Here is a 72,089-nt window from a genome sequence, read left to right as displayed (position 1 = left end):
ACAAATTACAAGAGGGGTCTTGGCTAGCCCAGATGGATCTAAACCTAGTTGAGGCATCCTTGCATGTAGTCTAGGTGAGATGCTGATGTGGATCACGAATACAGAAGGCTCGGGGCATGTGGTGCGCTTGAGGCTTCTGTATGCTTGGGTGATGGGCTTTTGTCCTCTCCTCCACCGGGTCCCCTGGTTTAGAGATAAACTTCCATGCTTAAGAGATATCCTGGTACCTGCAGGCAATTTTCATACGTCTAAAGATTCCTTTCAAAGGAACGTATGTATGCTCTAGTAATATAGGAAATCCTAGGGGATGTAGATGATATGTATAGGATACTCATATACGATAGTTTTATACTAACCATTATTAAGCCCCCCATCAGTACATGAAATTAGACTCTGACCGATCAAAAACTTAGTTTAGCAAAGAGAAATATTTTCATAGACTGCTTCTTCGAGTGATAACTCAGGTCCCAAATATGATTGTATGTCTAGTCGAGTACCTCGGAGCTCTCGGCTACTCACGTGAGCCTCCGAGTAAGTATTCCATCTGAGTAGAAATTTTGAGTCGTCCATGAAAAATCATCCTAACCTTTTGAAGGATGGAGATAAAAGACTCATCATTAACTAGGTTTGTAATTTAAACCGTCGTATCGAAAATTTTGCATAGTGGTGAAAGAAATATTTCCCTGGCACATGATCATGATGATCGTTGAAAATTGTGCATGTTTGGCGGGGTAGTGCGTCAGTTTCCCTAGGGTTCTGTTCCAACTGCTCCGACATGCATCAAAAGTGATTCTAAGCATTAATACAATGAGACATTGGCACAGGAGATCGTGGCCCCGAGTTGTAATTGGAACCATTACTATGCTAGTTAGAGAACCGTCAAGAGCCTCTTTGTCCACATGAACTCTCTGAGTATATGTGATTTGACCTCTGGAAGTATCTTGGTTTACCGTGAACAATTATGTGGCCAAACCCGTTGTACGACAGCTAAAAATGAAGGGTCGTGATTGCCTCATGGCTTGGTGGCCTTTATAAACCAAGGGTGGCAAGCACCTGTCATACCGAGCAATCTTCTTTAGCTCTCAAACTTAGCCATGGCATCCTCATCATCATCCAACTCCCAAGAGATTAGGGTTAGAGTCCCGACATCTCCGTTAGGGCCTCTACCTTCTTGACCAAAATCTTCCCCTCCACCCACCACATCGTTCTCCAACCGAGTCATACTCCTACGTCAAAGTCATAACTGTCTCCTCTAATGATGAGAAGATGGTGGAGGTAGTAGCAGTTGCTCCTGCCGTCGCTGAGGTCGAGCATCCCAATGAAGTTTTGGTTGCTGATCCCTCATTTGAGCACCAAGAAGAGGTAGACTGGGATCTCCTTAAAGAGGAGATATGGTAGGAGGAGGCCAGGGGCTCCTCATTGCCCTCTTCCTCCAAAGATGATGAGAACGACAGCGACGATGGAACAACCAACTACTCCATCAGCTGCTCTAGCAGGAGGAACCTTAGGTGTAGGCTATTCTATTAGAGTCTTCTCTTGTCCTCTCCCTACACTGTGTCAGGCTAGAACTTAGGACCTCTTTTGGATGCACAGTTTCCTTAGCATGTTAGTTATCTATAAAAAGAACTCAAAATTTCATTAATGAATTCTCTACTTTCAACTTAAATGACTTTGTATGAATACGAGAATCCATGAGTATTGGTTGGAGAAAGCATGTGACAATTTATCAAGCTTAGCCTTAATCGCTTCTTCTTCTTATTAGTTTAGGACACATTGAAGAATGAGTGGACGTCATCGGGTTGACTTGCGGGCAATGAGTAGCTGACGAACCATCTAAAAAGGAAGAGATGGGATATAAGAAATAACCTTATGAATAGCAAGTGACAAGTATGATAACTAAGGAAAAGCTCTGATGGATTTAGACGAACTAGGGAAAACCTTAGAATGACTATTCTATTTAGGCTTGCAGTCCTATGGTCAGTACAGCTCTGATTCCACCTCTGTCACACCCGGTTTTAACGGATAAAATCAAGTGCGGCTTATGTGTGCCCAAGAAGTTTAACACACATAAGGGCGTCATAGGTGAAGTAAAAAAAACAATACTTTAACTTGCAATCATTAACTTCTTACAAAAAGACCACACCTAACCAACTATAATAACTAAACGACAGCATATAATCGATGGCAGAGGGACGAAAACCTCGGCGACCAAGCACTCCACAGTCACTGACTGGGGAATACACTCCTAGAACACCAGGTCGTCATCTTGAAAGTCTTCCACTGAGTAGCATATGTATTGGGGAAGATAGCAAGGGTGAGCACATGGAGTACTCAGCAAGTGTGGTAAAGTAATAACATGTAGGCTTATAACAAGAATAGGCTAATACAAGGTATATTTACATAAATGCGAGTAAATAAAACAGTAATGTAATTGAAAAAAAACATTAAGCAGTTGTTTAGTGTATGCAACCCGAACCACCCAACAACTATCCATCTATAGGTAACCATCCCTAAACTATCACCATCCAGTAACTCCTGTACCAACAAGACCATGACCAAAACCAACTAATCATGTGAGGATCCAAGTCTCCCATAACCGCAAGCACAGCTATTATAATAGTTTTTACACTCTGCAAAGGTTGTCCAACTTTACCCACAAGTCGTGATTTCCATGTTGTTGTGTTCATGACACACTTAACACACACCAGTGGTGTGCTGCCAGGAGATACTACGAAGCATTGTCCATTGATTCAGTCCTGGTACTCCAACGAATGACAACCAGGTGTCTAATCCATATGCTAAGCCTTACCCATATCGGCCTCGTGTTGGTATGGTATTTCTTGGGTTATCGCTCCACGAACCTGTCCTTATATGTTGCACTTAGGCAAAGACTATCCAACAGGGAAATAACCAACCGACAAAACCTAACAACACTGCTTGGAACATATCCACAAGCCCACCACATAAACCACCATTATCGAACCAACTCTTTGCCCAAGTCCTAAGGTTCCATATTACTAAAAAAAAGTTCATCATCACCATTCCATATATCCACTAAACATGTATATGACACTTCCCAACATCCCAAAAGCATAGCTAAGCAATTCTACCCAAAGGACTCATATCAACTACCACTTACGCTTCAAGGAATGTAAAGGAAGAACTAGGTAAACTCTAAGATAGGTGACTACCCATCAAGTTGACAGACATTGCATGCAATTTTGTAAAACAAAACATTTAAAATATAGGTTCAATATGATCAAGAACACTTGCCTTCTCCTTACTGCTCCTTAGTGTACTCTTGCTCCTGGTCTTAATGTTCTTCAATTTGATCTGGGGCGTTGTTGACTAATCGTACAATTACTGGCAAGCACACAAACAAAAACACTATGAACAAAGCACAAAACAATAGAACAAAAAGACAAAACTCATCTAGAAAGAAAGAGCACTGAAAAACTAATCTAACGATGCAAGAATCACTGTAAAAGGAGTTATGACGAAAAAGATATGGCTAAAACAGTTTTAAGGTTAAATCAAAAAAAGAAAAGGGTTTATTTTGAATAAAACAGAAAGTTTAGGGACCTTTTTGTAATTTCAAAAAAGTCTAGGGTTTAATCTGTAAAAAGGTAGGGGCCTTTAGGTAATTACAAAAAAGTTCAAGGATCTCATTGCAAATAAGCTATTTTTTGGAATTATTTTTATGCTAGAAAATAAGATTTATGACATCATGCTAACGTCATAAACAGAAAGGAATTATTTTAAAAACTGAAAAGCTGATTGGACATGATGACTGGGCTATTTTGCTGATGTGGCAAGGTGACATGCGGCCACATCAGACTTATTTGCTGACTGGGATCTATGTGGACACATGGCAGTTTCTGATTGGCTGGCGAAGAGGTATTTTGATGATCTAATGTAGACTGATGATGATGGATCCGACGGCTGAGATCAAAGGGGATGGTCGAAGAGGGAGTTCACGGCGGCGCCGAGGGGAAACCGACAGCAGAATCGTTGGAGGACGACCGGAACCTCGTCGCCGATGTTGGATCTCGACGACGAGTGGCTGAACACGACTACACACTCACGGGGAAATGGATGGGGGCCTTACCATGGGCGGCGACACACGCGAAGAGGGCCAGCGACGGGAGAGGCGGCGGAGCAGCTCGGATCTTTGTTGACGGCGATGCTCCAGCGGTCAATTGGTGACAGCGATGGCAAACCGTTCTTCCAGTGGCTTTGGTTGGGGCGATGGGGCTCTGGAATGTCGGGTTGGCGAGCTTGACCGAGGCGGCAATGGCGGCGGCGGCGGAAAGCTATGGATCTTGGCGATTGTGCTAGAACTCGGCAAGTTTGGGATGGGAATAGATCGAGGGGGTCACAGGGATCTTTATAGGCACCTCAAGAGGGCTTGGGGAGTACCAGGACTCTCTTAGGCGATGACAGAGATCAATTCAGACGCGGTGGTTAGCCGAGTTCGACTCGGAGACGACGAACCTAACAAGTGGGCCCCACACATTGGTGTCTCGAGTGTAGATAGGAAACAGTCGGGCATCTTTGGCGTGGGCGCGGCACTGGCTGCTGGCGCGAGCGGGAATGGGCCAGAGAGCTCAGGCGCGGACTAGGCGGAGGGAGAGCGGGAGAAGCAGGCCGGCGCAGGGAAACAGGCTAAAAAGAGGAGAGGGGGGCAAAGACGAAGAGTTTTAACCTTCTTCTTTTGCAAATCATTTTCAAAAGATTTTGAATTCAAATCAAAGCAAGCAAATTCAAATCAAAAGCCACAAATTAAAACCAAATAAAACAAAGGAAACCTAAATGCCTAAAAACAACATGAATGCTCTTAAACAAATATTTCCTATGTAAAATTAGATTCTCCTTTTATGAAAATAGCATTTAGCCTTTTGAAATTATGTAAGCTCAAAAATAAATTCTAGAAAATTTTATAAATTAGCAAAAATTAAAAATTAGGGTGTTACACAAAAGTGAGCTGCTGTTGGATGGAGCCTACCCGGGCCCCATCCTGGGCTAGGGCATCGCAGGTCTCGAATAGCTCTATATGGAAAAGTCATTGGGTTCCAAAATCAAGCATGATGCAACCACCTATAGAGCTATCCGAGGCCCGCAATGCCTCATCTCAAGACATGGCCTCATCTCAAGGCATCTTTAGCTTGGTTAGGTGGAGACCCATTCCATTGGTTGTCTACTAGGGGCATCCACGTCGACCACGACTTTCGGCATGGATGAGGCCAAAGTACCCGAGCTGATGACTGCCTTTCCGCGATCCTGGTTCATCATATACTTGTATTTCAGATTAAACGTTACCATTTCCACAGGGGTTTAGCAAGAAGCCAAGACTCACTTGAGGTGCAAATTGTGGGACGGAAGCACGGGGGCAGAAGTCGAGGCTGGCGGTGCCACAGCGTCACTAACTACACGCAAGGATCCCTCAACTAGTTTTAGATTCATCTAGGCTAGCCAAGACCCACTTGTAATTTTCTCGAAGATCAATACAAGACAGCAAGACATAGGGCTTGGAGCCTTGGGTTGTTGCTGTGGCTGGCTGGTGGTGTGACTTCTCTTTGTTGTCACCCTAAGGCCATTTGGTTATGTTCCTGGCCATTTGTGTTAGTCTCTCTACTGCCTGATGAGAAGATTGTTTTGTGGTGCTCTTGATGGCCTGTTGTCATTTGCTCAATAATGTTGCCAGTCTTTTGTTGGCAGTTGGACTCTACTACCCAGCTTCTACTACCCAGCTATAATTTGATTATGGGGCTAGTAATATTGAGTTGTGTTGACAATTTGTGAACCGCTGATCTTACGAATATGTGAATGAAGTAGGGGATACTCCCTATAGCCAAATAGTATAACAAAACATAGAGATTGATATAGGTTCAAGCCTCTTGAAGCATAATAGCCCTACGTCCTGTTGTCTTGTATTGATCTTTGAGACAAATTACAAGAGGGGTCTTGGCTAGCCCAGATGGATCTAAACCTAGTTGAGGCATCCTTGCATGTAGTCTAGGTGAGATGCTGATGTGGATCACGAATATAGAAGGCTCGGGGCATGTGGTGCGCTTGAGGCTTCTGTATGCTTGGGTGATGGGCTTTTTTCCTCTCCTCCGCTGGGTCCCCTGGCTTAGAGATAAACTTCCATGCTTAAGAGATATCATGGTACCTGCGGCAGTTTCCATACGTCTAAAGATTCCTTTCAAAGGAACGTACATATGCTCCAGTAATATAGGAAACCCTAGGGGATGCAGATGATATGTATATGATACTCATATACGATAGTTTTATACTAACCATCATTAAGCCCCCCATGAGTAGATGAAATGAGACTCTAATAGATCAAAAACTTAGTTCAGCAAAGAGAAATATTTTCATAGACTACTTTTACAAGTGATAACTCGGGTGCCAAATAGGATTGTATGTCTAGTCGGTTACCTGAGAGTTCTTGGGTTCTCACATGAGCCTCCGAGTAAGTATTCCATCTGAGTAAAAATTTTGAGTCATCCAAGAAAAATCTTCCTAATCTTTTGAAGGATGGAGACAAAAGACTCATCATTGACTAGGTTTGTAATTTGAACCGTCATAGCAAAAAATTTGCATAGTGGTGAAAGAAATCTTTCCTTTGCATCATGATGATGTTTGTAAATTGTGCATGTTCGGTGGGGTAGGACGCCAGTTTCCCTCGGGTTCTGTTCCAACTGCTCCCACATGTGTCAAAAGAGATTCTGAGCATTAAATGCGATGATACATTGGCACAGGAGATCGTGGCCCCGAGTTGTAATTGGAACCATTACTACTCTAGTCAGAGAACCGTCAAGAGCCTCTTTGTCCATGCGAACTCTCTAAGTAGATGTGATTTGACCTCTGGCATCTTGGTTTACCGTGAACTATTATGTGGCCAAACCCGCTGTACGACAGCTAAAAATGAAGGGTCGTGATTGCCTCACGGCTTGGTGGCCTTTATAAACCAAGGGTGGCAAGCACTTGTCATACCAAACAATCTTCTTTAGCTCTCAAACTTAGCCATGGCATCCTCATCATCATCCAACTCCCAAGAGATTAGGGTTAGAGTCCCAGCATCTCAATTAGGGCCTCTACCTTCTTCACCAAAATCTATCCCTCCACAACCATATCGTGCTCCAGCCGAGTCAAACTCCTACGTCAAAGTCATAACTGTCTCCTCTAACGATGAGGTGGAGGAGGTAGTACCAGTTGATCCTGCCGTTGCTGAGGTCGAGCATCCCGATGAAGGTTCGGTCATTGATCCCTCGTTTGAGCACCAAGAAGAGGTAGATTGGGATCTCCTTAAATAGGATATATGGCAGGAGGAGGCCCTAGAGGAGGAGAAGAAAGAGGAGGACAAGGACTCCTCATTGCCCTCTTCCTCCAAAGACGATGAGAACGACGGCGACGATGGAACAACCAACTCCTACATCAGCTGCTCTAGCGAGAGGAACCTTAGGTGTAGGCTATTCTATTAGAGTCTTCTCTTTTCGTCTCCCTGCACAGTGTCGAGCAAGAACTTAGGACCTCCTTTGGATGTACAGTTTCCTTAGCATGTTAGTCATCTATAAAAACAATTCAAAATTTCATTAATGAATTCTCTACTTTCAACTTAAATGACTGTGTATGAATACATGACTCCATGAGTATTTGTTGGAGAAAGCATGTGACAACGTATCGAGCTTAGCCTTAATCACTTCTTCTTCCGATTTGTTTAGGAGACACCGGTCAATTATCGGGGTGCATATTATGGAGATGAGGATATATAATGCTATTGTGTCCGTCATGTTCACGAATTTGTGTGCACATGTGCTGCCAAAGATTAGTGCATGACAAAATATCTGTAATTAAATAGGGGTATACCATCGAGATAAGGGATCGAGCAGGAAACAAGACACACAATGTATATAGGTTCAGGCCCCCGATTGGAGTAATACCCTATGTTATGTATGAGTTTTGCTATATATTGATTGTCTCGAGTATGAGCAATGTGTCTATACCAATTACAATAGAGGAGATTAGATCTAGGCTAATCTAGGGTTGAAGTTGCCGAGTATCTCCAATTGCTAGAGTCTTGGTGTTGCTTTGTCGTGCCGGCCGGGGATCTAGGTCCCCGCCCTATATATGTAATACCGAAGGAGTTGAACATTTGCTTTCTAATACAATGTCACCATCATGTCGTAGGGTTTTTGTTTTAGTGGTACACAATGAGGTTTAATAAAAATAAAAAGTTTGGCTTGGACTAGCTTTAGGCTGCAAGGGAGGACCTATCCGACCCCCGAGCCTTCACCAACCCTGACCACACCCTTCCCTTTGTGCCCAAGGCCCATTTTGTCACCCCACACCCTAACTCTAATCCCCAATCCCTCCCCCACCTCCTTGGCTGCCACCCACCCCTGCTGGATGTCCTCCTCCCCTGCTGCTGCTCTTGCACAAGATAGAGAGAAAGGAGAGAGAGACAACAGGCCGATGCCCAAATTCAAGGTAGGTGCCACCCCTCTCATTTTTCACCATGGATGAACCTCTGATCTATGGTGGTTGCACCAATTCAAGGTGCGTTTGGTGACGGCAATAGGTCTGGTGGTGAGGTTGGAGCGAGGAGGAAGATGGGAAAGAGGAGAAAGAACCATGGGGATCATCGCTGTCGACATTGCCCTCGCTATTTCCAAGGTGAAACCTTAGGTAAGGCTTGCCCCCTTGTAGCACGTGTTCTACCATGTTTTTGGTGATGTAGCTCATGGTGGAAGTCGAGTAGAAGTGAGGTACCAGTAGAAATCATCGAAACAATTGTTTTCTGCACATTTTATAAATTGCAGATTGTGTTGTCTATGTTCGTCGTGCTATTAGAGTGCCTTAGTGGCAGAATTAAATTTTTCAATAGATTAGAAAAGTTGTAGAGGACTGTTATATCTTACTTTTGGCGTGTGGATGGCAATTTTTGGCCATACGGTTTGGGAGATATAGCCTTCTCAATTTGTCTGTTATAGTAGTCACGATGTTCTGATAGTAATAGAAATATTCAGTTTTGTACCATATTAGAGGCACAACTGGTTTTCCTGTGAATGTCCAAGTTGTAGTACTTTTCATAATATTTTCAGATTGGTAAATTGTGCAACTTTTTCATAAGTAGAACTCCAGTTATGGTCCTCTGAATTTGTTGCTATCATTTGTTGACAGATTACGCTGATGAATGTTCAGTACTTTGTTAGGGCTTGATAATGATATTTTACAAAGATCAAATCTACAGAAAAGTTGTTGAAGGTGAAAATTTCTATGTACTCATGAATTTTAAGAATTTTTTATGTATATTTTAGTAAATATACAAATGTAAATCTTTCTGCCTGAATTTTCACACAGTTTCCAAAGACTGTTTATAGTTGCCGTTTAGGTCACATTAGTGGCAGAATAAAAATATATTTTCTCTACAAACGTTATAGGTATTATTCTGTAGATTATGATAATGTATTTATTTGCCATTATATCTGTGAGGAACTGTCCAAATAGTATTCTAATTAATCATTAAGTCAATCATTAACATAATCAAGACTACAATGATTAATCAGAATACCATCCCGGTAGTCCCAGCACGTGTTTTGTACCCAAGATTGGAACTCATTCCTTTCCAATATATACATCACATCAAAGCTTAAGAAAGAGCGAGTAACTAACATTATTTTACAAGTTCTTAAGCATCCAACCATTTACATCAATTTACATCAAAAGAGATAAAACTACGCAACAGAAGATTAAAACCTATCAACAATAGAAGGATCGATGGAACCGCATGCCCTTAGACTCCACCCAAAACCTTGCCACATGAGTAGACAACACTACTCTTATCCGCCACTTGCATCGACGGACATGAAGTAGCCAAAAGCTAACCTTTCCTCAACAGCAAACCTGGAAGAGCAGCATGAGTACGAAGGTACTCGCAAGACTTAATCCATATTGGGCATATATAAATAGCCCGACTCCAAGGATTATGCATTTTAATGTTAGCAAGAACGCGACCACATGGTTAAGTAACTTCATAAGTGAAAGAAAATTTTGACATAAACACGTGAGCATCTACTCTAGAATACATAAACCAAAACTATTTTGTAATCGACAACTTGAACATAAATATAACTGGAACCAAAATAAATATAAGTATAAGACAGAACCATATCCACCATGCCCCAACATACCAAAAAACCTCATATCATCCCCTATTCATGACTCTACGACTGATGCAGATGGATAGAAGCTTGCTCGATAACTGAGAGCGCGATAATTCGAATTTATTTTACACCCTGCAGGAGGTACTCCTGAACCCACATGAGACAAGACCACCACCCACACAACCTATCAGTTGTGACTGCTGATTCATGTATCAACCATTCACGTACCCACCCCAAACCTTTGTGCCTATGCTGAGAAATATGTATATGTGGAGGCCACCTAGGTCCCATGCGTACCACGACTTACCAGACACAACCTCAGGCACCCCTAACAGCATTATCGCCCACACCTCGACTCAGAGGTCAAATGAGCATGGTGACTTACAGTACTTAGCTTATCGTTCCCATATGTGACATGTGGCAAGTATGGAAAAGTGCTAAAGCTAACAACACCAACGATGCAAGCGGTCTATGGCATCCGGGCTCCTCTCCCGAACTACCCCAAGGAACTCCTCCGGGACAGATGATACGCCTAGCACCACCCACATCTCACCTTGTCCTCACTACTCATTCAACCAACATCATCAATCCAACATTGTTATCATTGTTATACATACCACCACTCGACTTCTGCCGGTGGCCTATGCTTTGTTAAGCATCTCGTATCACTTTTAAGTTAAACATCATCATGTTTATACCTAGGCTACAAGGATATGGATCATCAAATAACCAAGGTAGGAGTGAATGCATCAACATAGGGGCTATCCACAATATCCCAACATCGACTCGCTATCATGCACAACATACATATAGCATAATTTATCAATTTAGACACATATGATCCGAAGTAGTAGGTAGAGTATGCTTAGATGCTTGCCTTGCTTCTTAGCTTCAAATCAAGATCAACAACAAAACCTCTTCGTGATAACCCGCTACTCTTCGGTTCGACGATTGCTAAAGAAAGTAATGCATCACAATAAGCATGATGAAATTCTACAAAATATGGTTTATAATGAATGAAAACATTTTTCCTAGATATAAAAAGTCATAAGAAAACTAGAAAATTGGTTTCACCAATTTTGGACTCGTAAAGAATTAATGGTAAATTAATGAAGCCTTAAATAAATTAATTTATCTCAGAATTTCAATTAATTATTGCTGGCTAGGGACATTTTTAGCAGGTAGAGTAAGGTTATTATGAAACCAAAAAATTGCTTCCATAATTTTTGGAGCTACAGAGAATTTATTATGAATTTTACAAGTTTTAGTAAGCAGTGAACTATACTAAAATAGTTCTGTCTCAGTTGAACGCGGTCCGCCAATATGGGATGTCAGAGTGCTAGGAGTGGCGATCAGACCATGGGAAAACACGATCAAATTGCCGGTGTTCAGAGAAATTTGGGGTCTGGCGGTTAAACCGAACCCTTGGGTTGTCCGACTCCTAGAACGGCGGTCAGACCGCTGGGAAATATGGTCAGACCATTGTGCTCAGCCGGGGGCACTTGGTGAGCTCACCGGCGATAATTTCGGTAGCTTTTAGGGTGGGGGCTTTGGACCTAGAGCATCATCTTAACCTCCTCTATCACGCACGACAACACGCACATGTCAAAATTGACCGAAATTCGGTCCTTGCTTCTAATGGTGGTGGAGACCATTGTTGAGCTTGGTGAGCTCAAATCCGGTCGATCTAGTCACAAGGAAGGAATGGGAGGGGGTTTAGGTTGCTCACAACACCCTAGCAAGCTTGTGGTATGGTTATGGAGGTCAGGGAAAAGACAGAGCTCAAAATGGCGGTCGGGGAGGTGGTTGGCTAGCTCTTGGGGGAAGAAGATGTTGGGGAACGGGCAGGCTACGTTAGCCTAAAACAAAATATTTCTACCATATTCACACAGAAAATCATGCTAGTAGGAGATCATATATCATTATCGCTCGATGCGCAGTGGAGCAGAAGAAGAGTTGGAGTAGACTGATCCAACGTCATACGCATCAAACTCCTCGAACAACTTCTCGATCAGTTACTCGACCAGCTCCGAGTAGGTGGTTGTGCTCCTCGACCAACTCTGAGCAGGTGGTCATGCTCCTCGACCAACTCCGAGTAATCCTCGACCAGCTCCGAGTAGCCTACGACCAACTCCGAGTGGTCGCTATGTGATCCTTGACCATGTAGAGGAAGCAACGACCACAATGGGGAGGCCTCAATCACATCCCTGAAGACAAAGAGGAAGTAGTCGATCACCTTATTGACCATAGAGCATGTACATCATTACGATCTTCACATCGAGAAGATTAACATCGCAATAGCATCAGCATCTCTACGATATCCATACGTACAGGGATGGAACATCGTACGCCGGTGTGCTAGCACTGCGCGCCTGGCTAGTGATTCGCAGGGAGTTCGGGAAGAGGTGGTGGCTAAGGTTTTGTGGCCGGATCAACTCTTGTGCCCACAGCTCCTCCTCCTCTTATATAGAGTACGCTAATGGACCTTTAATCACATTAAAGACAATTATGACTCTAAACCCTAATGGACCTTTAATCATATTAAATCCCACTCGCAGATCCAATCCGCATATGTGATCGCCTCTAGAGCATATTACCTACAGAAGTTGTTGCCTAGGGACTTGGGCTCGACAGGGAAGACAAACACCTGTGTCTACAGCGGGAGAGCTCATCGGAGTCCTCCTCCTTGGCCATCCCTTGATCCTTCTCCTTGGTTCAACTGCTGCGGGGGGGGGGGAGGGGGTGGGGGGGGAGAGATCAGGTGAGTGAGAGTGAGTTGGGCTGCTGCCTTGCAGTCGAATGGGTGAGGGAGTGAGGTGTGGGGATGGCACGTGGGCCCCACTTACTAGACAGACACCATTTTCAGCTGCAAATTCTATTATTTCTCTCCCATTTTCTTTCTCTCTTCGCCTTGATCCAAAATGAGTTACTCTAGTGCTTCAAAATAAAATTGCTCAATAATTAAATATGGTGTTTATGATGCATGATTATGCTTAATTACATGATTACATAATTTGGGACATGACAATGTCTATAAAAATATATACAAAAAAGAGAAGCACGGCTACTCATATCAAACAAATGCGAGATGTACTTTTTTTTACTGTTCTCGCTTGTATGCTTGTTTTGGATGTATATTTTGAATGTACATGTCACATGGAGTGCTTGTGCTGAGATGTGGTTGTGAACTAGGTGGTGGTGCTCTGGATCGCACTTGAGGCTTGCTGTTTTCACCATCGGTAAAGGAAAGTGAACGTAGTTGTTGCATTGCTACAACATTAACTTGTTCTTTTTACTACCTCTACCCCTAATTATGCAGAACACAATTATATTTAATAAACGGAGATATTATACCTGCTGAGATGGTAATGTGGCTATGTTGTTACTACATTGTTTTAAGTTTATATGGTGATACCCCTTTATGATGTTTTTGGAAATTTAAAATGTGGTTGTTGGTATATTGCTTACGTGTGATGCTTGTTTATGTGGTCCATCTATGTTACGCCTACTTTAATTCTGATAATTGAGATTATTTGATTCCTTAAGGGTTTCATGGGCGATGAAGTTTAGTCTAGTGGCTACATTGTTGATGTTGGTAGTTCTAGAATCTTGTAGCATCCACACCTTAATTTAGAACCATGACACTTTAAATTATGACCTGAACTCTGTGGTATTTCTTATGTTAAAGCATGTTTAATCATTGTTGTATTTCTATCCTTGCATTGCTACAGTCCTTATTGAAGTATGTTATTGTTTTACACTTGTGAACGAAGTTGCAGATTATTGGTGGTATACTTTATATAGATGTAGCATAGTATGTGCATTTGCATTTGCATATGCATATGCATCGGAAGTTATGTCGTGAACCTGTGGTTGTGACCGTACCAGTACTCATCGTATGTTCCCGAGGAGGGATGCGATGTAAAAGTGGACATGTCATTGCATTCATATGCTTGGTTGTATGGAAGTGATTGTTGGATATGTTGCGGTTACTTTGGGAGTTATTATGAGAAGTGATGCTTCTCAGTGGTCATATGTATTGCGGTATGGCTTTTGGAATTATCAATATTTTATATGTGGTTTTGCATTGCATTCATATGCACAACAGAAGTTATTTTATTTTATTGCGATTATGTTAAATTGTTTGCAGCACATATACAATACCTATATTTATAGTTCTTCTGGGGTTATATATGCTGGTGATTTGGTGGGTTGTTATCTATTGTTCCTTATGAATCATAGATTATTTGAGATGAGTAGTTCTTTTACAAACTTATGATGTCATAGTTTTGCTATGATCACATAATTCTTAACATGAAGAAGTGCAGCTTTAAAACTGTCGTAGACTAAGATGCTAGGAATGTTGTTATCATGATACTTTTCTAATACTTGTTACAACATTAAATTATTATTTAAGCTATTGTGGTTTAAATAGCTTGTTAAAGTAGTTCACTTGCTGAGATTTTTCAATCACACCCTTATGATATTTCTCCCCAGATTGTTCTGCTTGAAGCTAGCATGGAGGGAAGGGATTAGAAGTACGTCCTCCATGTTCATGATATTACTTGACCATGCAAAGTAGTGTTGTAATAATAATAAGTATTGATGTTGGAGTCATTGCTTGCCTAATTGAAAAATGCCTTGAAGTTTGAACTTTGTTCTTTAATCACCTGAATATCACTAGGGTGTCAATATATGTAAGTGTGCTATTTTCATAGGTATCAATATCAATACATTATTGCTTTTGTATTGCCTCCTGTTACAAAGCAGGTGCTATTGATTTTTTTATATATAGTTTAGCATGCTTGTAGGGTAGTTTAGTAGCATCCCGGGGCATTTTTGGGTCATGGGGTGTTACAGTTGGTATCAGAGCCTAGGCTTTAGATTCTAGGTAAATAAGACTTATTTGACACACTTGCACATAGAAAGGTACGAGTTTGCATATCTTGCATACCACTTGATGATGAAGTGTAGGTTGTTCTAGTTTTCTTTTCTTTATTTGTTCGATGCGGTATATTGTGATTTCTATTGTTTCGCTATCCTGATATGTTATAACATTTTTGTTGTTATATGTAACTAAAGTGGTTTTACCTTTTGCTTTATATGCTTATGCTTGTGTTAGCTTTTAATCTTGATGTTCTAATTGGTACTCTATCAAGGTCTTGTAGTTATTGATGTTCGAGTGGTGTTGCGGTTGAGAGCTTTATGGTAGTCCATGTGGTGGTCTGTAGGACCTGATAACTTCTGGAAGCCTATAGAGGAAAGGTAGATTTGGACAGTGCGGATGGGTTTAGTGGAAGGCCTCCATAATGCCTTTTTCTGCTTTGCTGAGTGAGGTTGCTCAAGTGTTAGGGTTACGCCCCAACTATCTATATTCGAAGCAAATAGTTGAGTGGCAGATGGATTGGCCACCATGCCGTGCACATTAACTATTTTCTCTTGATATATCAAATGGATGGGTTGTTGTGTACCTTGTCCTATAGACTAGAGTGGTAATGTCTCAGCCTGACCTTCGTATGGTGTACGATCTTTCGCAATAATGCAGGGGCAATTGTATGCTGACCGCGGAGACGTGTGTGGATCCCAAAAGGTTTTGAATGGTGTTTGCAATCGTGTTGGTGAGGAGTGAGCTCTAGTTGTTTTAAGACCTAGTGTCTAAGCTTGAGAGCTTGCGCTTTGAGTTGGTTTGGGAGAAGTGTTTTGCTTGAAGCAATAGAGGCTTTGTAGTGTTATTTGGTATGCTCGTTTGTTTGCAGTAGTCTTAAAGGCTAAGTCTTGGTTTTGAGTGGTTTTGAGGTTGTAGCGAACATAGCCCTCTTAGGGCATGTATGTGATTTTAGTGATTAATGACAACATAGTCATTGAGACTAATATGTCTGTCAAGTATATACTTTAGTAGGTCTCATGCATACAATAAATGAAGAAGCCACCAAAGCCAAACTTAAAAAAGTTTAAAATGGATGAGCTTAGAAAAGATTGCACTCACTGGATGGTCCGGTGCTAAGAAAGAAGAAAACACTGGATGGTTCGATGCTCAGTGAAGTGTACACACTGGAGTATTTGACTCAGAAGGGAAGATTCGGTTCTATACACTGAAAGGTCTGGTGATTAGAGGGAATGTTTGAACGTCGGATGGTCCGATGCTCAAAATGAGTGCACACCAGAGACTTCACTGGAGCATTTTCCAGAAGATTTTCAGTGGGAAATGAGTTGTATTCACCGGATGGTCCGGTGATCAGATGGTCAATAGGCCCGAGAATTGCACAGTGAGAAGTTGCTCAGGTGGTAGAAGTATACACACCAGATAGTTCGATGATGGAGCTCAATGTTACACCAGAACATCTGGTGTTCACAATGAGCATGAGTGGGGTTCCAACAGCTAGTTGATACTACTATACACACCTAATGGTCCGGTGTTTGTACTACTATTAACACCGGATCAACCGGTGTTCATAGTCTTTTGTGACCATTGGAGCAACGGCTAGTCTGCGGGTTTGAGGCTATAAATACTCCCCGCCCCCACTCGGCCATTTGAGTGTGCTATAGTCCAAAGAAGCTCACATACACTTGATAAGACATCTAAGCCACCAAAGATTAGGGAGTGATTAGTGCTATTGGGCCTAGAGAGAGAGGTGTTGATATGTGTTGTTGCCTAGAGAGTAGATCAAGGAGTGATACTACATTATACCAAGTGGTATGCTAGCACCTTGGAGTCTTGGTGACTCTCCTGCACCGTGAGCCTTGGTGGCCCATTCTTGTTGACCCTTTGACTTGGTGTGGAGCAATGGCAAGACTCTTGTATGGAGACGCAGAGACTCTTGCCTTAGTTGCTTAAGTTCCGAAGTGAAGACGGCGGTAAGTGATCAGAAGTGAGGCTTATGGTGAGGCCTTGCCTTAGTGGCTTGGTGGGTCAACCTACTTGAGGCCAAGGTGGCTCAAGGGCCGTGACCGGGTGTCGTCTGAGAGCTATAGCCTCAGTGACTACTCCAACGTGAACTAGGGGCGACGTTTATGCCATCAATACCATATGATAAAAATTCTTGGTGCTGAGTTTGCTCTCTCTACCATCTTTACATTTCCACATTTACATACTTGCAATCTATCATTGCATCTTTACCTTCATAGAGTAATTTCCTAGGATTAGTTATAGGTTGTAAACCTTTTGAACAGGTAGAGTAGACACTAGATAAATCTAGAGAACATTTAGATAGAAATTAATATAGGTTTATTTTTGTGAAGTTTTTTGAGCCAATTAGTTTTAGGTATCCAAATTCACCCACCCCCTTCTTAGGACATCACTCATCCCTTCAGGGGTTAGTCGGGTGGAGTGGTCCACAAGCTCTAGAAGTTGCAGTTGTGTTGTAGTAGCTACCTATGTCAGCGCATTGCTAGTAAAGTGCCATCTTCCCTAAGCTTGCGCCAGTGATCCGCTTTGTGATTGTCGGGCCTTGAAGTGTTGTAGGCTGGTGCCTGTAAGACAAAGCCGAAGGTGCTGGTTAGACCTTGGCGGGTTCTGTCATGTTCACTTGGCAAGCCATCATTGCTACCATGTCGTTTAGTTGTTCCAAAGGGACAACTTAAGGTTATAACTGACCCTTCGGGGTCGTGGGTGCTGTCTGGATGTTGCTTCAAGTGGGAGACTGGTAGCATCAATTGAGATGCAATGTTGTCAGTGTAAGTTTGTGTGAGTGGTCATAGTGAACCAGCGGGTTTCATTCACTAAGTGAGTCTAGAGTTGGAAGGAAGTCTAAGTCATTCTAGCTTAGTAGCTGGAGGCATGGCTATTAGCTTGTTATGGTATCTCCTTTGGTGGCTCCTTATGTAGTCCAATCCAGTACCTTTCTTTTCTTTCCTGTTGGCTCTCGAGGATCGAGTGGGGTGGAAAGAGTAAAGCTAGTTTTTGGCTTGCGGTTTGCCACTTTGGAACGGGTCCACAGAGTTGCTCCAAGCTTGTCGCTAAGGTGAAGGTTGACTCAAGGGGTCTGGATAGGTCGCTTGCTTGGACTGGGGTTTCACCCGAGTTTAGTAGCACCGGCTGAGCGAAGTGTGAGATGCAGTTCCAGTGCCGCATTGGGTGTTCCCTAGGTGATACATGCTCGAGTTTGTTGGAGAGCACAAAGGAAGAGTGGTCGATGCCTGGATGGTGTTATTCCAGCAGAGGCCATGGGTGTTGTTGCTGTTCCTCTTCGAGAAGTGTGAAGGATGTCGAATGGTTTGGCCATCTTCTTGAAGGAATTAGAAGGCAAGTCCTGGAGAAGGGCTCCTCTGAGCTCAATTCTTGTAATAGGCCATGTGTTTTGAGGCACTTTCAATTTGTGGTTGTGCTTGGTGATCTTGCAAGTTGGTGTCATAGGCAAGCTTCACCCTTGTGGTCGAGGTGTCTGTTCCTCTACATTGAGCTGCTGAAGTCCAAGTTTTTTGTGCTTCGGGTTTCTTACCTCTTTGCTGAGGGAGTGTCTTCAAGACCCAGAGCTTGGGTTCGAGCTTCTTGTCCGATCTGCGAAGCAAGACCTTAAAGTATGCCTAGTGCATAGGTTGGGACCTTCGAGGCATATCCTCTGGTGGACTGCTTTCAAGTTGTGTAGTTTCTTTCAAATTAGTCCAAGCAGGAAGGGTCGTGTGCATTTATAGCAATTCCTTGTGTGGTCCCTCGAGCTGTCTGAATCGAGTACATTCTGAGTGTTGTGGTTTAAGTTTTGCATTGTAGTTGTATCGGGTATAGAACGGTTGAATTTAGGGACGAATTCCTTTAAGTGGGTAGAATGTAATGCCCAAGGAGTTGAACAGCCACTTTCTGATAGAATGTCACCATCATGTCATAGGATTTTTGTTTTAGTGGTATGCAGCGAGGTTTGATAAAAAGAAAAAGGTTGGCTTGGACTGGCTCTGGGCTGCCAGGGAAGGCCTAGCCGACCGCCCAGGCCTTCACAAGTCCTGGCTGCCCCCTTCCCTTTTGGCCCAAGGCCCATTTGGTGATCCCACACCCTAACCCTAATCCCCAACTCCTTCCCCACCTCCCTAGCTACCACCCACCCGTGCTGGATATCCTCCTTCCTCTGTTGCTGCTCTTGCGTAAGATAGAGAGAAAGGAGAGTGGGACAGCAGGCCGATGCCCCAATTCAAGGTAGGAGCTTCCCCTCTCTTGTTTCCCCACTAATGAACCTCTGATCTATGGTTGTTGTGCCAATTCAAGGTGTGGCTGGTGACGGCAATAGATCCAGTGGCGAGGTTGCAGCGAGGACGAAGATGGGAAAGAGGAGAAAGAACTGCAGGGATCGTCGCCGTCGACATCGCCTTCGCTATTTCCATGGAGAAACCCTAGGTAAGGCTTGACCCCCTGTAGCACGTGTTCTACCATGTTTTTGGTGCTGTAGCTCATGGTGGAAGTCAAGTAGAGGCGAGGTACTTGTAGAGATCGTCGAATCGATCATTTTCGGCACATTCTAGAAATGGCAGATTGTGCTGTCTCTGCTCATCATGCTATTAGAGTTTTTGGTGTGTTCTTGGGCTTCAACATGCTTCGCAAAATTGTCAGCCAGCTCGAAGAGTTCTTTGACCATCTAGATTTTCTAGGTAGCCATCTTCCCGACTAGACCTCTATCCTTGATGCCTCTCTTGAAGGCGATGATTACCGACCTATCAGAGATATCCGGGATCATATTATGCCTGTCACTAAACCTCAAGATGAAGTCCCAAAGAGATTTTTCCTTGCCTTGGTTCAGCTAATGGAGGTCATCTTCCATTCCTGGGCAGTCAAACGTACCTTGAATGTTGGTGATGAACTGAGCCTTCAACTTGGCCCTTGATCGGATCGAGTTGGGTGGCAGGTTCAACAACTAGGATCTTGTAGGCCCATTGAGGGCGGTTAGCAACTAATTGGTGATTACCTTCTTATTATTGCCACCTGCTCGAATAATAGTGGTGTAAACCTGTAACCACTTGTTAGGATTGAGCTTCCCATCGTACTTCTGGATTGGCCTCACTTTAAATGTCTCAGGCTATCATATCGACCAGAGCTCGGGTGTGAAGGCTTCGCAACCTTCATCGAAGTCTCTAGGTGGTGATGGAGGAGGATTGTCATGCCTGTTCCTTCGAACAGGGGAGTCACGTTGATAATCTCATCTTGGAGATCTGCGATCGTTATGATGATGATCGTCTTCAGGGAATTTCTTACGAAGGTTATAGATCATTTCCCTTAAGTCATGCCTATCGCAAGAGATGTGGTTCCGTAGGTCTTCCTAGTTCCTACACCTATAGATGGAGCAGTTGTAGTTTGACCGGTAAGGCTATGCTCGAGCTCGACCACCTGAGCTTCCCGCTTGTGATCCCTCGACTCGGGGGTGTCCACATTCGTGACTCCTTGAACTAGCGCCTTGCCAGCTAGGGTGACTAAAGTCGCTAGGGTTATTCACTCAAGCAACCTAGATCTGAGTCGCATCAAGTAGAGTGTTCAGCTGGTTGACAATCAGGGTTAAGGGATTCGCTAGATCCAACTCAGGGAAGGATCTTAGAATCAGATGTACACCCTACATGTTGGCCTCTGGAGTGATGAAGACACCACTGCTAATGCTTGGCTATGGTCGAGCCGACATCAGCCTGTGATTGTTGTATCGAGGGAGTTCGTTCCTTGATCTTGGAGTCGTTGTTGGTGGAAGCATCACTTGACCAAGAGGTCTCTCCATAACAAGTCAATGTCGAATACCGGGTTTCGGTGTTTGGGACCTACAAGGCTCCTGGTGTAGACGTCCCTAATCATAATTCTCAAATGATACTAGTACCATGGGCAGTGGCCGCTGCTACTGGATCCTCAGGGATTCGTGCACCATCAGTTACCATGGTGTTTGGATCTCCCGTGTTCTGGTCAGTGGGTAAGCCATCGACTCCTCCGGCAATAAAAACAAATCGATCTGTTTAGCTACTTTGGCCATTAATAGAGTTGTCGTCACTACTCTCATGACCTTCACCATCGTTGTCGATGTCTATGAACCGAATAACGTTAGGCTCCTCAGGATCCCAGTCAAGGTGACCCACTTCATGGTATGCACCCAATGGGCAGGACTTGACCATAAGGATATGGATCAATTTACTTTGATCGTCCCAGTAGTACGCCATAGTTCCGAAGGTGATCACAGATCTGGCAGGAAGTGATGTGAAGATGACTGGTGCCATCTCAAAGTAGTCGTCACTTCGGAGAATCCAATGCGGATGCGTAATTGAGACATGATCGATGCTGAAAAACAGATGAAGGCTCCTATCTGGCGTGCCAACTGTTGAAGATTAGTGCCCAACAATATATTCATAATTAAATAGGGGTACCTTCGAGCTCAGAGATCAAGCAAGAAACAAGGCACACGATGTATACTGGTTCGAACCCTCTATTGGAGTAATACCCTATGTCCTATGTGGACGTTGCTGTATATTCACTGTCTCGAGTATGAGCAATGTGACTGAACCTATTACAATGGAGGATATTAGATCTAGGCTAATCTGGGCTTGAAGTCACTGAGAATCTCCAATTGCTGGGGTCTTGGTGTTACTCTGTCGTCCCTCTCTCTCCCCTAGGGTCTACGTCCCCGCATTATATAAGGGTCGATGAACCATCCCGATCCTGTCGTAGTCGATAGAAAGTCATTTGTCTTGTTGGCCAAGGAAAATTAGATGAATCTGACCTAGATACTAACTATACTTGATTGGGTAACCTGATCAAGACCTTCCTGGTATGTGTCTTCGAGATTTCCAAGTATATCAGGTACCACAAGTTTGAATCCGCAATATCCGAAGCTGTTAAACATTTGTATAGTGTACCCTGTCTATATATGGTGTACTCCTCATGTATATATACACTATAGTTAGATATTCTACATGTACGAAGGATTTTAGGCCAAGAATATATATATTTGGCAAGGACATCGAGCTTTCTTTCCAACAGATCAAACAATACGAGATTTGGAGTTTCCTACTAAGAGATGCATCTATTTCATTGGAAGGTGTGCAAGCTATCAATGTGACACGTGAGTATAGCCGAACATGGAGAATTCATGGTTTACAAGGCAAGTTTAGATGATATCCAACTATACCACATCTTTCCATACGTTTAAAAGGCTTCCTTTCCATGTTCTTCGAGGATTCAAGCCCTTTGAAATATGGAGATTGAAGATAAGGAAGTTTGAAGTCACTTCAGATTCAATTTGTTGTAGCCATGCAACCATGTTTATTCTATAGAAAAGATTGTAGCAATTGCTCTTGTTCTCATCTAGGGTTTAGCCTCTTGCAAACCAAAATCTAGATAGGGAGTTAGGAGCTATCGTCAATTGTTCTTGTTGTTCCGCTGGGAATTGAGGGTGCACTTCATTCACTTCTGCATGGTCGAGTGGATTAATCCATCATAGCATGTGGTTTTGCAAATTCAAAGTGAAAGGTGTGTTGCATGGCTAGCGTGTTGTTCATCCACTTCGTTGGGTTTCACAGTATATTCAGATTTTGCATCGAGGAGGTTGGGCCTCCCATATCGTATGGTATAAGAGCTCAAAAAGAGGTTAAATGAAGCACTCTTGCTCCTTTTTCTTGATTTTAGTAAAACTTTTGAGATCGAGTGTGATGCTAGTGGAATTGTTATTGGTGGTGTTTTGATGTAAGACAAGACAATTACATATTTTTGTCAGAAACTTGGTAGTGCTCAACTGAATTATCTTGTTTATAACAAAGAACTTTTTGCTCTTATGCGTGTTTTGGAAAATTGGGAACATTATATTTGGACTAAAGAATTTGTTATCAATTTTGATCATGAAGCTTTAAAATATTTGAGAGGCCAAGCTAATCTGAACCGTAGACATGCTAAGTGGATTGAATTCATTGAATCTTTTCTCTATGTTGTGCGTTATAAAAAGGGTAAAGAGAATGTGGTTGTTGATGCTTTGTCTAGAAAGAGTGTTCTTTTATCTCAATTGGAAGTTATAGTTCCAGGTTTGGAGAGTTTGAGAGAATTGTATGCTGATGATCATGAATTTTCAGAACCATATTCTAATTGCAAAGATGGTAAAGGCTGTGAAAAGTATCTTGTTCATGATGGATTTTTGTTTATGGCTAATAAGCTATGTGTTCCTAAATCATCGATGTGTTTGCTAATGTTGCAGGAATCACATGTCGGAGGTTTGACGGGACACTTTGGGAGAGAAAAGAATTACATGCTGCTGTACGAGAATTTTTATTTGCCTAAGATGAGGCGAGATGTCAACAGGTATGTACAAAGGTGTGTAAGTTGTCATAAAGCAAAATTGAAACTGAACCCTCATGGTTTGTATACCCCTTTGCATGTTCCTAGCTCACCATGGGAAGATACTAGAATGGACTTTGTTTTAGGATTGCCTACGACTAAGAGGGGGATGGATTCTGTATTTGTCATTGTTGATAGGTTCTAAAAAATAGAGCATTTTATTCCCTATCACAAAGCGATAATGTGTCGCATGTAGCTGACTTATTTTTTAGGGAGATTGTACGTTTGCATGTAGTCCCTCTCACTACTGTGTTCGACCGTGATGTCAAATCCGTGAGCTACTTTCAAAGACTTTGTAGGCCAAGATGGGTACTAAGTTGTTGTTTTCGATGACTTGTCACCCACAAGTTGATGGACAAACAAAGGTAGTGGATCGAACACTATCTGTGCTACTGCGAATGATGATCAAGAAGAATTTGAAAGAATTGGGAGACTGCTTGACGAAAATGGAATTTGCATATAATAGAGTGGTGCATTCAACTCCGCAACTCATGCTCGTTCTTCCTATGATTAGACGCAGCCAACATAGAGGGGAATAGGGCCTTCCAATCAAGATCGTGCTTGCTTTTTCGCTGGGAATTGAGGGTTTGATAGTTATCTTTGACCGTAAGATTTGATGAATCTATAGAGGCGCAAGTCCCTACAATGGTAGTGGGTGAATGTCTACGGATTTGGCGAGTTCCACGTTCTATCTTTGGCGGGTTAAAGAGGTGCAAGTCCATTTAATGGTAGTAGGTGAACACCTATGATTCCTCGTTGTTTATCTTTGGTGATCTTACGTCGAGAAGATTGGGCCATTCCTCCATATTAGTGTTCTAGGTCATGTTTGAGCTTGTTCCCGTTGATTTTGCTTTGGTGTTAATTTGGTCTAAACCGAGACAAAAAATAGGTCCAGAACGGATTGATTTCATGAAATATATGATTGGAGCGAACCGTACCTAGAATGCATATGATGATCCTCCCAGGTGTCCTAGGTCATTTTGGAGCTTGTTCCGGTTGATTTCCCTCCGGTGCTAATTTTCATGAAAATTGACCCAAAAATGGGTACAGAACGGGTGGACTTCACAAAACTTACGAATAGAGTGAAATATGCCCAGAATGCACTAGGTTGTCTTCCCTGGTGTCATAGTTCATGTTGGAGCTTGTTCCAGTTGATTTTTCTATGATGCTAATTTGATCCAAAATGAGACCGAGAAATGGTCCAAAATAGGTGGATTTCACAAAAGTTATGACTGGAGCGAAACGTTCTCAGAACGCACCAGATGGTCCACCTTGGTGTCATCGGTAACGTTGGAGCTTCTTACGATTGATTTCGGTCTGGTGTTAATTTGGTCTGAAATGGGCCCAAAAATGGGTCCAGAACAAGTGGATTTTATGACCATAGTGAAATGCGTCCATAACGCACTGGATGGTCCTTCCACGTGTCATAGGTCATGTTGGAGTTTTTTCTGGTTGATTTCGCTCTGGTGCTAATATTCATGAAAATGGGTCCACAATGGATGTATTTCACAAAAGATATGACGAGAGCGAAACGTTCCAAGAACGCACCAGAGGATCCTCCTAGGTATCGTAGGTCATGCTGGAGCTTATTCCAATTTATTTCATTCTGGTGTTAATTTGGTCCAAAATGGGCCCAAAAATAGGTCCAAAATGGGTGGATTTCGCAAAAGATATGACCAGAACGTGATGCGTCCAGAACGCATCGGATGGTCCTCTGAGGTTTCATAAGTCAAGTTGGAGCTTGTTTCGGTTGATTTAACTCCGGTGTTAGTTTAGTCTGAAATAGGTGTGAAAATGGGATAAGAACTGATGGATTTGAGAAAAGTTATAACTGGAGCGAAACACACCTAGAATGAACTAGATGGTCCTCTCAGGTGTCGTAGGCCATGTCGGAGTTTGTTCTAGTTTATTTTGCCCCGGTGCTAATTTTCATCAAAACATACCCAAAAGCGAGACCTGAATGGGTGGATTTCACAGAAGTTATGACCAACGAAAAACACAATCAGAACACAATGGATGGTCCTCTCATATGTCATAGGTCATGTTGCAGCATATTCTGGTTGATTTCACTCCTGTATTAACTTAGTCCAAAATAGGCCCATAAACGGGTCCAAAATAGGTGGATTTCACAAAGGTTGTGACCATAGTGAAATGCACCTAGAACGCACTGGATGGTCCTTTCAAGTGTCGTAGGTCATGTTGGAGATTGTTCCCATTGATTTTGCTCTGGTGTTAATTTGGCCTGAAGCAAGCCCAAAAATAGGTTTGAAATGGATTGCCTTCACGAAAGTAATGATTAGAACTCACCCAGAACACATTAGATGGTTCTCCCAGGCGTCCTAGGTCATATCGAAGCTTATTCCAATTGATTTTCCTCTAGAGCTAATTTTCATGAAAATGGTCCCGAAAACGGGTACGAATTGGGTGGATTTCACAAAACTTACTACCAGAGTAAAATGCACCTAGAACACACCAAATGGTCCTCCCAGTGGTGTAGGTCGTGTTTCAGCTTGTTTTGGTTTATTTTGCTCCAGTGCTAATTTTAATGAAAATGAACCCAAAAACGGGTCCACAACTGGTGGATTTCACAAAAATTATGACCGAAGTGAAATGTGCCTAGAACGCACCAGATGATCTCCATAGATGGCGTAGGTTGTATTTGAGTTTGTTCTTGTTGATTACACTTTGGTGCTAATTTTAATGAAAATGGACCCGAAAACGAGTCTATAACTGGTGGATTTCACAAAAGTTGTGACCGAAGCAAAATGCGCCCATAATGCATTGAATGGTCCTCAAATGTGTCATAGGTCTTGTTGGAGCTTGTCCTAGTTCATTTTGTTCTGATGCTAATTTTCATGAAAACGGACCCAAAAACAATTCCAAAACAGGTTGATTTCACCAAAGTGATGCGAGAGCAAAACACGCTCATAATGCATCAGATGGTCCTCGTAGGTGTTGTAGGTCATGTCCGAGCTTCTTCTGGTTGATTTTGATCTAGTGTTAATTTGGACCAAAATGAGTCAAAATAGCTATATAATGCCTAGATTTCACAAAAGTTATGACCGGAGTGAAACACGCCCAGAATGCACTGGATGGTCCTCCTTGGTGTCGTAGGTCAAGTTGGAACTTGTACTAGATGATTTTTCTCTGGTGCTAATTTTCATGAAAATGGACCTAAAAACGAATCCAGAATGGGTGGATTTCAGAAAAGTTATGAGCAGAGCTAAACGCTCCCAGCATCCACTGGATAGTCCTCCCTAGTGTCGTAGGTAATGTTGAAGCTTGTTGCGAATGATTTCGCTCTAGTGTTAATTTGGTCCGGAATGGGTCTAAAAATAGACCCATAACAGGTGGATTTAATAAAGGATATGATCAGAGCGAAACACACTCAAAATGCACTGCATGGTCCTCCAAGGTATCGTAGGTAATGTTGCAGCTTGGTTCGGTTGATTTCGCTCCATTGTTAATTTGGTCTGAAACGGTTTGATTTCACAAAAGTTATCATTGGAGCGAAACATGCCCAGAATGCATCAGATGGTCCTCCCAGGTGTCGTAGGTCATGCTTTAGCTTGTGCCAGTTGATTTTGCTGCAGTTTTAATTTTGTCCAAAACGGGCCTGAATACGAATCCAAAATGGGTTCATTTCATGAAAATTATGACCGGAGCAAAACATGCCCAGAATGCACTGGATGGACCTCCAAGGTGTCACTGGTCATGTCGGAGCATGTTCTGGTTGATTTTGCTGCTGTGTTAATTTGGTCTGAAATGGTTTTATTTCATGAGTTATGGCCGAAGCGAAACGTGCCTAGAACACACTGCATGGTCCACCCTAGTGTCCTAGGTCATGATTTAGAATGTACCGTTGATTTCGCTCTAGTGTTAATTAGGTCTAAAATAAACCTGAAAATGGTTATGACAAAAGCGAAACGCGCCCAGAGCGCACCAGATGGTCATCCTTGGTGTCGTAGGTAATGTTGGAGCTTGTTCCTATTGATTTCGCACCTTTGTTAATTTGGATCGAAATGGGCCCATTTTACAAATGGATTTCATAAAAGTTATGACCGGAGCCATGCCCAGAACATACCGGATGATCCTCCTAGGTGTCGTAGCTCATGTTGGAACATGTTCCGGTTGATTGTGCTTTCTTGCTAATTTTCATGAAAATAGATTCACAACGTGACCAGAACGCACTAGATGGTCCTCCCTGATGTCGTATGTCTTGCTTTAGCTTATGCTTGTTGATTTTGCACCAGTGTTAATTTGGTCCGAAATGGGTTAGGATGGGTTAATTTCATGAAACCTATGATCAGAGCAAAACACACCCAAATCGCACTGGATAGTCCTCATAAGTGTTGTAAGTTATGACGGAGCTTGTTCTGGATGATTTTGCTCTGATGCTTATTTTCATGAAAATGGACCTGAAAACGGGTCCAAAACAAGTGGATTATGGAAAAGTTTTTACCAGAGTGATATGTACCCAAAACTCACTAGATGGTCTTCCCTAGTGTCATAGGTAATGATGGAGCTTATTCTGGTTGATTTCGCTCCATTGTTAATTTTATCTGATACGGGTCGATTTCAAGAAAGTTATGACCAGAGCAAAAAAAAAAGCCCAAAATGCACTAGATGCTTCTCCCTGGTGTCATAGGTCATGTTTTAGCTCGTACCGGCTGGTTTCGCTCCAGAGTTAATCTAGTCGGAAACTGGCCTGAAAACGGGTCCAAAACGGGTGGATTTCACTAATGTTATGCCCGAAACGCACCGATGGTCCTCCCTGGGGTCATAGGTAATGTTGGATCTTGTTCTAGTTGATTTTGCTCTGGTGTTAGTTTGGTCGGAAATGGTAAAACGGGCCCAAAACAGGTGGATTTCATATATGTTATGACTGGAGCCACGCCCAAAACAGACCAGATGATCCACCAAGATGTCATAGGTCATGTTGGAGCAGGTTTCGATCGATCATGCTCTGTAGATAATTTTCATGAAAATAGACCCAAAACACACCGGATGATCCTCCCTGATGTCGTAGGTCTTGCTTTAGCTTATGCTGGTTGTTTTTGCTCCAACGTTAATTTGGTCCGACATGGGTCCACAACGGGTTGATTTCAATAAAGTAATGATCAGAGCGAAACACGCCTAAATCGCATCATATGGTCCTCCCAAGTGTCGTAAGTTATGACGGAGCTTGTTCCGGATGATTTCTCTCTGATGCTAATTTTCATGAAAACAGACCTAAAAATAGGTCTAAAATGAGTGGACTTTAGAAAAGTTTTTACCAGATCGATATGTGCCTAGAAGGCACTGGATGGTCTTCCCTAGTGTCGTAGGTAATGTTGGAGCTTATTCCGGTTGATTTTGCTCTGTTGTTAATTTTATCTAAAACAGGTTGATTTCACGAAAGTTATGCCTGGAGCAAAACACACCCTAAATGCACCGAATGGTTCTCCCTGGTATCAAAGGTCATGTTTTAGCTTGTGTCGGTTGATTTCGCTTTGGTGTTAATTTGGTCTAAAACTAACCTGAAACGGGTCCAAAACTGGTGAATTTCATAGAAGTTATGCTTGAAATGCCCCAATGGTCCTCCCTGGTGTCATAGATAATGTTGGGCTTTTTCTGGTTGATTTTGCTCCTGTGTTAGTTTGGTATAAAACGGTAAAATAGGCCCAAAACAGGTTGATTTCATATAAGTTATGACCGGAGCCGTGCCCAGAACGGACCGGATGGTTGTCCTAGGTGTCTTAGGTCTTTCTGGAGCTTGTTCCAATTGATTTCACTCCGGTGTTAATTTAGTCTGAAATTGGCTTGAAAATGGGTCCAGAACAGGTTGATTTCCTAAAAGTTACGACCGAAGCAAAACATGCCCAGAATGCACTGGAAGGAGCTCCCAAGTGTAATAGGTTATGTTGGAGATTGTTCTGGATGATTTCTCTTTGATGCTAATTTTTATGGAAATGGACCTGAAAATGGGTCCAGAACGGGTGGATTTCAGAAAAGTTATGACTGGAGCGAAATGCTCCCAAAATGCACTGGATGGTCCTCCATGGTGTCATAGGAAATGTTGGAGTTGTCCGGTTGATTGCTCTGGTATTAATTTGGTCCGAAAGGTCCCATTTTACGGGTGGATTTCATAATAGTTATGACTAGAACCACGCCCAAAACACACCGGATAGTCCTCCCAGATGTCATAGGTCATGTTGGAGCTTGTTCCACTTGATTTCCCTCATGTGTTAATTTGGTCTGAAATGGGCCTGATAACGGGTTAGAACGAGTTGATTTCACGAAAGCTATAACCATAGCAAAACGCACACAGATTGCACTGGATGGTCCTCCCAAATGTCGTAGGTCATGTTGAAGCTTGTTCTGGTTGATTTTGTTACGGTGTTAATTTGGTCCGAAATGGGTTGATTTCATGAAAATTTTGACCAGAGCGAAACATGCCTAGAATGCACCAGATGGTACTCTCTGGTGTTGTAGATCATGTTTTAGCATGTGCCGGTTGATTTTGCTCTAGTGTTAATTTGGTCTAAAACTGGCTTGAAAACAGATCCAAGATAGATGGATTTCAGTGAAGTTATGAATTGAGCGAAACTTTCCTAGAATGCACCGGATGGTCATCCCTGTTGTCGTAGGTAATGTTGGAGCTTGTTCCTATTGATTTTGCTCTATTATTAATTTGGTCCAAGTCGGCCCTGTTTTACGAGTAGATTTCATAAAAGTTATGACCGGAGCCACGCCCAGGATGTACCATATGGTCATCCTAGGTGTCATATGTCATGTTAGAGATTGTTCCAGTTGATTTCACCCCGGTGTTAATTTGGTCTAAAATGGGCCTGAAGACTAGTCCGGAATGGGTTGATTTCACGAAAGTTATGACCAGAGCGAAGCACATCCAAAATGCATCGGATGATCCTCCCTGGTTCCGTATGTCATGTTGGAGCTTGTTCTGGATGATTTTTCTCCAGTGCTAATTTTCATGAAAACGTACCTGAAAACATCCAGAACGGTTAGATTTTAGAAAAGTTATGACTGGATCGAAACACTCCAAGAACACAACGGATAGTCCCCTTGGTGTCGTAGGTAATATTGGAGCATGTTCCGTTGATTTCGCTCATGTGTTAATTTGGTCCGTAACTGGTTCATTTCACAAAAGTTATGAATAGAGCGAAACATGCCTAGAACACACTGGATGGTCCTCTCTAGTGTTTTAGGTCATGTTTTAGCTTGTGCCAGTTTGATTTTGCTCTGGTGTTAATTTAGTCCGAAATAGGCCCAAAAAAGGGTCCAAAACAGGTTTATTTCTCGAAAGTTATGACCGGAGCGAAGCATGCCCAGAACACAACGGATGGTCCTATTAGGTGTCGTAGGTCATGTTGGAGCATGTTTGGTTCATTTCGCTCTGGTGTTAATTTGCTCTGAAACAGGACCAAAAATAGGTCTAGAACGAGTGGATTTCACAAAAGTTATGACTCGACCAAAACATCCCATATTGTATTAGATGGTCCTTCGAGGTGTCGTAGGTCTTGTTGGAGCTTGTTCTGATTGATTTCACTCTGGTGCTAATTTTCATGAAAGTTGACCTAGAAACAGGCCTAGAAAGGGTGGACTTCACAAAAGTATGACCAGAGCAAAACATGTACAGAACACATCGGATGGTCCTCCTAGGTTTCATAGCTCTTGTTGCAGTTTGTTTTGGTTGATTTCACTCATGTGCTAAGTTTCATGAAAATTGACTCAAAAATGGGTCCAGAAAGGGTAGATTTCACAAAAGTTATGACTAGAGTGAAACGTGCACAGAACAAACCAGATGATCCTCCCTGGTGTGGTAGGTCATGTTTTAGCTTGTGCCAATTTATTTTGCTCCCGTGTTAATTTGGTCCGAAACTAGCCCAAAAATGAGTCAAGAATGGGTGGATTTCACAAAAGTTATGACCGGGGCGGATCGTGCCAAGAAAGCTCCGGATGGTCCACCCAATTGTCGTAGGTCATAGCAAACATACCTATGAAAAGTGAGAGATGTAAAACCCCCATGATGTCGATGCACAAGGCACCGTTGAAAAGAAAGCAAATAACGCATAGTCGATGGAGAAGGGGAAGCTGATCGTGAGTCGCATAGAGCCCTTCCCTAAAACCTTATTCTCCCTCTCCCAATGTAGGATCACAAGGACGATAGGTTTCATAGACCTACTCTCCTGATCATCGGTGCATGCAAGCGCAGTGGGACATAGTAGACTATCTGTGGTAGCGCATCAAAGAGGAAGAGGCAAAACCCTAATTGCGTATATCCTTTGTGTTGGAGGCCGGTATATATATATATATATATATATATATATGAAGCATTTTTTGTACTCCCGGGTGTATGTACTCCTATAATAGGTGTTCAGAAAGGAGTATGTACATCTTAAAAAGTAGTATGTACATCTCAGAAAAAAAATATTTCACTTATAAAGAAGTATATATCTCATAAAATAGTATATCAATATTAGAAAGTAGTATATACATCTCAAAAAGTAGTATATACTTGAGTTATAATGGGACTGACTATGGATCGAACCGGGAGTATGTACTCCCCCGGCGTACATACTACTTTTCCTATATAGAGAGAGAGAAGTTGTGTGGTCGAGATGTGTCAAGATCAGACTCTTTACCGACATCTACATCGCTACTCCTTGGCCGTAGCCCTGACCACAGCCCGAACTAGCCTAGCGAGGCAAGGTGAGCGAGTGTGCGCTTGTGGCCTTCTAGTCATCTCATCCATATGTGCTAAGGGAGTGAGGGACATAACTCCTTATAAGTTGGTCTCCCTCCACTAGAAATGTAGGACTAAACCAACCACCTCAAATTCTTAATGGCCCTTTGAGATTTATTGGAAATTATTCTTAAAAATAAATAGGCTAGGACCATATATCCCAACAAAGAGGTCCTAGTTAGCTTGTTGTTTTTGTTTCGTTTCCTCTCTCTTTTTATGATTGATCGCATCGACGCTTCGCCTGTGCCCCTTATCCAAGCCCCATCGTATCCTGCGGCTACTTAGCGGCCACGGGGTGTGAGATTTCGAGGGGCATTGTGTTGCAGTAGGTTGGAGTGGGGAGCTCGGAGTTATTAGGTTTTTAGGATATCAGAAGAGTCAGGTGATTTTGGCATGGAGACTTTTAGTCGTGCCGGTGCCGGGGTGTTTATCCCTTCGCCATGTTAGGCCGACCAGGCCTTAGAAATGATGCAGGGTGTTGTCCCTGTCCGGTATGAAGGTACTACCTTCAAGATGCCAGAGCTGTCTTTGCCTATCCGCCATTTTAGGTTTGCTAGGCCCAAAGGATGATGGACGGAATGCCTGTCCAGCACGGAGACTTACGTCTTCAAGATGCTGGAGCAGTCTTTGCCTATCCGCCACATAGGTTAGCTAGACCTTAAATATGGCGGACGGAATACCTGTCCAGCACGGAGGCTTATGCCTTCAAGATGCTGGAGCGATCTTTGCCTATCCACCACGTAGGTTAGCGAGAACTTAAAGATGTCGGACGGAATGCGTCCAGCACGGAGGCTTATGCATTCAAGATGCTAGAGCGGTCTTTGCCTATCTTCCATGTAGGTTGGTGAGACCTTAACAATGGCAGACAGAATGCCCGTCTGGCACGGAGGCTTATGCCTTCAAGATGCTGGAGGGTCTCTTTTTTTGTATCTTCGGAGAGGACTGAGCCTAGTCCTTCGTCGGGGAGGGGCATCGCAAGTGTTTCGAGGTGGGAAAGGTGTGCCTTTATGGCCTCGAATCTGTTTAGAGTTCCCCGTCCCAGGATGGCATTATAGGCATATGGTACATCCACGACGTCAAAGGTGATGACCTCGGATCATGATGCAGAGCCTTCGCCGAAGATGTTCGGGAGTTCTATCTGTCCTAGGGCATTGATGGGGGGCCCCATTGAATCCTTGGAGGGGTCTGCTGCTTGGTCAGAGCCGGCTTCATAGAATTGGGAGCTGGTCGAAGGCATGCACGAATAGGAGGTCTGCTGAGCTGCCTCCATCGACCAGTATTCTTTGGTCCTCGACTTCGATGATGTTGGCTGAGATGACCAAGGCATCGGAGTGGGGAAATTTTACCCCTTCGAAGTTGTCGACGGTGAACTTCACGGGGGCGTCGGCCCAGTTGGGGGCCTATCAATGGATGCTAGACGCTCTGATGTGGTGTACCCCGCGTGCGTAGTCTCACTGCTTTGGTTTCGAAGTGCAACCAGAGCTCTCTTCGTCGGTAATGTCAAGGATGATCTGTTTGCCCCGCGCCCCTTCATCACTATACTGCTGTAGGGATGACAGAGGTGGTGAAGGTAGGGCCAACTACGGAGGATTCTACAGTGCCACATGGTCGACCCGTCGGTTAGCCAATGGCCTGCGATCTTCGGACCACCCCATGGGGGCCCCATCAATTGAGGTGAAGGCCGCCTTCCACTCGAAGTACTCCTCTCGGAAGGTGGTGAGGGTTCGGCAGTTGTCGGTATTATGTCCTCGTCATGCGCCATGTAGAGTGCACCAGGATTCTTCCTCAAAATGTTGGTTTGGGGCATGGCTTCACTCCGGGAGGCCTCCAGAGCGTCCCCGACCGCGTTCCCTGGGGTGGCTTTGGTTTGGAGCCCCGCGGTTTGGGCTGATATTGCTGATGTTTCAGCATTGTCATTCCCGCCCCCGTAGGGACCCAGCGGTAAGGGCCTCCTTTAGGCTCCTCTTTGCTGGGGGAGTGCGGGTGTGTGACGATCCGGCCTATGAGTGTGGTCTCTCGGAATTGGCACGGGAAGCCTCGCTAGCATGTGAGCGCCTCCGGCAGAGTTTTTCCTCCTCCACCCACGCATATTCCTCAAACTTGCTCATGAGGGCTTCTACCATGCGCATTGGGCGTCAGTTCAGCCGATCGTATAGGGGGCCTTCGGCCAGGCCCTGGGTTGTAGCACTGATGACCGAAGAGTCTGATATGCCCCTAATCTGGGCTTTGGTCTGGGAGAACCTTTGAAAGTAGTCCCGGAGGGTTTCGTCTGGCCCCAACCTGATAGTGAAGAGGCTGCCGGAGGTTACTGGTTAGATGAAGGTGCCCTGGAAGTTGCTACGGAAGAGGTCTCGGAGTTGGGACCAGGTGTGAATGGTTCCGGGGTCCAGCGCCCAGAACCAGCGTATGGCCACCCCTCCTAGGGAGAGGGGGAAGCATTTGGCCATGGTGGCTGGTCCGCCTACACTGGCCTCTATGGCTAGGGTGTAGGATCAGATGAACTCGTCAGGGTCCGAATCACCTTTAAACTTGGGCAACTTTGGGGTCCGAAAATCCTCTAGGAATGGCATTTCCTGCAGGTCGGCCCGCAGTGGAGAGTCGTGGTCTTGTAGGGGTCCTCACGACACCGGCCCCGAGGCTCCGAGGACCAAACGGGTCGGGTCCTTGCACCGAGGGGTTTGTCTATTCATGGAGCTTGGATCGGAACCGTGACGGCCGTCCCGGGAGTGGCAGTGAAGGTGTGGGCATCTTGCTGTTCGGCCCGTAGGGCCGTTCGTAGTTCCTCCATTTGGGCCAGGAGTGCCGCCAAGCGCGATTGCCGCTCGGGCAGAATAGTGTTTTCGGCAGTAGCACCGACCGCAGCCCCGAGGGGCACAGCGGGGGCCTCGCCTTACTGTTGCTGGGTCTCCGGGGTAGAGAACCCTTCGGTGTCACCCGCAACTGTAGTTATGGTTGGGTCGGTGGTGGCCGTAAGGTTCCCGTTCCCCCAGCTGGGGGGCTGTTGTCGGCGCTGGCTGCGTATAGCCAGGTAGACTGCCACGCAGACGTGACTAGAGGGTCGGCAGCCGCTGATGCGGCCTTGGTGGTCTTCTTCTTGGCTAGCATGCTACCTCTCTTAGCACTTCTGTGTTCGAGTCCCCATGGATGGCGCATTGTTGGAGCAAGAGTTCGTCTTGCCCCAGCAAGTACAGCGAGAGTTTCTTCTAAGGAGGAGACTCAAGCTTGGAGACAAAGTTTAATAGGAGGGAACACCACGAATGTATTGATGGTAGAAAAAATGGATCGCTCTAGGAGTATCACAGCGTGACTTGGTGTGTTTTCACCTTTGTATCTTTTTTTGCTGTCTTGCCCATCCCCTGCCCAGAGTACCATGGCCTGCTATTTATAGGGTCGTGCGTAGCTTGGCGTACAAGTTATCATAATGCACAAATATCTGGGATCTGAGCGAATTACTGGGCCTTATCCCGGATAACTACCTTCTACCCTATCAGGGAGATAAATATCCATCGTGGTAATTATCGTGGTGCCTGCCCACCAAGTGCGGCCCGGCGCCGCACTATCAGGGGCGTCAGGACAACCTCCATCATGCGGGGTGTCAGAGCGGCATCCGCTAGCCTAGGTATTAAATGCCGGTCACCTCCTCGTAGGCAAAGTACGACCGGTGCTTCCCTTTTGGTAGATCTTTTCTGAGGCCTGATGACTCACCCAGTAGCCTCCGGGAAGTTGGCCCGGGCAGCGGGAGGCTAAGGTCTCGTGAGACAGAGCCTTTGGGAGGCTGAGCCTCCGGGAGGCGGGACTCTGGAAGGCTGGGGCTTCGGGAGTCCGAGGCCTCGGGAGACCGAGCCTTTGGGAGGCTGAGCCTTCAGGAGGCGGGACTTCGGAAGGCTGGGGCTTTGCACCCAACCATTGAAAATGACAAGGAAGGTCAAGGTTTGGCGATATTGAAATGAAATGAGGCATTTTAGCAAGGTTCAACTAGACAGAGTGTCCCTTTTTTAAAGACTTAAAGTGGGCTTCGGAAGGCTGAGGCTTCGGGAGGCCGAGCCTTCGGGAGGCAGGGCTCCGGAATGCTAGGGCTTCAGAAGGCGGAGGCTTCAAGAGGCCGAGCCTTTGGGAAACCGAGCCTTTGGGAGGCCAGGTTGGTTAAGCTAAGGGGCCGTCTGGGGTCCTTAATAACGACCCCAAACAGATTCCTAATGGCAATGTTTATAGCATATGTTGGCAATGATAGGTGCAAGATCATCTAGCAGACATTTCATGGAACGATCTAAATGATGATATTGAATGATTCAACAATAAGTGAATTTCCCATAGAATTGAGACTCCAAAGTAAGCATAGTTTCAATGTTGCTTTTATTCGATGTAAATTGATCTGAGTAACAATAAACAATGAACATTTGCTATGTAGCACTTTTGAACTAATAGAAAGCACAAGGAATATATTTAAAACAAGCAAGCAAAATAGACTAATGTGTTAGCCTTTAGGACAGTGCACCGTCTTGCTCTTTACCAACATGTACAGGAAAAAACATATAAACTTAATTGTAGATTTGCAAATATGCAAAACAAGATGACTGTTGCATGTATGTACCTGAATGTTCGGTTGGTACCAATATTCAACTAGCCTGTCCACTCTTCTTTTTTCATTTTAGATGGGGGTTCGTGGGCCAGCAGCTGTTCTTTTTGTGAGTGATGCATTGAAGTACTTCCTTTTAAGCAAATATTGTTGCTGCCTTACTCCCCTCTTAATTATATCTGTACATGCATCCTTGCTTCATCCATCTTGTCTAATCTCAACATCCAGTTTTGTCTAATATAACAGATAATACTTGTAGTCAGATTTATCACATATAAAGCTTCAAAAGCAGAAAGTATTATGAACAATGAAATAAGTGACTCACCGCAACTTTTCTTAGTACTCTAGATACAAGTTCCTTGCCATTGCTATCTTTGTAGTCTTTCCATGTTGGATAGATAGGTAGGTCATCTGTAAGGGCAACACCACATTCTGAAGCCAATTTTGCAGCTTGTACTGGAACCTCTGGTCTTATCTTCGTTTCAGGCACAAGAATTTTCAATTTGCTTCCTCTTTTGTTCATCCTCTCAAGCCCATGAGCCATGATCTTCTTACGAACCTCTTTAGGCATGGTGGGAGCTGCATATACCGAGAAAAAAAAGTGTTATGTCTACGGTACATGTTCTAGACACAAAAGGGAAGATGTGATTGCTTGGATATTGGCACTGTGTACCTGCAGTATCCACTGTAGCACTTCCATGTGAGCAATTTTGTGCTGTCTCAAGAGGATCAACATCAAGGAATGCATTTTCTTCACCAATGTTAGCAACATCAAGCAATGCATTATCTTCACCAGTGTTTTCCTCAGTGATCTCATTGCTCTATCGGGAACTCTGTCCTCCCGATGAGTTGTCCGTAAGGATTGACGAGTTCCTTCCGACATCATCCAGAGTGCGCAACTTAGGTGCCATGGACCTTGTGCACCTTGCAGGGTTGAGCTGCAATTGGGAGGAATTTGACCTTCTGAACCTTCCAAGGCTGAGCTGCAATTGGGAGGCAACTGACCTTGTGCATCTGGCAGCTGGGGTCTGCTGCAATTGGCTAGCAGCTGCTGCAATTGTCCAGCAGTCTGCTGCAATTGGCCAGCAGTTGACCTTGTCAATCTTCGGGGGTTAGCAGTCTGCTGCAATTGGCCAACAGTTGACCTTGTCAATCTTGGGGGGCTAGCCGACATAGGGTTTGAGGTGGCCTTTTGCTTCTTTGGTTGAGGTCTATTTCCTGGAGCCATAGTAGTCTGCAAAACATAAGAATATAGAAATTAAACAATGAACTATATGAGTACAAAAACAAGAGTAAACAAATGTGCATGTAGAAGTTATATGTACAAAATAAATGAGGTTGAATGTCCTTATAATGCATGGCTTAATGACCCTAGCCTATTGTACGGAATGGTTAGCACCTTAAGTTGTACTAATGCTTCTTCCTCAAGGCCAGTATCATCTTCCTCGCTTTCATTAGCGGAATCACGGACTGGATCATATTCAGCTTCAAATTCTTCTTCATTAGGAACAACACTCTTGTTGATGCCAGTAGAGAACAAGCTATTAACATTCTTTGCTAACATATGCAAACCAAAAGATTGTAGTACAACTTCATTCTTCCGTACGTTCTCATTCATTTTCTTCTCGGACGTCAAAAGAGACATTGCTTTAAATATCTTGTATGATAGAATGCAGATACATAACAAAAAAAATGTAATCAAGAACCCATCACAAGCTTGCTGATGCAATACAGGAACACAAATGTACCATGGAAAATTTGTAATCAAACAGAATAATGTGAACTAAGATCTATCATCTGTGTATACCAATAGACCACATATACTGACATATTAGATATGATTTGCTCAAAAACTTTTGATGAAACAGAGCTTATCACTCGTAATCAGAGGATATGGCCGGGTGAAAGCAGGTCGAAGGAGGAAAAACCCAAAAAATATATGTTAGGGTTGAATCACCTATGGATTTGGGAGGAGGACGTGTTGTTCTTGGGGGATGGTGCAGAGGCGTGTGCGACCGTCATGAATGTCAAGGTGACGCCATCAATGCGAAGAGCAGCAGCTTCTGGGTCGACGAAGGTGCAACAGCCGACAGCAGAGTGGCGAGGCGGATGGGTGAGTGGAAGGTGCATGGGAAAGGATGTGGTCGGGTGAGAGCAGTGCGGAGAGTGAGATGGTGGAGGCGTATAAGATAGAATGGGGATCGATTTGGGGGGAGAGGAGACGAGGGGATTTGGGGGGGAGGGGGTCCACGTTGTCATTGGTAGTGTGTGGCACGAAAGATGAAAACGACGCTCGGGAGATGAAAACGAGTGCGGGAGTGTGTGGCGTGGAAGAAAAATTGGTCCTAATAGATAAATTTGGTTATATTTAATAAAATAAATATCAATAATTGATTTTTTAACATAATTGCACTTTCCATGTTTATAGGGTAAACATTATGACCAAGAAGGTAGAAAAGAACCATCATTTCTGAAATTTTTTTAGATTTGTTCATCTCAACGATCAGGGTTCACCAGTAACTGGTAGGGTTATAAGAATGGGTCGTGCTATCCTTCACTCGACTTAAAACGCGCTCATCCATTTTTGAGCTCCTCCGCAGTCAGCACCTCGCAAGGCCGACCGCCTCCCCAAAGCCCACTTTTGTAGCCCAGCAACGCAAAAACCAACCCCAAGCCCCCTTTCAAAGTAGAAAAGAGGGATAAGTTGTCATGGATAAGAGACATTTTAGGCTACATATTATCCATTTCTCGGATGAGATAGATGCATTTATGAGCAAAAGCATTTCTTATTTTCAATTGGTAAAGCACATCCATGATTCATTTCCTCTTTAGAAAGAGACATATCAAGACAAGAATGAGTGGAATTTGATTCCCTAGAAACCCTTTGACGAACCAGCTGGTAGAGCGTTAGTAACGAAGGAGACATGAAGTACGAACTTAGGTCTTGATCCTCCACATAATACAGTTAGTAGGGATGAAAATGGAACGGTAAAATTGCAAATCATAATCGACATGTTTCTGATCTAAACTATCGTTCCCGATCGTAATTGACATGTTTTTGTTCCGATGGTTTCATTTTCGAAGTTTCTGATAACTTCGATATTGGAATTGTTTCTGACATTATCGTTACCGATTTCGATTCCAAGAACAAATGTGAAAGTGAAAGTGATTTAGGACATTTTTTGATTATTTCTCACCGTTTTCATCCCTAACATTAGTTGTATCACAGAATACAGTTAGTTATATCTGGATGCCACAGCAAGACGTTTGTTGGGATCGAAGTCCCAGACAAGATGGGCCTTCGGGGGTGGAACTGGCGAAGGCTCTTTATGTGACGTGTACTGGAAACTGAACGGTCTTAGAGTCCTGTTCAAGTTTACACTGTGGCTCTATTTATAGCCCGTACCCTGCGATCACGGACCCGGTTTACACTTATTACCCCCTAACCTGCTACATTCCCGGAATATCTGGGGGCAATATGGTACAATTAAGCGTGGTCCCATAATCACAACAGTACCCATGACAGTTGGGCCCACTATCCAGCTGTTTCTCAACCGAAGGGTGTCGAAGCCCTCTCCGTCCAGCCTTTTGACGAGCTGCCTTCGTCGTCTCTAAGCGAAGGCATGTTCCTGTCTTTGCCACCACCAGGCGAAGGCATGATCCTGTCTTCGCCACCTCCAGGCGAAGGCCTGGGACGCGAACTGGAGCTTCGCCCGGTAGTCGGAGCAGACCAATCTTCGCACTGCCGGATCGGTTACGGAAGATTCCGCCGACACAGCGGTTGTCTCATAGCAACTCCAACTCCAACTAACTTCGTAGTTGCCCTTGGGTACGGGGACGGCAGGGGATGATCCCCAACAGTAGCCCCCTACTGGCAAGGTTTATCTTCGATAGGCCGAGCCTGTAGAATTTGAGACATCTAAGCGCCGTCCCCCTTCGGCCTATCGAAATTAGTTGGATCCAATGCTTGCTATTATATGTATATTATTATTAGTGATATTATTGTTATGATTATTTTTTTTTTGGGTGTTGGAACGTTAGGGGTAACTATTTGCATTTAATGTTCATGGTAGTTATCTGAGCGCGTTTTCCGGCGTCGGTTTAGCTTTCGATGCTGGTGGTGTTAACCGCGCTCGATTTCTCCTATAAATACAGAAGCAGTCAAAAAAAAATTTCACCGTGTCTTTGTTTAGAGTTGTTGCTCTCGTACGAAGTAAGTTTGAGTCCTTCGGACAGCCTAGACTTAGCCCCCTGTTGCCTTCGCACCGCCTGGAGGTCCCTTGAACTCGATGGCGCCGAAATACAAATCATCGCGTCCGAAGACATATTGGATTGGACAGTCCAAGGTGGATAGTGAAGTTTTAGCTAGCCTTGTCGGGGAGGGGCTGATTAATGACGTATCTAAAGTCCGGCTTCCCGGGAAACAGGAGATCCCAGAACCCGCTGACGACGAAGCTATCGTTTTTGTGCATTACTTTAGGGCTGGCCTTTGGCTTCCCTGCGACGAAATGGTAATTAAGGTGTTGAAGCTCTTCGAAGTGTACTTGCATCAGTTAACGCCCAACGCCATAGTCAGGATGAGTCTGTTCGCCTGGGCTGCCCGATCCGAGGGAGTTAAGGCTTCCGCAAGGGCATTCTCCGCTGCGCACCGCTTGCACCATCAACCAAAACCCGTTTTTGTTCGCGGAGTACAAAGCGAAGCGCACTATGGTTGTCTAAACTTCGCCTATCGCGCCGGCCTGTCCACTCCCGTAGTTGTATATAAGAACAAGTGGCCTAGCGACTGGACCCAATGGTGGTTTTACCACAAGGTTGAAAGCGAAGATTACCTTGTGTCGAAGTGCGAAGGGGTCAAAGGAAATCGCGCACCGGATGTGCGGTTGAAAGCATCGCAAGAAACGGCGCTTGAAGCCTTCGCACGGTGCGCGAAACATTTGTCAACTCGTGACTTGGTCGAAGAGTTTCTGGCAGTCAGGATTTGGCCCCTCAGCCGTGGCTGGAGTATCCCGGCCTTCGGAGAGAAAGGGTCTGAGGGGCTCTGTCGTCCGCATCCTGCTGTAGAGGGCTTCGCAGGTACCCTCTTGGTCGTGCACTGTGACTCGATTTAAATCTTCTCACCTAACAGTTGTTTTAATAATATATATATTTTTTTAGATTTGTCAGTGGCCGAAGTTGAGAAGAAGGCCATGATGCTGGTTGGCAAGGTTACCCCTGGCGAAGCGCAGCTCTGCGCGGACCAGGGTCTCAACCATAGGTTAAACAGGATCTTTGAGTACCGTGGATTGTCTTATGACGAGCGGCCGAAGATTTCAGCTGTTCTGCAGAGCAACGTGGGAGGCTCCCACCAGTGGAAGTGAGCGAAGAGCCTATCGCTTGCCCTCCGGCGAAAAGGAAGGCTTCGGAACGATCAACAAAAACTGGTCTTACAAAGAAGGTTGTCGCACTCTGGAAAAAACCACGTGAAGCTGCGTCAGAGCATCACGCAGAAACGTCACCGGAGGGCTCCGCTGCCTCGCGTGGCCTGACCCGTCGGGAGAGTTCGGAAGGAGCGCAAGAGGCCCAGGCGCCGAAATCCTTGTTTTGCACGCGCGTCGATCTTTCGACATTAATCCTGAGTGACGACGAGGAATTGACGGGGACGGGCGCGGCATCAGAGCCCGGTGCCCCAGAGGAGCCTATTGATAAGGGTGGCGACGACGTAGAGGTGGTGGCGTATTCATCGCCCTCCTCGTCGTCGACCTCATCTTCCGAAAGCGAAGATTCGACGCCAAGTGCGCCCCGTCGAAGAGGGAAGGGCCTTATGGGTCTTGGTGGGCTGCTTGACACGAAGGCCCTTGCCCCCGAGGCTTTGTGGCCCGCCTCTTCTGAGCTGAGTGCCGGGGAGGTAAGCGATGCGAAGAGGATTTTTGGTACCTTCGTTCTTCCTGAGGTCGAGATCCCGCTTGGTCAGAAGTCTTTAAGCGAATTGATTGATGCTTCCGATGTGGCCATCGCGAAGTTATATCGTATATTTTCTCAGAATGAAAAGAAAGGAAACTTTGTATTTACTAAGTTGTCAGTTGAAATTTCAGGTTTTATTTCTCTCCCGAGCTCAGCGCGAACAAGCAGAAAAGTCCGAAGCCCGTGCCCGAAGCACTGAGGCCCAGATTGAACTGCTACAAAAATGAGCGGAGAAAGCCGAGAGCTAGAAGCGCGAGTTGTCACGGTGGGCGAAGGATGCAGAGTTGCGATCGGAGAAGCTTGAAGCGGAGCTTGAAGCCCTGCGTTCGGCGAAGGATATTGCTGACAGCGAAGTGAATTGTCTTCGCCAGAATTTGCAATCCTCCGAAGCGCAAGTTTGCGAGTTGCAATCAGAGTGTGCATCGGAGAGAGAGAGAGCGGAGTGGCTGCAGAATGAACTGAGCGAAGCAAAGGCTTACAATGAAGATGCCCTTAATGTCATTGGGGAGCTTGAGCCGAAGGCGGTCGCCGCCTGCGAAGCAATCAGCCATACATTTGAAGGTATAGGCGCCTCGGCGACTCCTCCATCAGTTGAACTCGTCGGACTGGGTGGACTTATTGGTTGGATCAACGAGACCAGCAACAGCCTGCTTCCAGCTGCTCAGCTATACGGCGATTTCTGCGCCATGGTCGCCGCCCGGAGTCTCGTGCAGTCTGTGGAGATGACGGGTTGCGACCATCACACTGCTCTTCAACGACCTTCCTTCCAGTATCCTTCAGATCTGTCAACTTCGGTTGTTACCAAGTTGTCGAAGAGCACCGCCCGTTCATTCACCACTAACTATTGGTGTAAGCATGGACGCGAGCTAGCTCTTCGAGAGGCCGAAGTGAATCGTCAAATGGTACAGATACCAAACTTGCATTTTCTCTTGTCGAAGGTTATGAAAGTGGTTATATGTGGCAATAATGTATTTATTGTTGTTGGAATTTTTAGGCCAAGGCGAGGGAGGACACTTCGTCGAAACCGACTAATGTGGCGGCCGAAGATACTGGGAAGATGGGATGAATTGGCGCGAAGGGTCGTTTTTATGATTTGGTTTTTGTAATTATTGATGCGATACAGTGGCTATGTAATACATTATGTATTAATGTCGAAGTGATATTGACCTTTTTGCGCTCCCTGCGCAGGTCCTTGCTTCGGACACTGCGCAGGTAGCCGAAGAAGCTATGCCTTTGACTATGATGAGGGATAATTTTTATGTTTCCTGGTCTTGCTGGGAATCATTTCACCGTCGCCATGCTAATATCGACTTGGAACGTTATTGGCACGCGAAGTGTAGATCGTATGACGATATGAATGCTAGGACGAAGACTTTTTGGAAATCTATTTGTCCTTCGACAATAGTTAATCGGCGAGCTGAACGAAATCTTCGCCGCGCGGCGAGAGGGGACATTGACGGTGCATCGGTGCTCGTTGAACCGAAAATTGAACCGCAAGACGAGGAGCCGTTTTCCCAGAGACCCCAATTGTGTTATCGGCGTGGTCCCTCTTCGCAATTAGCTAGGCGAAGTGGTAGTGATGACAGATCTTCCATGCCGACGTGTTGTAATCAAGTTGGGGCCACTTCGGCCCCATCATCGCATTTCCATGCCAGCGAAGGCATCGAGTATCAATTTTATTTTAGTCGTTTGTATAAGGATTTTGTTGATCCAGAGGTTGATTTAGATGCGGAATAAACCTGGTTTGTGTTGTGACTTGCTCTTTTTGTACGCTCTCTTTGCATGTCTCGCGGAGTATGTTTTTGTTTTTTTTTTTCAATTCTACCGGGTCATAAGTTGAATTCTCCGGGTTAACTTTCTGGACAAAGACCATCCCCCAATTTTCACCGTAGTTTCCTGCGATTGTATTGGGATGATAATCTTATCTTAATTAGTGTTACTCGTGCGAAGCGCCGTCCCCCCCCCCCCCCCCCTGACTTTTACTCGCAGGTAACTTCGGCCTATTTTGGGTGGGTTGGTCTCTGATGCTTAGCTTTTGAAGTTATTCGGCTTCTACCTGTTTTCACCGTTGATATTTGGGTAGGCAATGCTAGCCCCCTGTACTTGACAAAGTGTTCTGTCTTTTGGTTGGCTTAAGGAAAATTTTCCTCGAAGGTTTGTTTATTCCTTCGGTGCGGGGGCAGGCACTCTTAGCCCCCGACTTTCGTCGAAGTTCACTTCGTTTCGTTCGGCTTGATGATACTTCGTTTGAGCGAAGGTTTGTTTTTTCCTTCGTTGCGGGGGCAGGCACTCTTAGCCCCCGACTTTTGGCGAAGCCCGCTGCCTTTCATTTGGCTTGGCAATACTTCGTTTGAGCGAAGGTTTGTTTGTTCCTTCGTTGCGGGGGCAGGCACTCTTAGCCCCTGACTTTTGGCGAAGCTCGCTGCCTTTCATTTGGCCTGGCGATACTTCGTTTTAGCGAAGGTTTGTTTTTCCTTTGTTGCGGGGGCAGGCACTCTTAGCCCCCGACTTTTATCAAAGTTTGGTAGCGGTTTTTATAATCCCGCGAAGGTCGTAAGTGTACGCTTTCATGCCTACACTTTGCACCTTGTTCTGGTCGTCGATTGGTGCGCCAATCTTCTAAGGTGGCGCACTTCGACGAAAAGTAGTGCTACTCGAGACAAGCAATATTTTTGGGGGCCAATATCTTTGTTCATATGGGTTTCCGCCTCGTTAGAAACCTCACCCCCTAGCGAAGGGGTCCCCCTATGAGGAAAAGAGTGCAGTACCCTTACACGGTAATTACAAGGGCTATTACGAAAATTAGAAAAAACAAAAATTAAAAATTACATTGGAGTCTCGGACTGTTGCCGCCGATTTTCAGGCGTAGAACTTGCGAAGGTTGTCTGCATTCCAGGTGTGTGGAAGCTCTTCACCTTCCATATTTGCCAGATGGTAAGAACTGGGTCTCAGGGATCTTTTAACCATGAAGGGGCCATCCCATTTGCTATGAAGTTTGCCAAACGAGGTTGCTGTACCAAATCTTCGTAATACCAAATATCCTGGTGCGAAGGCATTTTCAGATACATTCTTGTCTCTCCATTTTCTTGTCTCTTCTTGGTAAGTAGTCAGGTTTTTGGCGGCTTGCAATCTTACTTCTTCGAGGGCATCTTTTGACAAAAGTTCATCGCATTGTTATGTATCATTCCTGACCCTGAACGATTTAGCTTTGCACTCTTCAGGGGTCATGGCCTCTTTGCCAAATAGTAGGCGAAACGGCGTGTATCCTGTTGGTCTTGCAACCGTTGTTCTTACTGACCATAACACCTTGGGCAGTTCTTCGACCCACTTTCCTTTTGGCAATCCTTGAAGACGCTTCGCGACCCCTGCGAAGATGATGCCATTTGCTCTCTCAACTGCACCATTGGATTGCGGGTGGTAAACTGATGCAAACATTAACTTTATGCCCAGGCCATTACAGAATTCTCTAAATCCGGCGCTATCAAACTGAGTACCGTTGTCCACGGTTACTTCGCTCGGAACCCCAAAGCGGCACACGATATTCTGCCATAGGAATTTTTGTATATTTTTTGACGTTATGCTTACAAGTGGCATTGCTTGTACCCACTTTGAAAAGTACTCTACCGCCACCACGGCGTAGCGCAAATTTCCTGGGGATGGCGGCAGTTGTCTGACAATATCGATTCCCAATCGCCGTAATGGCCAGATCGGCGGAATGAGTTGTGTCTTTGTTGTCGGTCTGTTTGATCCCTTCGCCCAAAATTGGCACTGTTGGCAACTTTGTACCAGTTGGTCCTCATCACTTACAGCCGTTGGCCAATAGAAGCCCTGCCTGTATGCTTTCCCTACCAAAGCCCTTGTTCCGATATGTGAGCCGCACAGCCCGCTGTGAATTTCTCTTAACAGTTGTTGGCCTTCTTTCTGAGATATGCATCGTAACAATGGTGCGCAGACTCCTGCTTTGTACAGATCTTCGTCTATAATTGTATAATTTCTTACTCTTTGAGCCATGCGCTTTTCTTCGACGTGATCTTCGATATCCCTTTGACCCCGCAGATATGCCATTATCGAGAAACGCCAGTCTTCGCTCTCAACCGATGCGACTAGTTGTGTCTGGCTGGACTTGTCATCGCAGGCCGGTTCACTTAGTTTCTAATAGAAGACATCTGAAGGCATGGGCATGTTCTGCGAAGCTGCTTTGGCTAGCTCATCTGCTTCGTTGTTATCATTTCTTGATACACTCTTCACCGTGAATCCGACGAAGTGTTTTTCCATCCTTCGCACTGCTGCCCTGTACTTGATAAGTTCTGGTTCCTTTGCCTGGAATGTTTTTTCAATCTGGCTTGCTACAACCTTCGAGTCAGAAGTATTCTTCGAGCTCCCAAAGCCTTCGCCTTGCGAAGTGCCAGGAGTACAGCTTCGTATTCCGCCGTATTGTTTGTGGATCGGAACTCCAACCTTGCGGCGTATCGCAGCTTTGCCCCCGACGGTGAAAATATTACCGCCGAGACTCCTACTCCTGCCGCTCCCCAAGCTCCATCGCAGTACGCGGTCCAGATTGGTTCTGCTGTTTCGTCATCCGAAGCCTCAGATGAAGGTGTCCATTCTGCCACGAAATCCGCCAACGCTTGCGATTTTAACGATGTTCGTGCCACGAAGACAATCATGAAAGGAGCTATCTCTGTCGCCCACTTCGCTATTCTTCTGATGGCCTCTTTGTTTTCGAACATGTCTCGAAGGGGTAGGGAAGTTGGCACTGTGATCTTGTGAGAAGTGAAATAGTGGCGAAGCTTGCGGGATGCCATTACAAGTGCGTACGCCACTTTTTCCAGCTCGGTGTATGACTTCTTCGGTCCTGCTAGTACTTCGGATACGTAATACACTGGTGCTTGCAGCAGTCTGGTATCTTCAATTTTTTCCTGCACGAGAATAGCGCTGACTGCTGATGGCGAAGCTGCTATGTATAACAGCAAATCTGCGCCCGGATCCGGGCTGGTTAATGCTGTAAGCTTCGTCAAGTATACTTTCAATTCATCGAAAGAAGCCTGCTGCTCGGCACCCCATTGGAAAGGTTCAGAACTCCTTAACACCTTGAAGAGTGGTAGACTTCGCTCGGCGGACCTCGCGATGAACCTGTTCAATGCTGCTAGTCTTCCTGTCAAGCGTTGGGCTTGCTTTCTGTTATGTGGCGGTTTCATATCCAAGAGCGCCTGTATCTTCTGAGGATCCGCTTTGATTCCTCTCTTCGACACTAGAAATCCTAGAAGTCTTCCTGATTGCACCCCGAAGACGCATTTCTCCGGGTTTAATTTTAAACCTGCACTTCGTAGATTATCGAATGTTTCCAGGAGGTCTTCGATGTGTTGGCTTTTCCTGGTACTTTTTACTACTATGTCATCAACATAGGCCAATACATTTTGTCCCAGCTGCGGCTTTAACGTAGCTTGCACCAATCTTGTAAAGGTTGCTCCAGCATTGCGGAGTCCAAAAGGCATTCTCACGAAGCAATATGTTCCGAAGGAGGTTCTGAAACTTGTTTTTTCTTCGTCTTCCTTTGCCATCCATATTTGATGGTAACCAGCATAGGCATCGAGGAAGCTTAACATCTCGCACCCAGCTGCGGAGTCTATAAGCTGGTTAATTCTACGTAACGGAAAGTCATCTTTTGGGTAAGCTTTGTTTAAGTCTGTGAAATCGATGCACATTCTCCATTTTCCATTGCTTTTTCTTACTAATACTGGGTTGGCTAGCCATTCCGAGTGTATAACTTCGCGTATTACTCCGGCATCAAGCAATTTTTCTACTTTGACTTTTGCTGCTTCCTCTCTTTCCCCCGAAGCCTTTCTAAGCTTCTGTTTCCTTGGCTTTGCTCTGGGGTCCACATTTAACTTGTGTTGAATGATGCTTCGACTTACTCCTTGCAGGTCCCTAGGGGACCATGCAAATACGTCGCCGAAGGAACATGACAAGTTGCTGATCTTCTTCCGGGGCCTCTGCCCCTATCGTAATATTCTTATCTTCTTCATGATTTAGCAGTACTACTCTGGTAGGTCCTTCTGGTGCAGCCTTCGTGCATTTCTCTATGATGTTCGTGCTTTGCCTTGCTTCGGCCCCCGTCGAAGGGTCTTCGACGTTGTGGACATTTCTTCTCTCTGGGGCTATGCCTACTTCGATTCGCCTAGCAACTTGCTGATCTCCTAGGACCTTTATGACTCCTTCTGGGCCAGGCATCTTCATGCACAAATAAGCGTGGTGCGGGACTACTCCAAATTTATTGAGGAACCCCCTCCCAAATATCGCATTGTATGGGTAATTAATATCTACCACGTTGAAGGTGATTTCCTCTGTGCGGAAATTTGTCTGTTCGCCGAATGACACTAGGATTGTTAATTTCCCCAAGGCGTTGATTGCGCTTCCGCCGAAGCCCAACAACGGCGACCCATCTTGTTTCAAGTCATCCCTTCGCAGCCCCATCTTATTGAAGGCATCGGCGAAGATAATGTCTGCAGAACTTCCTCCATCGATCAATATCCTGTGCACTTCGCAACCCGAAATGTTCGCAGTAATGACTAGGGCATCTGTGTGAGGATAATCTAATACCCTCATGTCCTCTTGCGAGAATGTAATGGGAATGTTAGACCATCTTGAATTGATGTACGTTGGTCCTACTCCGACATGGTTGACCCTTCGTACGTATTCTTTTCGCTGTCTTTTGGATTCTGTTTGCTGGTTGGGCCCCCCCTAAGATAGCCAGCACCACATTGTACCCATTGCTTATGGTACTGACTGATTTGCTACTTTCTGGTGGTGCCTCTATTGCTGGCCTTGGCGGAGGCGGGGGTAGATCACCCCGAATGTTCAGTTGTCTGTTTTGATCGAATTGGATTGGTGGTGTGGGTGCAAATTGTGGCGCTGGAACTTTATGCCATTGGTTTGGAAACATCATGCTTTGATTGTGGTTCTGCCAACCTTCGCCTCTTGCGAAGCCTGTTGTGTGGTCAACCGCTCGTTCGTTATCTACTGTCTGCTTCGCTATACTTTGCTTCATGGCCACGACTTGTGGACAATGTTTAGTCCGGTGGCCTGCTCCTTCACCGTGCAATTCACAGTAAAAGGTTGCCGGGTCATGCGAAGGTCTACCTCCGCGGCCTCTTCCCCTGCCCGTCCGGCCCCCTCTATTGGATGAACTGTAAGCTTCGCACGAGCTTTGGACTGCTTCGGGCGGGCCAGGGTTGATCTGGTTGATTTCTTTTTGCCATGGATAATCCGGACCTTTGGGTTTTCTTGGTCGCTGGGGTCTATCTCTCGGATTGCCAGGAACTGTCTCCTTATTTGGTGCATGTTTTGCTCTTGAGGCCGTAAACTCGTTTTTCCTTCGTAGATGATCTAATTCAGATCTTGAGTATTCTTCCATCTTGTTCAGCAGCTCTTGAACGCTTGCGGGTCTTTTTCTTGTGAGCTTCCCTACCAAAAGGCCCCCTCTGATTCCCTGTATTGCAGCATCGATGATGGTATCTTCGCTTAATCCCTTCGCCTGACATCGTATGTGTACATATTGGCGCATGTAGCTTTGCAAAGTTTCTGTCGGTTGTTGCTTCAGGGCGAAGAGGTCGGTTGCGGTAATGTTGTCTGCTCGGTTTCCTTGGAAGTTGTTGTATAGGGCAGCGTGCAGCTGCTCCCAGGAATGTATGGACCCTGGGGGCAGGGCAGAGTACCACGACCTTGCTATTCCCTTGATTGCCAAAACAAAGGCCTTCACCAAAGTTACACCGTCACCTCCAGCTGATTCCACAGCTGCCTCGAAGCTCATGACAAATTCCTTCGGATCCGATTCTCCATCGAACATAACCACCCTGGGCATCTTGAATCCTATCGGCCATGGCTGATTTTGTAGGTCCATTGCCAGGGGTGATTCAGGATCTCCTGTGGAAGATCTTCGCCGAACTTCTTGCGAAGCCCGTATGTAATCCCTTGGTGGCGTTGGTCGGCGAGACATGCCTTCTGTTTGGAGTATATCGATTTCCTCCTGGAGCCTTTCCAACATCTTTCTTGCTTCCTCCGCTCGCCGGCGGTACTCCGCAGCTTTCCGGGTTGCTGCTAGGCCGTCCAACATGCGCTTTTTGTGCGCAATCTGTCTTTCCAACTCCTCAGCTTCTAACCTAGCATTTTGTTCTTCGTTTGTTTCTTCATCATGTTCCAACTCGGCGAAGTCGCCTAGGTCCCCCCGTTCTTCGCTTCGTCCTCTGTCGCCTTGTTTTTCCAGAACATCGAAGCGAATGCGGTCTATTGGCTCCATGATCGGCAATTGCTCCGCGTCCACTTGCAGTGTGTCGTCATGTCGGCCATCGGCAGTTTGTTGTTGCGCTGTGTCAACTTCGCAATTCTGGTGTTGTGCGGCCGAAGCCCCCCCGTTTGAGGCATTTCCTGATTCTGGTACCACCGGGGCGGTTCGATCGGCCGAAGGTCCGACTGTGGCTGTTAGTTCTAGTAGCACCTCCGCTCCTCCAAGTGGCTTCGCTTTCTTTTTCGGTGGCATGCCTTCGTGGGTTCGATCCCACGGACGGTGCCAACTGTTGGGATCGAAGTCCCAGACAAGATGGGCCTTCGGGGGTGGAACTGGCGAAGGCTCTTTATGTGACGTGTACTGGAAGCTGAACGGTCTTGGAGTCCTGTTCAAGTTTACACTGTGGCTCTATTTATAGCCCGTACCCTGCGATCATGGACCCGGTTTACACTTATTACCCCCTAACCTGCTACATTCCTGGAATATCCGGGGGCAATATGGTACAATTAAGCGTGGTCCCATAATCACAACAGTACCCATGACAGTTGGGCCCACTATCCAGCTGTTTCTCAACCGAAGGGTGTCGAAGCCCTCTCCGTCCAGCCTTTTGACGAGCTGCCTTCGCCATCTCTAAGCGAAGGCCTGTTCCTGTCTTTGCCACCACCAGGCAAAGGCATGATCCTGTCTTCGCCACCTCCAGGCGAAGGCCTGGGACGCGAACTGGAGCTTCGCCCGACAGTCGGGGCAGACCAATCTTCGCACTGCCGGATTGGTTATGGAAGATTCCGCTGACACAGCGGTTGTCTCATAGCGACTCCAACTCCAACTAACTTCGCAGTTGCCCTTGGGTACGGGGACGGCAGGGGATGATCCCCAACAACGTTCATGATATCCTGGTGAATCTCCTAGGATGGGTGAATCTCAAGATGATATATTGATGTCATTTATCCAACTTCGGTGCCAGAGAGCCAAAACAAGACATATTTACTATGACTACAGCCAAAACAATACATGAAGTTGTTGAGGGAAGTATTGGATGGTGATCACTAATAGCTAATAAATGGAGCTTCTTGTTTCAAAGTCATCGACATTGAAAGCTTTATTTTTCCTTCATGGATGGTTATGCAGTAGAAATCTACGGTGGCCAACATACCCAATTTTGTTTCTCAACCCTTCCAAGCACGGATCCTCGTCACAGTGCACACATGCGAAGTAACCCTTTGTGCTTCTCCCTGCCATAGTGCCTAGTGCAGGATAATCATGAATTCCCCAAGTAATCGCTGCATGCAGTGAAAATTGTTCTCTACCATATGCATCATAAGTAGGAACTCCACTCCGAAGATGAATCAAGTCTTGTATCAAAGGTTGCATGTATACATGAAACTCTTTTCCTGGTGCTTTTGGTCCTGGAATAAGTAAAGCCAACATATAATTGGATTGCTCCATGCACATCCATGGTGAAAAATATATGGTACTACTATCACTGGCCACATGCTATATGCATTGCTCATGTTACCAAATGGGTTGAAACCATATGTAGCAACGCCTAGCCTTAAATTGTGAGGATTTTGTGCAAATGACTCAAAGGTCCTATCAAAATCTTTCCAACCTTCTCCATCTATAGGATGTCTCATTTCCATTCCAATGGGCACCCTCTTCTCCTTGTGCCATTGTACAAGCTCAGCTCGGTCCTTTAACACAAAAAGCCTTTCCAGTCTTGGAATTATTGGGAAATACCAGGGCACCTTGTGGGGAGCTATCTTTTTTCCCCTAAATATTGTCTTTCCACCTTGACTCACCACATACTGGACATTAGATATCATTTGTATGCTCCTTCTGGAATAATGCACAATCATATCTGCAAACATGAATTGACTCATACCCAAACCCAACTTGCTGGAGTATAGTCTTGGTTTCATTGAAGGACTTTGGTAGAGCGGTACCATTTGGCAATGCCAATGAAAGCAACTGAAGCAATGCATTGAAACCTAAGTTTGTAATCCGATTATATACCTTTATATGAAGCAGTTTAATTAGGAAAGACAACCTTGAGAGTTCTGTACAGCCTGGATAAAGTTCATGCTTTGCTTCTTCCATTAATTTTGCATATATGTTTCCACTAGTGCCATTGTTTGCAGCTGTGTATAGATCCTCAATTAAACCTTGAACTCCACCACCATTCTCTTCTATGTCGTCTTCACCATATCCAATCCCAAGACCCCCACCATACAACCCTTGCTGATCTTCACCATAACCATGGCCATCATCATTTCCATCACATTCCTCATCACTAGCTGATTCTCCATAGTGTATCCACCGAGTGTAGGTCCTTGACATACCAGAAATATTAATGTGATCCTCCACTTCATCTTGAGATAGCAATTCCTGATTAAGGCATTGGCGGCAAGGGCATTTTATTTTTTCATTTTCATTGGAATGCGCTCTGAAATGTTGTATAAATTGATCCACACTAGCCAAAAATGGAGCAGTAAATGGAAAACTATTATAAATCCAGCTCCTATCCATTTCATCCTAGGGAAAAATGAGTTCAGAGTTAGATATTTGACCAACAGCAACATGAATGTCTTGTTTAGGAATTTCATTGACCACCCTGTTGGTGGCTTGTAGCTATAGCTAGTTCAAATCAATTTATTAACCGAGCAAGCAACGAAGCCATGGTTTTAGAAATGAGAATCCACAAGGCATAGCTTCAAACACACGAATTTTTATAGTTCATGCAAATCTTAATGGACTATCAAATCATCTGCACATCGAACTCACAAACGAACTCAACTCCAATGTCCAATCCCTCAACCGTGTGTCTTCCCTTGCTTACAACCAACGAATTGGGAGGCTAAGAGGAGCAAAGAGCATCAAAGATTGGACCTGCTGCAAGCCCACACGAGTAAGGGACAATAGGGGCGTACCACGCTAGGGCATCAAGCAACCAAGGATGAATTTCCACTAGAGGAACAACCGACAATCAGTGACAACAAACAAACAGTCATCATAAAAAACACAGATACTGGGTCAGTGCATCCGCCATCTGTGACGACCAAGGTCGTCATAATAAACTAAACAATATATGACACCTATACAATCTTCACAAAAACTATAACTAGAGTCATAAAATTGCCTCCCACGGATCGACACCAGGATAGTGTATTTTATGACGAACGCTCATCACCTTTTCTGACACTTTTTAAGTTTTCGTCATATATAGTTATGACGAGTCCAATATTGTGACAGCAGTGTTTCCACCGTCATAAAATGGTACAATACATGACAAAAATTATTGTCGTCACAAAATAATGATTTTCTTGTAGTGCGGTACGATCGCAGCCATAAGACGGTGACATAACTTCCAATGCATGAGATGCATATATATGACATGTTTCATCATAGTCAACAACATAACTTCGAAGATATGCATAATACTTCAAGAACCGCATACCATTATAAAGAACAACTGCAAAGCGACATATCTCACTTCCTTCACTTTTTAATTCAAGATTCAAGTAAACTTCAAAAAAGTAAATATTAAGCAACAAGGTCATACATAATCGAGAGACATAACTTCCAACATAGGTATATATATCATACTACACACAAGAGCAATATTAAAACTGCAAGTAAGAAGACATATCTCACTTCCTTTACCTGATCTAGGGAAAACATTCAATCTTCCGAAGACGGAAAGTAAGTAGCACACTCATATTTCATTTAATAAATTATTAGTAAGTGCGGCAATTAAAAGATAGAGGCAACCAAATAACAAGTTAAAGTATAGCCATCCGTTATATTCTCTTGCCTTTACCAATGACGAAGGCAAAAAGTAACTACGTCTCAAGGCGGCACCACCTGAACAAGTGCATGAATTAGCACCAAAACACCCCAACAACAAAAGCAAAAGGAGACACGCTCCTATGCCTGAAAACTCCGCAGACATGACAATCGAGGGTTACAGAAAAATATATACCACTTTGCTTGCAAGACACCGAGCGAGAACATCATCTAGCTAGGTCAGAGATTGCAGCACGAGAAAACAACAAATAGACTAACCTTCACCAGACAACAACATTGATTCAACAAAAACTTCTAAACCGCTTAATCAAAAGAACAAGACCAATGCCATCAGAAAGTTAATGATGAGGCCTACATATTTTATTATAACCATATGATACAAACCGACACCGGTTAAGCCTCAACTTGAATTAATCTGCTACACACTAATTACTAGACCAATGAAACACTTATCCGACGATGTGGACAATCAATCTAAACTATATACAAGCATCTAAGGACTATGAAGAGATCTGCTTTCTAGCAGGATTGTGAATCAAAAGCAGAATTGGTTGAACTCATGGAAACTCCCCTTCTTCTTCTTCTTCTTCTTCTTCTTCTTCTTCTTCTTCTTCTTCTTCTTCTTCTTCTTCTTCTTCTTCTTCTTCTTCTTCTTCCTCCTCCTCCTCCTCCTCCTATTTCTTCTCCTTCCTCTTCTTCTTTCTTTATTCTTCTTCTTCTTTCTTCTTTTCCTTACTTCTTTCTCCTCGTCGTTGGTGCGCCTTTCTCCACGTGCCCCCCTGCACCCACCGGCCCCCAAGGCTTTCGCCTCCACTGGTCGTAGCTAGCTGATTTCGCACAACGGTCGACCGACCGGTGGAACGCAAAGGTGGCCCGGCATAGCACGGTGCGACAGTGGTGGCGGCCTAGGACACACGTTGCTCAGCAACTATGGCGGAGGCTAGGGACCATAGGGGCCCAACGGCTGGGGTGCGCAGTAGGCTGGCTATTGCCGTGGAGTGGTCAAGAGGCTCGGTCAAATGTTTGGGATCGGGTGAGGACTTATCCCTTGACCTTATCTCTTGCCTTTTTATTTTTTATATTTTTTATCCAGTGGTCTAGATTGATTGGGCTCGCTACGGATTCACCGAGTACCCAAATGGGACGTTAGATAGCAAAATGGATTCATCTCGATGAGATTTACGTATATGCGGTTTCTGATCATCCATCCGAATAATGGAATAAAAGGTAAAAAAATAGCCACTTTTGTGGGTCCCGTGGTCAACTTTTTTTTAATTTTTAGGGTATTACATTCTCCCCTCCTTAAAACTATTCATCCCCGAATCTAACTGCTATGATCTTACGCAAAAAGGGGACAACAAAGCAAGGGTACGTTAATAACCATCAATTAACACTCACGAACCACGAAGGGCTCGGAGTACTTCTTTCACATTTGATCCACAAGTTCCTAGGTTGCCTCACACTTAGATTGATTCCACCAAAGGACCTTCGCATACTTGATTTTCCTTCTCTCCAACATACGCTCCAGAAATTCCAATATGCGAATGGGGTGACATTCCACTGTAGGACATCGCTCAACTACTACATGCTTCAAATCAAACTTAAGCTCACATTCCCAAAGACGCTTGCGCAACATAGGCACATGGAAGACATTGCCAACCCCCTTCATAGATTTTTGGTAGCTCCTACTGGTAGGACAAACTCCTAACACGAGCAATAAATGAGAAAGGACCAAGATGACCTAGGCTAAGCTTCCTCTGTGTGTGAAACCTTACCATTCCATTTGTTTGCAGTAGCCTCATCAGAACATGGTCATCAACCACAAAACTCCAAAACATGATGTCTAACATCTGAAAACATGTTCTATCAGAACCGAATAGCTAACATATTCTGGCGAATCTCCTGCACCATCTCTGTAGTCTGTTGAACAAAGTCTAGGCCAAGCGAAGGCCTCTCACCCACTACCTCCCAACAAAGAGAAGGAACACACTTTCAGCCATACAAAGCCTCAAAATGAGCCACCTTGATACTCGCCTAGTAACTGTTGTTATAGGCAAACTCAACCAAAGCTAAATGGACCTCCCAACTGTCCTTTCAAATACATACACGAAACATGTCCTCAAGGTCTGAATAATTCACTATAATTTACCATCTGTCTGAGAATAGAAAACTGTGCATGAGAGAGTTTCATTCCCAAGGCATTAGGCAAATGACTTCAGCACACCATGCAATCTCACCACTTCCTGGCAGCAAGGGAACCACGACTCACACTGACTGGTCGTCTTCAACGACAGAAAACAACAACTTAGCAAGCCCGTCTACCGAAATCCAAAAGAAATCTTCCCCTCAAGACAAGCCAACCACGTAGACTTATATGAAAAAACTATTAATTCTACTCAGGAACCTCCAACGGTTGCAAGGCCGTTTAAGCTCAGCCAAAAATTGTTGACAAAAAACACATAATGCCATAAAGCTAGGAACAACCTCCTATCTTCTCTTTATCCTACAGCGAACCTACAACAGGATACCATTCTTCACATCTATTTACCATGACACAAAGATGCCTTCTTAAAAAAGCATAGCTTACTACCATCAGGATGAAGCTCGAAAGAGCCACCCTCCAATACTCGCACTCTAACATCTTGAAGGTGATCATGACAACCCACTTCCTTCACACTCTTAAAAGATAATGAATACAAGAACCCATGACAACTTCCCTAATATTATACCAGCAAGACAAGAGACGCTATCTTCAACAAGCTTAAAAACCAAAGCTATAGCTGACAAGAAATACCCTCTTCGAGGAATGCAATTGCACCCAAAACATTGCTTGGATAACACCACAAACTTGGGTCAAAGCCCGATAAGAACAAATGACTTTTTGAGCATCGACCTCACTCCACGCTTAAAACCCTTTCAGTTAAAGACTATGGGATCACTGACACTTCATTTTCCACCAACACTGCTAACCACAAAACACGAGTAGGGGTAGACTTACTTAAGAGATGGTCATAACCTTAAAGCATAAACCTTCAGCTAGTCACTCTTACATTAGTCCATTGCCGAGTCTAGAAAGGACAAGTAGGAGTTTGCAACCACTTGCTCAACTCAAATGTTCCAAACACCCAAAGGCTCATCCTTCAGGGTGCAAGCTTAGACATGAACTCTTCAATCACAAATTCCTAAAAACATTCATCTAGAGAGAGGCAGACAAATTACTAGATTGTGCTGGTCTCCACATCCAGAAACATGCCAGACTGGTATGCTAGAGAATTGCACATCTTGCTCACGCTAGTAGGCTTGCCATACTATTAGGAACGACACCACAACTTCTTGAAACTAACATTGCATCCACAACACAACATCCACAAAAATAGTTGAGACGTCAGTTAATCCACCGCAAAAAGCCAATTCAGGAGGGATGAAGACATACCTTTTGCAAGCTCAATTATGTCATTCTCACTCAAGGACAATTGTTTTACGAAGCCAATTTAGGAAACAACCATTTCAACCTCAGCTCACAACCATCAGACTAAACACTGGAACACAACACTCCTCTCTGGGTCCCAAAACCACATAGGTCTGTCTCAACAATGTCATCCTCTTTCATAACACTCCCCTAAATAGAGGGGCATCCACTAGCTCTCGAACATAGCCCTGATCTCAGTGCTCAAACTTTGAGGTGAACTCCACCTTACAAACCATCCTTAGAACACGCATTGGTAGTCCAAGCAACCAAGTACCCAAAAAATCACTTTATGAAAAGAAGTTGATTCTTGCTTCTAATAGAGACAACCTTCCAACCCACAAACCTACCTAGATATCTCATGTTTAACCTCATCCTAACAAAAGAACCAGAGCAGCCAATGAAGACATGCTCCATTGCTAGAAAAACCTCAAGCCAAAAACCAGCCAATTACTTCTTCAGGTTCACTAGCTCCATGAGAAACAACAAGGAAGAAAGCCCTAAATCATGCTATACACTATGAATCACTCAAGAGAACAAAACAACATGCTCTTAGAGACACCTCCAGCTACATGGCAAGGAAAGGTTCAAGCAACCCTAAACTTCGAGATCCACTTGACGAGAAAAAACTCTCTTGGCTCAACCACCAACACTCAATGGTGGCAAGTTAACTTAGAATCCTATCAAGATGCTATAGTTCATAGCCTTTGCGGCAAAACATAAAAAACACCAACACGCCTATGGTCCAGGTATAAACTTTGCTTCCTCCTTCCAAACAGACGAATCTCCATGTCGAACACGATAGGGTTCGCAAGGTGAATACAAGAAAATGCTTCACAAACCGACTAACAACTTTGTATTGGCCGTGCAAGCACCAAACTTTAGCACTTCATACAAGTAACACTACAGAAGACGTGTAGGACCACTGACGCAAGCGGTAGACTCCTATTTCCAGAGCTAGTGAACCACTCCACTCAGGCTATCCTGAGAACAACGGCTCAAACTGCAACATAGCCTTTTATGACTACAAATAGCAGCTACACAAGAAACTGCATCGCTTTAAAATAAAAAAAAGACACGGAAGCACAAGCCCTCAGGCTTAAACATTAGGTCTTGACAACATCAATGACTAGTTTACAACCCTCAACAAAATGGTCAAAGAACCTTTCAGAATCCCACTTAGTTCTCGCCCGCATCGTGTCACAATGGTCAGCAAAAAAACTAACTTGAGCACATAGGGAAAAACCCTACACCATTATAAGGTTTAGGCTATAAACACCGTCACTCTGACTATTTGGATAAGACACACATCAATCAAATTTTTTCGCATCCCAGTAATGAATAGTGCAGAACCTATCATGTATCCAAAATATTCGCTTGGTATGTGGATCATTGGATCGCAAACCTAACACTCAGTCAACTTCACCTAACAGTGCAGAAAAGGCATCATCGGGGCCATCCATTCAACCCATCTGCAGTGCCACACAACAGACGTGCTATTGGTCCTCTGAAGCTTATAATGTCCTACAGGCCATGCCAACAACTTCAACCTCTTTGACATCCTCACCAATCCAACAAAGACTACTACAACACCTTAACAGCTTACCAATAACCAAAAACCAAGCTATACATATAAAGAACCAATTAAGTAACTTCAACACTTACTGAAAGCAATAAACAAAGACAGGCATAGATAAACAACTCGCACGCAATAAAATGACCCCTATACCCATCCTACATGTGCAAGTGTGTCAGATTTAACATTTAATTACCTAGGACCTAAAGCCTAGGCTCTCATCCCAACTGTAACACTCTGAGGATCACCAGAAGCCTAGAGTGCAACCAAACTAGCCTACAAGTGTAACACCCTAAATTTTCAACTGTTTGGAAATAGTAATAAAATATTCTTTCCTTAAATTAGGGTGTTAATCTTTGTGTCAAAGCTTTAGGAGAAAAAATTGTTTTCTAAATTAAGGAAATAATTTTGGTTATATTAAAGTGTGATGCATTCATGCTGGAATAGACGCATTAGGGTATTTATTGTGTGAAAAATTAGGTTTTGAAAAATTCCAGCACGCCATTTAATTTTTTTGGAAAAGTTTGCAAAATGTTTCTAAAAAGAAAAACCTATTTTCCTTTCTTGGTCTCTCTCTTTCTCCTTTTCTTCTTTTTCTCCCTCGCAGCCCACCCTTTTCCTCTTCCTTCCTCCTCACACCCGAGTCCGAGCCGACTGAGTCCGAGGTGGATACGCCAGCTACCGCTGCCTCTCTCGGGCTCGAATTGCATCCAACTTGGGTTTATCCGCAAGCTCCGCATAAGCCCACCTATATAAAGGTCTGACCCACCCCCCCCCCCCTCTTTTCCCATCTATTTTCATAAATTGAGCTCCCACCTTGCTCACTCAAACTCGTAGCCGGCCAAAATCCGCCGTCATTTGCAGTAGCTAAGCCACCCACAAGCTTCGTCGTCGCCTATCATGTGCACTAGTGTCGACCACCAGAGCGTCTCCCCGTCGCACACCCAAGCCCTGCTGTCATCTACACCGCCACTCACTACCGGTCGGTGCCCCGCTGTCTGAGGTACGAGCTCAAACGGGTTCCCCTTAACCCCAACTCTCTCCTCCGTCGCTCCCCGTGCCTGGAGACGAGGCCACCGCATTTCTCCTGCGAGTCAGCCAACCTTTGTCCAGTCAGCTTTAGATTTATTTCAATTTAGGAAAAAGTGGCACTTTTGCACTTTAGCCCCTGGCCTTTTTGTAATCACCTAAAAGCCCTTGTCTTTTTACAATATACTCCCTAAACTTTTCCATAATTACAATTTGGTCCCTCTATTTTTGAAAAAAAAGGCTATTTTTTATTCAAATTAAGTCCTTTCCTTTTATAGATTTAACCCTAATCATTTTAGCTCCAATTACACGATTTTCGCGCTCACATGTTCATAGCAACGTGTAGTATCTTTTAGTACCTTTTTCATAGATGTTAGCTATTTTTTGGTGTACTGTTCTTAGTTAGTTTTATTGTGTGCTTTTCTGGTGTGTTTCGAGAGCAGACGAAGAGCAATTCAAGAATCTCCAGACCAAGTCTTTGAAGAGTTTGAATAGCAAGTTGGAAGAGGCAAGTGTCCTTGAACATTCTAATCCTAGTTTTTCAAATACGTTCTTTATTCCAAACAAGCATGCTTTTAATTCTGAATCCAATTTTACTTATAGTACCTTGTCTCGTATGTTCCTTGTCGCCTAGTTGTTAGTAATGGTTATTATGGGTAGTTATTCTTAGCTTTGCAAAAAGGTATGGAAGGGTTGATGGTTAAACATGTGTTGGTTTAGTGTTTGCTCAAATGACCTAAGTAAGGGCCGGTTCATGGAGCGATAGCCCAAGAAATATCGTACAAACCACAAGACCTGGTATGGGACAGGCTTGACCTATTAATTAGTGGATTCTAGTTTTTATGCATGCCAAACGAAAGAGTGGATGTGTGGGGACGACTAAGGCTAGAACCATTTGGTTAGTGGTATGAGATGTGTAGTGGAAGGGAATGGTGAAAACTTGCTGGAAACTACAAGGCGCAAAAGGGGGCTTCTGGGGTGGCGTGAATACCACTTTGACGATGGTGAAACCTAGTGGGCATGCACATACTGGATTAAACTTTGTAACGGCTTTGTAGTTATCTCCAGGAGACACACCAGAGGCGTGTGTTAAGTGCTTGGCCGGCACAGCAACAATGAATTCACAACTCATGGGGAAAGCTAGACAACCTCTACAGAGTGTAAAATCTGATATATCAGTCGTGCTCATGGTCATGAGAGACTTGGATCCTCACGTGATTAGATTGATAGTTTTGATTTGGTTGGTTGGTTTGGGAACCTGATGTGGTATTCACGTGGTTGGGAAACATGCAGAGAATTTTCTAGGATTTAGAAGTCTATTATGAATCACATAGTTAAATAGGATGCTTTTATAATTGTACGATAGCATAGTTGGCATTTATGCAAATTTAACTTGTTACAGCATGTTCCTTTAATTAATCTTGCATATCATTTATTTTCCACACTTGCAGAGTACGACACATACTCACACTTGCTATTTCCATCCAAATGTACATCAAATGTTGTTTAGACAATGAAGGAGAACCAGTCTACTACGTCGATGAAGATGAAGATTGCTAGGTTGGTGGACCCTTGGTCAATTGCCTATCAAAGATGGGAGCTTCATTGTGTTTAGTTTGTGTGCTTAGTTAAAGACTTTGGAGTCTATCTATTTTGTTTAAGTTAAATGTTGTAATAATGGCACTTTGTGTGATACACTGATAAAATTGCTATATTAAACTTGATCCAGGAATACATGTGGTTTACATCTGGTTTTTTCCCTTTATAAAACCGGGTGTGACAGAGGTGGTATCAGAGTCGTGTTGACCGTAGGACGCGAGCCTAATTAGAATGGCATTTTAAGGATTAATTTGATAAAAAACTATTTTTGAAAACTCTGCCATGGCTTTTCTGTTTTTCTCTTGGCTGATTCTGTTTAAACCCTACTGTTAACTTCTTCTTTTCCTTTCAAAATGTTATAGATGGCTCGTACCCGTTAGACTACTCGCAAGAGTGTTGGTGGTCGTCTTCCTGCTCCATCGTTGTCCTCGACTCATGCCATGGCTGCCGCAAGACCTCAGCCGCCCTGTGTTTCGCGGTTGTCCTATGTCTACCACTCCGATGGACGCTGCGTAGGATGGTTCCCTCCCAAGGTTTGGGAGATACTCTATAGTTTGGGATCTGAGAAGGTACTTGAGTCCGCAGAAGTAAAGACTAGGTACGCCGATGCTCCTCTTGAGTGGAAAGTCAAAGTGGTGATCTATGGTTCGCTACCAGAGCATGGAGCCTATGAAGTGACGAGCATCCACTACGCCATCTCACCAAGAGCTACCTTCGAGGTTGGAATCTGTGACGCTAGACGCCAAGCCCTTCTAGTCCTCTGCCACCACCATAGCGAAGAGCTCATCTTCACCTAGTTTCTCCACTACCCTCAGTGCATCAGTGGCTTGACCAACGTCACTACTCAACCCGTCCTCGTAGAAGGCACTACAAGGCTTGGAGAGTAGACTGACCTAGCTTTGGAGCTGAGTCATTAGCTGGACCGTACCGCCGAGGAGCTGTAGTATTTCAGAGGCAAACTAGCTTAGGCATAGCATGAGCTACGCAATAAGAAGTGCCATCATCTAGATTGTTGGGACTCTTCTTCTTCTTCTCACTCTGAGTCTGAGGAAGAGACTTCGGGTTCTTCGCACTGTCTCTAGGCTTGTCATTTCCCAGCACCAACACCTTGAGGCTTCAACAGAGTTATTTGTCATTTAGGAGGTTATCCTTTAGATGTTAGGAGTCATTAGAACCGTGTGCTAGTTAGTGAGCTGGTTGTGTTGCTAGTTAGTGAGTTGGTTGAGTTGGTGGTGTGCTATGTAATGATTTGGATCTTTGTCTCAATGTGTGATGTATTGTGAAGAGCTCCTTCATGAATGCATCCTTATAATAATAATATAATGGTTAGTTTGGGAGTCTATCTCTGTCTATCCTTGTCCGTTCTTTGGTGTTGTTTTTCTACCTTTTTCCTCTTTCCTCATCTTCATGCTTATATGTCAGATGGTGAACCTAAGGAACCGCGCCAATGTTAATTGAAATGCTTGTGATGGACAAGGCAATGACAATCCATCTCCATCACCACAGCCTTCCCTTGAGTAGCTTCTGGCAGTGCAAACTCAGATTCTACAAGGAGTGACCTAGGCAATGGCCCAAATGGAGCAGAATCCCCTCGCCATTGCCACTACACCGCCACAACAACCCCATGGCAAGATCGGAGAGTTCCAAAGGACTAAGCTGCCTACTTTCTCTTATTCTATTGGACCCATTGACGCTGATGGTTGGCTCAAGGTCATCGAGAAGAAGCTTCTAGTCACTCGGTGCAACATCAAAGAGAAAGTTATGTTCACTTCACACCAGCTGATGGGACGTACCGCATACTGATGGGATACCTATGTCAGAGCTCATGAAGAACCTGATAGCATCAATTGTCAGGAGTTCAAGAATGCTTTTCGTGCTCATCATGTACCCCAAGGAGCTATCAAGGTCAAGAGAAAGGAATTCTTTGCACTCAAGTAAGGAGGAATGACTGTGAGTGAGTATGCCACTAGATTCACTTAGCTATCCCGGTATGCACCAGAAGATGTGGATACTGATGAGAAGAAGCAAAACTGTTTCTTCAAAGGAATGAATGATGGAATACAGTATTCTCTTACTTCTCATGATTTAAAGAACTTACAGGCCCTTGTAGATCGTGCTCTTATCTTGGAGCACAAGAGAAACAAGATTGAGCGCAAGCGCAAGATGGATCGCTAGGTCAGTCAGGCAGCAACACCACGCCCCATTATGACTCTTCATAGTCTGGATCTATGAATCATTCTGGTCAGCAGTACAATCAGCCCAAGACCTCGACTACAAATCAAAGCTCCTCCAGGAACATAGGACAGTACCAACGCTCCAACTTTCAAGCGCCCCACACTTTAAATCAGACCCCTCAAAGGAACAACAACACTGGCACCAACATTCTAGTCTCCGCCAAAGGAAAGCCTTGTTTCCATTGTGGAGTAAAGGGACACTTTGCTTTCCAATACCCTCAGAAGCGTCCAAATCAGCCACCCACCCAGGGAGCAAACCAGTAGAACCGCAATGGGAATCTGCCCTAGAATCAAGCAAAGGAGAATGTTGCTAGAGGCCGTGTGAACCATGTGGCAGTTGATTAAGCTCAAGATGCCTCAGATGTTGTGATCGGTATGTTTCTTAATATTGGGGGTCTTTGTTAAGGACCCTCAACGGCCCCATGGCTCAGCTAGCCCATCTCCCGGATCCATGACTCCCGAAGCTTCCATCTCCCGGAGCCATGCCTCCCGAAGCTTCCATCTCCTGAAGCCATGCCTCCCCCGGAGCCCCCATCTCCGGAGCTCGGGCATGCTTCCCAAAGGCTACAGGGTGAGTCAACAAGCCTCAAGAAAGATCGACCAGAAGGGAATGCCGGTCATACTTTGCCTGTAAGGTAGTGACCAGCATTAAATACTTAGGTTAGTGGACACTGCCCTGACACCCCAGTACAATTGGTGACCGGCTCACCCCTCAGGATGCAGGCACCACAATAGTTACTATGGTAGATATTTATCCTCTATGCAGGGTAAAAAATAGTTAATAAGGCTCAGTAAAAATGGTCAGGTCCTAGATATTTGTACATCATAATAACTTGTATGCTAAGCTACGTACCACCCTATAAATAGGGGGCCGTGGTCATCTGGGGAGGAGGAGGTCACAAGGAGATCGCTCAAGGCAACACACAAGACACAGAGATGCCCAAGCGCTAAACCACGCTGTGATACTCCCCCAGACTGATCCATTTTTCTACTATCAATATATTTGTGGTGTTCCTTCCTCTCAAATTTCGTCTCCAAGATTGAGTCTACTCCTTAGAAGAAACTCTTACCGTACTTGCTGGGGAAAGATAAACTCTTGCTCCAACAGTGGCATCGTCCGTAGGTATTCGAACACAGAAGTTCTAAGAGAGGTAGGATGCCACCCAAGAAGAAGACCACCAAGGCCGCAGCATTGGCAGCAGACCCCTCGGTCACGCCCGTACGATAGTCCGGGCTACTAAACACAGGCCGTGCCGACGATGGCCCCCCAACCGGGGGAAATAAGGACCTTACGACCACCGCCGACCCAGCCATGACCATAGCTGCGGCCAGCACTGAAGGGCCCTCTACCCCAGAGACAAAGCAGCAAGGCGAGGCCCCCGCTGCGAACCTAGGGGCTACGGCCAGCGCCACCGCCGTAAACACCATTCCAACCAAGCATCAATCACGCTTGGGGGCGCTCCTGACCCATATGGCAGAACTACAAATGGCCCTGCGGGTCGAACAGCAAGCTACCACACGACCACTGTCACCCCCGTGATGACCAGCGCTATTCCAACCCAAGCCCTATGGGTAGATGAACTCTTCGACACCAGGACCCTACCCGTTCGACCTCCGGAGCCTCGAGGTAGGCATCATGAGGATCACCTGCAAGACTACGACTCTCCCCTATTGGCTGACCTGCAGACTACGCCCATCTCGAAGGCCTTTCGGACCCCAAAGCTACCTAATTTCAAGGGCGATTTGGACCCCGATGTGTTCGTCCATTTTTACGCCCTCGCTATAGAGGCTAGCGGGGGCGGACTGGCCGCCATGGCTAAATGTTTCCCTCTCACCTTAGAAGGGGTGGCCATACACTGGTTCTGGGCATTGGACCCTAGCGCCATTCACACCTGGTCCCAACTCTAAGACCTCTTCCGTAACAATTTCCAGAGCACCTTCGTCAAGCCAGTAACCTCTGGAAACCTGTTCAGTATCAGGCAGGAGCTGGAAGAAACCCTCCAGGATTACTTCCGAAAGTTCTCCCAGACCAAGGCCCAGATTAGGGGCATATCGAACTCTTTGGTCATTGATGTAGCAACTCAGGGCCTAGCCGAAGGTCCCCTATACGATTGGCTGAACTGGCATCCCATACGCACAGTGCAAGTTCTCATGAGCAAGTTCGAGGAATATGCATAGATAGAGGAGGAAAAACTCCGCCGAAGGCGCACACGAGCTACTGAGACTTCCTGTGCCAACCTCGAGAAGTCATACTCATAAGCAGGATCATCACACGCCCCTCCCTACTAGCGAACAAGGGCTTTGAGGAGGCTCGTACCTCTGGGTCTCGAAGGGGGTGGCAATGACAACGCCGAAACATCAACAACATCAGCCCAAGCCGCGGGGCTCCAAACCAAAACCACCCTAGGGGACGTGGCCGGAGATGCCCCGAAGGCCTCCCAGAGCGAATCCATGCTCCGAATCGGTGTTCCGAGGAGGAATCCTGGTGCACTCTACATGACACAGGACAAGGACATAACACCGATAACTGTCGGACCCTCACCACCTTCCGAGAAGAGTACCTCGGGAGGCAGGCAGCCTTCGCATCGACTGAGGGGGTCACCAAGGAACGATCCAAGAAATCGTAGGCCACCGGCCAACTGGCGGGTCGACCATCTGGCCTTGCAGAACCCTCTGCAACTGGGCCTACCTTCTCCACAACAATCATCCGCAGAGCGATACAACGACGAAGGGATGCGGAATAGACAGATCGTCCTTGCTATAACCGGAGGGAGCTCTGGTTACACTTCAAAATGGCAGCGGCAAGACTATGCATGCGGGTGCACCACATCGGAGCAACCAACATCATCGGCAGGCCCCCGAATGAGCCTACGCCCCCGTGACATTCACCATCAACAATTCCAAAGGGGTAAAATTTCCCCACTCCTATGCCCTAGTCATCTCAGCCAACATCACTGAAGTCGAGGTCTGGAGAATACTAATTGACGGGGGTAGCTCGGCAGACCTCCTCTTCATACATGCCTTCGACTAGCTCCGAATCCCACGAAGTCGGCTTTCACCAGGCCAGATACCCCTCCAAGGATTCAATGGGGCCCCCTTCGACGCCCTAGGCCAAATAGAACTCCTGAACATCTTTAGCGAGGGCCCTACAGCATGGGCCGAAGCAATCACCTTCAATGTTGGCCTGGCTCGGGCAGGCTTCCCAAAGGCTATAGCATGAGTCATCAAGCCTCAAGAAAGATCGGTCAGAAGGGGAACGCCAGTCATCCTTTGCCTACAAGGAAGTGACCAGCATTAAATATCTAGGTTAGTGGACGTCACTCTAACACCCCAGTACAATGGAGGTTATCCTGACACCCCTGACAGCACGGCATCGAGCCGTAATTGGTGACTAGCTCACCCCTTAGGGTGCAAGCACCACAATAGTTACTATGGTAGATATTTATCCTCTATGCAGGGTAAAAAGTAGTTATCTGGGATAAGACCCAGTAATTTGGTTAGGTCTAGATATTTGTACATCGTGATAACTTGTACACTAAGCTACGTACCACCCTACAAATAGGGGGTCGTGGTCATCTGGGGGAGGAGGAGGTCATAAGGAGAACGCTCAAGGCAACGCACATGACACAGAGGTGCCCAAGCGCTAAACGACGCTATAATACTCCCCCTAGACCGATCCATTTTTCTACTATCAATACATTTGTAGTGTTCCTTCCTCTCAAACTTTGTCTCCAAGATTGAGTCTCCTCCTTAGAAGAAACTCTCGTTGTACTTGCTGGGGCAAGACGAACTCTTGCTCCAACACTTATCAACTCCAACCCCGGTACTGTGTTATTTGATTCTGTAGCATCGCATTCTTTTATATCAACCTAGTATGTGGCAAGATACAATTTACCTATATCTCTTATAAAGCATAGAATGATTGTTATCGCCCCAGGTGGAGAAATATAAGCAAGGCATGTATGCCCTAACCTTAGTATTAAGATAAGAAGGGTAGAATTTCCTGCAAACCTTATCATTTTGGAATCCAAAGGGATAGATGTCATCCTAGGGATGGATTTGTTAATCAAATTCAATGGAATTATCAACTTTTTAAGAAAAACATTCGTCTGACTACTAAAGAAGGAAATGAAGTGAACTTCATTGCAAAAGTATAGCTAGTAGTCAAATAAACAATCAATCAAGCTGATGGAACCCCAATAGAGAGCATTCCAGTTGTTTGCAAATATCTAGATGTTTTTCCAGAAGAGTTGTCAAGTATACCACCTGACCGTGACATCGAGTTTCTTATAGAACTAGTACCTAGTAAGGCTCCTATACCTAAAAGGTTGTATAGAATGGTTGCTAATCGGCTAGCTAAACTTAAGGAACAATTGCAACAGTTGTTAGACAAAGGTTATATCCGACCTAGTTCGTCACCATAGGTGCACTAGTAATATTCCTACCCAAGAAGGATGGTACCCAAAGGATGTGTATAGATTATCGAGCCTTGAATGAGGTAACCATCAAGAATAAATACCCTCTCCCTAGGATCAATGACCTACTTGATCAGCTTAGAGGTGCATGTGTGTTCTCCAAGATCTATCTTCGCTCAGGATGTCATCAATTGAAGATTCGAGCATAAGACATCCCTAAAACCGCTTTCATTACCCGTTATGGACTCTATGAGTATACGGTCATGTCTTTTATGTTGACCAGCGCCCCTACCTACTTCATGTATTTGATGACTAAGGTATTCATGGAGTCCTTGAACAAGTTTTTGGTAGTCTTTATCGATGACATCCTAGTTTTCTCCAAGAATGAAGAGGAACATGAAGAACATCTGAGATTAGTTCTACATAAGCTTAGAGATAATCAGTTGTATGCTAAGTTGAGTAAATGTGAGTTTCGGCTAGACCAAGTTTCTTTTCTCATCATATCATCTCCGCTGGAGGTATAGCAGTTGATTCCAAAAAGGTGGAACACGTTTTGAATTGGAAGCATCCCCATAATGTCTGCGAGATCCGTAATTTCCTTGGGTTAGCATGTTACTACCATCACTTCATTTCCTTTTTGCTCCTAGTCCACCTATCATTGTCGGTTCGTGGATTCAACTGGCAGTGATGGGAACTTTCAGTGCCAGTTTTAGAGCTGACACTGATAGTCAATGACTACTACCAGTGCCGAGTAAATAATGGTGGTTCAATATCCGTCACTGATAGTGATTTTGAATCGCCACTGATGGCATGTTTTGTAGCAGTGTGAGGATGTGCCGAAAGACTTGGGCAGCACCAACTCCTGGGTCTTAGCCGAAGGACAATATTTTCCTTATTTTCCTAGTCTCCTAGGTCTTTGCCGAAAGACAATATTTTCCTTAGTCTTCTATCTCTTTGCCTTTTTCTCACTACAATAGGCGCAACTCCTGGTGACCCAAGCGTCCAAACCCAACGTGGCAACACTCAGTGGCCCAAGCCCAACATAGCAAGTCATCAACACCCAAGAGTGAATGGTCAATGCCCAATCGGCCAATTCCCAATTGTCTAAATGTGCAATGACATCCCAGTGGCCCAACACCCAAACGCACGCACGAGATGGAGGGCAATGGTATCGAGCCTAGCAATGGCACTAGCGCAATGGGGAGGGAGGGCCCAAGCACGGCAGGGTGCTACCATAGCGGCGCAAGCACGAGCACAACTGGGAGCGGATGTGCTAGTGTGGCAGAGTGCTACCACGGTGGCGTGAGTAGGGCAGCACAAAAATTTTAGCTATATACACCCATTATTAAAATGTTGGGCTCGTCACTGTGGGTATATACACATAATCAATGTTGCTAGAATTGATATGACACTCGTGAATTCAATAAAGTTAAAATTTTCCCAATATTGTTATTCTGGTGTACGCATTATGTTTTAGTGATATAAGAAATAATTGAATTACTATATTCTCTTCTTAAGTGTTTTGAGTTGGATAGTCGGTGATACATGCAAGAAATCTTGTTGACAAAATAACTTGAGACTGCCGTGATCCTTTCACTTCATTTCAATTGAGAGTGGCTTGACTCATTCACTATAATGTGAGCTCTTAAAATCTATTACTGGATCTTAAGTCATTACACGTGTCAAGTGAGAGAATATAATAATATTTTGTATATTCTATGTGTCTCATGTAATTTATCGGATAATTCTAATAATCGAGGTTCTAGTGTGATGGTTGCTAGACTAAAAATTTAGAATTATTGGGTTTAAATACTCTCTTCTCTCCCTTCAGACCTTAGGAAACTGTTAGACTCATATCGAATTAATGTGCATGATTAAGCTCTTTATGTACATTACGTTGCTAGCATTTTGCTAATGCATCTAGGTAAAATTCATCGGTAATTGACCAAAATACGCGATAACCGGCCATCTCGGTCCAGCTTCAGAAACCGAACGGTAACCGAATTTGAATTCAAAGAATTTGAAAAAATAAAAAACTTCAAAAAAAAATTAAAAAATCCTAAAACAAACTAGACATAATTCTAAGACCTTCTTTCAAAACATTTTCAAAAATAATATCGTTTGTATCATATTCTATAGGGAGGAAGTTTGAAAAAAATGAAAAAAGTTGAAGTGTGCAGCTCAGTTATTAACTCATGTTAAGGAAAAGTTTAACATGCAAACACATATTTTTCTTGTGTAGAACGTATCTTAAGAGGATCTTTAAAATTGATTTCACTTTATTTAGAGTTTTATTAATTTCTCTATGATTTTTACAAAGTTCACAAGTATAAAGTGAATATGTTAAGAACAACACTGTAATTAACTTTTTCATGTCTCCTATTATTTTTTCTACATAAACCATAGTATAAATAAACTAATAAAAGTGGTTTCACTAATTTTTGAGGTATGATGGGTCAGTTATGAATTAATCTAGTTGCAACACATTTACACAATCCTGAATGTTACAATAACTAATTCATAAGTTCATGTATTTTTAAAAGACATAGGATCATGTAATAAGACTAACAAAATTAGTTTCATGATTTTTTTATTAGCAAAGAGTAAACTATGTATTTAACTTGGTTTAATAAATACATTTTCTCACAGAAAATTTTGAACTTTTTTATAAGTATAAATACTTTTATCATGTATATCATGTTACATGGAAACCAACAAAAAAAATTTTACTTGATTTGAATCTCAGATGAATTAGCTATTGATTTTACAAGATTGAGATAATTTTTAGATTTTTTGTTGAACTTCACTTAAAATCGAGAAAACTGCGTCATAAATCGAAAAAATCAAGTAGTTAACGACAAAACCGAGCGGTTGCCGACAATGCGGAAAATTCGAGAAAACCGCTCGATAAGTCGAGAAAATCGCTCGGTAACCGGTCCAATTCGTCCGGTTACCGATTGGCTGAAATCGCGATTTTT

Source organism: Phragmites australis, chromosome 19 (genome assembly GCF_958298935.1).
Source record: "Phragmites australis chromosome 19, lpPhrAust1.1, whole genome shotgun sequence".
Taxonomy (NCBI): Eukaryota; Viridiplantae; Streptophyta; class Magnoliopsida; order Poales; family Poaceae; genus Phragmites; species Phragmites australis.
Note: the sequence above shows the minus strand (reverse complement) of the source record.